Genomic DNA, 71,546 nt, shown 5'->3' on the forward strand with positions numbered 1-71,546 from the left:
GTGTGTGCACTTACTTATATCGCTTTTGGGTACATTCACCAGAATACACACCAGTAAACTGAGGACCACCCAAAAAATTTAGGACATTTTGTATGTCCTCATTTGTTTGACTATACAGTGGCATTCAGCATGCTCTAAAATGGTGTCCAGGCTTAAAATCTAACTTGTCCCAAAAAATCACTTTTAACTGATTTGTGTACCTGAAGTGTGTATGCCCCCCCACTAAAGTGTGTATAACACAGCGCCCTCTAGGAGTACTGCACTTCCGGAAAAGATACACACTTTGGGGATTCTGGCCAATCAGAGCGCAGGAAGCCGCTATGGGAGCGGGACTTGGTGATCTGACCAATCAGAGGCCAATACGTCATCAATAAAGATGGCGGAGGAAAAAACATGTTGATTGTGAATGAATTGACAGATAATCCACATTAAATTACAGATAAATTCCCAATAATTAGTATTAAATAAGATTAGACCAATGTGCATTGAGCAGCAGGAGCTCTCGCGATTCATATTAGCATGTTTTAAAACTTTTAATCCTCGCGTTTTTCTCTGGCATCAGAGTCTGCTCTGTGTGTGTGTGTAAAGATCGCGCTGCCCCGCGTCACCGTGACTACAGGACTTACATCGGATTTTATTAATGCTGTAGGAACGAGTTTGACGCGGGAAGGGACAGACACATTACATCATGTGAATTTGAAAAGTAACATATTTCCTTCCAAAAGCGGAGGGGCAACTGTTTAAATCTGTTATTGTGGGTGTGGTGATATACATCTGAGTTTATTCAATAAAAAATATACAAGCAATTAAAAGATGTGAAAACAGGCATATTCGCTTGCTTTTATAAGGGATATTATTTGTTTTAAGTGTTTTCTCCAACTTTGCGTCCTGCCATTTCCCTGACAGCCGCAGCCAGGCCCCTCCCCCACCCAGAGCACGCGCGTCTGTAACCAGAGCAACACATTCACTTACAGCAAACAAGCAAACATTCTCTTTATGTTATTTAATAATATATTATTATATTACATTACATTATATTCATTAATTTATTATATAATTATATTATATGACATTACATTGCATTATATTACTTTATATTATATTTTTATATAGAGGAAAGAAGTTACAGCAAACATCTTTTTATTTTATATTCTATTAATTATATTTGAAGTTTTTCTTAGTCGACTTGGGGCATTTCTCAGATCACGACTAAAATTCTTATTCAACCTCCACATTATCTAGTTACTTGTGCACCTCATAAAAGCAATTTCTCATCATTTGAACAAATTACAAATGCAATTGATTATGTACAAGTGTTATCTGTTTCTTACATTATCAATTGCTTATGCCATGTTGATCAAAATGTATGGTTCTCTGCTGAATACTCCCAAGTCTTACTCCCCAAAACATCTAGGTATTAATTCCGTAAGTCATTAAATGCAGAATAGTAGTTGTCATAAACTGTCAAGCAAATTTTCTATACACTTTTATTAGACATTTTTTGTCCTGAATTGTTGAATTGCAGAGGTGAATTTAGATTTTCACTAATATAAGGGAATGTAAAGCATTCGATCAACCAATAATCCACCAGTTCTCTAAAATAGCTCAGAGTGCATCTCATTAAGCTTCATCTGGGAAGCATACAGACAGAGCACAACACAACACAAGACAACACAACACAGTGTTACATACTCTGGCAATGAAAGAACAACAAGGTACAAACAGGGTGAACAGCATGGAAGAAGAAGTAAGTATGTGTGGTGGAAGAATACAGAGGTAAAACAGAGGAAGAGGTAGAAGAGGACAAGATTCTGAAGAAATAAGGGCAACTATCATGTTCTCAATATCATGACCTTATGGCCGAGGCGGGTGAAAAGGTGAGCCGAATGTTGGGAGAACAACCGTGTGTGTCCTCAGTCATTCAAACATTTGAACAGGTGTGCTTCTTCTTCTTCTTTTATTGGTGGTTGGCATACCAATTTGGTGCATTACCGCCACCAACTGTTTGGGGTGTGGAGCTTCAATGCGGATTTCTACTAACATGTATTTAAAAAAAAATAATAATAATAATAATAATAATGATATATATATTCTTGGTTATTCTTAAATTCGATCAAATAAGTCTGTTTCTTTAAGGTATCTCATGCTGGCCATGCTGATGGTTTTGATGCAGAAAAGGAAAGTAAACCCTCTACTGATAAATGTGTGTAACGTAATTCTTTAACTTGTTCTAACAGTATGATTCGTTCTGTTCTGTATGCTTCACATTCTATTAATATATGCTCTACTGTTTCTCTCCTGTCACAATTAATGCATAGTCCTTGAACAGGTGTGCAATCACACAGTGTTCACTATACTGTAGTCGTGCAATACAGCATATTTACATTATATATTACAGCAGTCTACTTGCATTTTACATTGGCAACTCCGGTCCTGGAGGGCCACTGTCCTGCAGAGTTTAGCTCCAGCCCAGATAAAAACTCACCTGCCTATATATATCTAGTAATCCTGAAAACATTGATTGCCTTGTTCATGTGTGTTTAATTAGGGATGGAGCTCAACTCTGCAGGACAGTGGCCCTCCAGTTTGACAGTATATGGTATGATTCGTCAGCTAGCAGTTGTGGAAAAGACATAACGAGAAAGACTACATGTCGCCTATGTGACGTCACCCCATAAAGTTGACTTACCCGTGGTTTTCGCCAACCTCAACGATTTTTTGTCCTCTCCCTGAAAGAAGGTGGTGAAGTGCACCAAAGACACAGCCATGTTTAGTGGGATCTGTGAGCTAGAGCCGTGTGCTAGTGTTGTTGACGTCGAAAGCATCGAAAGCAGCGAAGAGTTGTAGTCCACAAAGTGCTGTCACAAAAAGTCTACCCCTATCAAACTTCTACAAGCTAAATTGTAGCATTCTTCACACGAAAGATTATATAAAAAATTCACAGACAACATATGTTCACATTCATGGCACAATTCAAAGGGGACCAGAAAATAATTATTTTCTCCCATTCACTTGCATTGACGGTTTTTCAACTTTGAGGTCCAGCGGGGTTTTACGGAGGGGGCGGGACTTACCAGCTCTATAGGGATAACCACATCCTGGAGAGGATAGTGAAACAAAACCCATTCAAAACTATGGGGGAGATCCACAAAGAGTGGACTGCAGCTGGAGTCAGTGCTTCAAGAACCACCACGCACAGACGTATGCAAGACATGGGTTTCAGCTGTCGCACTCCTTGTGTCAAGCCACTCTTGAACAAGACACAGCGTCAGAAGCGTCTCGCCTGGGCTAAAGACAAAAAGGACTGGACTGCTGCTGAGTGGTCCAAAGTTATGTTCTCTAATGAAAGTAACTTTTGCATTTCCTTTGGAAACCAAGGTCCCAGAGTCTGGAGGAAGAATGGAGAGGCACACAATCCACGTTGCTTGAAGTCCAGTGTAGTTTCCACAGTCAGTGATTGTTTGGGGTGCCATGTCATCTGCTGGTGTTGGTCCACTGTGTTTTCGGAGGTCCAAGGTCAATGCAGCCGTATACCAGGAAGTTTTAGAGCACTTCATGCTTCCTGCTGCTGACCAACTTTATGGAGATGCAGATTTCATTTTCCAACAGGATGTGGCACCTGCACACACTTCCAAAGCAACCAGTACCTGGTTTAAGGACCATTGTATCCCTGTTCTTAATTGGCCAGCAAACTTGCCTTCTATGGGGTATTGTGAAGAGGAAGATGTGATATCCCAGACCCAACAATGCAGAAGAGCTGAAGGCCACTATCAGAGCAACCTGTGCTCTCATAACACCTGAGCAGTGCCACAGACTGATCGACTCCATGCCACGCCGCATTGCTGCAGTAATTCAGGCAAAAGGAGCCTCAACTAAGTATTGAGTGTTGTACATGCTCATACTTTTCATGCTCATACCTTTCAGTTGGCCAGCATTTCTCAAAATCCTTTCTTTGTATTGGTCTTAAGTAATATTCAAATTTTCTGAGATAGTGAATTTGGGATTTTACGTAGTTGTCAGTTATAATCATCAAAATTAAAAGAAACATATTTGAAATATATCAGTCTGTGTTGTAATGAATGAATATAATATATTTCCATGGGAAGTCGTGGCCTAATGGTTAGAGAGTCGGACTCCCAATCGAAAGGTTGTGAGTTCGAGTCCCGGGCTGGCAGGAATTGTGGGTGGGGGGAGTGCATGTACAGTTCTCTCTCCACCTTCAATACCACGACTTAGGTGCCCTTGAGCAAGGCATCGAACCCCCAACTGCTCCCCGGGCGCCGCAGCATAAATGGCTGCCCACTGCTCCGGGTGTGTGCTCACAGTGTGTGTGTGTGTTCACTGCTCTGTGTGTGTGCATTTCGGATGGGTTAAATGCAGAGCACAAATTCTGAGTATGGGTCACCGTACTTGGCTGAATGTCACTTCACTCACTTACTCACTCACTCACTTATACAAGTTTCACTTTTTGAATGGAATTCAAAAATTCACATTGTGTGTGTGTCTTGTCTTTTTCTTTATATCGGAATGATAATTATATACTAATATGTCCACTCCAAATACAATCCAATTAAATCCTGATGGATAAAATGAATGAAATTGTACTGGCATTATTTGAAACATAATTCAAATAATTTCGGGGTTTGATTCCCAGGGAAAGCAAGAACTGATAAGAATGTAAAATGTGTACCTTGAAATGCAATGTAAGTCGCTTTGGATAAAAGCGTCTGCCAAAATGCATAAATGTAAATGTACAAAACACTCACAGTAAATCCTGTCCAGTGTCGAGTAATGCGTACATGTGTACTGTTGAAATGTGTAGGCCTATATGTCATACAGATAAAGTGCAGTATTTTGTATTTTCAATCATTGTCATCAAAATCGTAGCCAAAGGTTACTTCAGTATACTGATAGTTCACTGTTATATTGACAACATGACAAAGCATTTTGACTATCATGTTTGTAAACAATGACACAAGGGCTTGTCATTCTGATGGCACTGATGTTCATTGATATTGTACTAAGGATATTGAGCAAGTTACAGGCTTTTGATCTTGTGTTTTGCTGTTTGTACGAATTGTTTTGAAAAAATGCACTTACTGGTTTGCAAATCTTAAGAATTATTCATGAAATGATATATATATATATATATATATATATATATATATAGAGAGAGAGAGAGAGAGAGAGAGAGAGAGCAGTTATAGTCATACAAAAGAACAAAAAGTTTTTAAAAGAATCATGAATTAAGCTGGCACGTTTAAATGTTTGTTAACATATTTATTTGTTCTTACTTTGATTTTATAGCCCTAGCCCTAGCTGAGATCTGCTTCTGCTGCTCATACTGTGATCAGCCGCCCTTCCCCCACAGCACTCTCTGATCGCGCGCGCGCCCTTCCCCCACAGCATTGTCTCTGAGTCTGACTGACTCACTGCAGATGAGATGAATGAACTTTTTTTAATGCCACAAGAACAAGAGGTATCACATGTTCACAATATTACATACATTAACTGTCAGAAAAAAATACAATAAAATATATATTTTTTACATAAAATCCAGTGCTTTCAAAGCATTACGTGTTTTCATTGCTTTTTTGTTTTTAGTTTGTTCCAAAAGATGTACATATAATTTAAAGTCATTTATAAAATGTGGAAAATTTGGTTTATCTTGAGCCCACTTCTTTTTATGAATATGATATTTTCCTAATAAAATAAAAAACGGTATAATATGCTGTTCTTTACATTCCAAATTGTCTTTCTGAGTATAAAAAAGCACATCAAAAACACAAATTTCCATCGTACACTTCAGTTTCCTATTAATAAAGGTTTCTAAATCTTTCCAAAATAATTTTGAGTAAATGCAGTGAATAAACATATGCAAAATCGTTTCTTTTCTCTAGTGCACAAAATTCACAAGTATATGAAAATATTAAGCTTGAATCCAAAACATGCTTAGCAGTTTTTTTGTATTTTGTAAGACACTTCTTTAATTTTGTTATTGACACAAAACTTATTTGGTAATTTCCATGCTTTAACCCAAGCGATATCACCAAATAAAGAAGACCAAAAGAATCTTGCTGCAGGAAAAGACACAGAACCAAGAGATGAATGAACTAACAGGCTGATGAATGACATAGAGATGTAATCAGAAGTGCTACTGAAAAGATGTAAATCTATTGTGGTTATGTGTTTTTTAAAGAACCTTAACAAGGTCTAGCAGGTTATCCGCCCTTTATATTATGGGGAAGTCGTGGCCTAATGGTTAGAGAGTCAGACTCCCAATCGAAAGGTTGTGAGTTCGAGTCCCGGGCTGGCAGGAATTGTGGGTGGGGGGAGTGCATGTACAGTTCTCTCTCCACCCTCAATACCACGACTTAGGTGCCCTTGAGCAAGGCATTGAACCCCCAACTGCTCCCTGGGTGCCGCAGCATAAATGGCTGCCCACTGCTCCGGGTGTGTGTTCACAGTTTGTGTGTGTGTGTGTTCACTGCTCTGTGTTTGTGCACTTTGGATGGGTTAAATGCAGAGCACAAATTCTGAGTATGGGTCACCATACTTGGCTGAATGTCACGTCTTTCACTATATTTAATGTAAAATACCACTATATAGATAATGCTGTTAATGTACATGTTAAAGTTTAATTTAGAGCCTCAAAACAAGCCACACCCCTCCCATCTTAACTCAAATATTTGCCTTAAATTCTGAAGTAGTTGTGGGACACTGATAAAAAAAGACGACAACACAGACTCGTGCAGAAATAGAGACATATACCAGCTTGCATATCAGCCCTGCTGTGGGTTTGCAGACTTCAATTGACTGTTTTGATTAATAAATGCTATTAATAGAAAATAAGATGTCTGTTCAAGAGATCTAGGTTGCTAATTTAGACAGTTGTGAGCTCTTGTTTACAGCAGACCTGCACGTTTTGAATATTCGTATTTGTAATCCTCTTAAAAGCTTTATGATGTGGTGTTATTTCAGAAAATTAAGTGCACATCGGGTACTTTTTGCTCTTTTACAAACCAGTGCACTTACTGGTTTGCAAATCTTAAGAATGATTCAAGAAATTATATATCTATGTATCTCTCTCTCTCTCTCTATATATATATATATATATAGAGAGAGAGAGAGAGCAGTTATAGTCATACAAAAAGTGTTTAAAAGAATCATGAATTAAGCTGGCACGTTTAAATGTTTGTTTACAGATCTATTTGTTCTTACTTTGATTTTAAACTATAGCCCTAGCTGAGATCTGCTTCTGCTGCTCATACTGTGATCAGCCGCCCCTCCCCCACAGCACTCTCTGATCGCGCGCGCGCCCTTCCCCCACAGCATTGTCTCTGACTGACTCGATGCAGATGAGATGAAACACGACAACACAGACTCGTGCAGAAATGGAGACATATACCAGCTTGCATATCAGCCCTGCTGTGGGTTTGCAGACTTCAATTGACTGTCTTGTGAGCTTTTGTTTACAGCAGACCTGCACGTTTTGAATATCCTTATTTGTAATCCTCTTAAAAGCTTTATGATGTGGTGTTATTTTATAAAAATAAGTGCACATCGGGTACTTTTTGCTCTTTTAAACCAGTGCTTGTACGGACATGCGCACTGGTTCGTAGTTTGAGGCGGGTGCTCGTTAAAAAGTGATCATGTGCTCTGTCCACTAGAAAGACTAACTTCACCACATTTTTTTTAAGTTTGAAGAAACAGTACTGTGGTTAAAACAAATATCCTTGCCATCAGATAATTTTCTATTAGGCCAAATAAATGTAGTCACAATTTCAACGTGAAATCCAAATACGTAACTACGTCATTTACGCAAGTCAGCGACCGTGGTGTTTTCCCGGGAAATGCAGACACGTGACGATGGAACGCGAAACAGACGACCAATAACCCACCACGAGGAAAGGTGAGATCAAGACTTGTCCTGAAAATGCATGATAACTAAATACATTGTGTAATATGAAATATAGTAAGATGTATGTTTATTTTAGTGGTTTAATTATTTTTTGTTATAGGGTTTTATTTACTTCTCGATTGTATTTGAGTTTGCGTCTTAGCCTGTCTCACTTGATGATTTGTTGCTATAATGAAAACTAATTTTATATATAAAATTGACTATTAAATATAATTTTGTTATTTTTCATATAATGGTACTTTAGGTTCTACAAATTAATCAAAACAACCGAGCCAATGGTAGTTTACTAAATCATTGTTTTTCTCAAAAGTGTTGTAAAATATCAACAGTAATTTGAAATAATTCATTCTCTTTTTTTTAATATCATTATTTTATATATTATATTTTATGTAATACATTATTACATTATTTGCCCCCGAATTGTTTTTTTTTTTTGTGGAATGTTTTATTTTAATAATTTATCTTCACAGAGATTTTTTTGCACACTGACCATGCATTGATACTTTATAATATTTTTATTTTGTTTCAAGCTCCAAAGCAGACAAAAAGCACATTAAAAATAGTCCATATAAATCTAGCTGGTTATTGACTGAAAATCTCCCATATACTTTAGCTCTTAAATAAAATATAGATTGACATTAATTGTGGTTACAAGACACACAAGAACCAATGGTTATTGGCATCAATGACATTTCCATTTTTTAAAAAAAATCTATAATATAATATAAAGATGTGTTCCACAGAAAAACACAACACAGGTTTGGACATGAGGGTTAGTATGATAATTATGTGTGTTTTTGGTGAACAATTCCAGTAAGATCAACAGGATTTTTTAAAATATGCTTGTTTATTTCATTCACCTTATATTTATTTTTTCCAGTCATTTCAAGAAAGAAAGTCGCCATGCTGGGAAATAAAAGACGGAGGAAACCTCTGCAGGACGCTGAGCATCACATTACCTGTAAAACTGACAAGCCTGGGCTTCGAGAGCAGTTCATCAGCAAATATAAAGGCAAGTATAAATGACTAAGCAGTTTAGTAACTAATAACTAGGGCTGGGGGATATGGCAAAAAAAATTATCACGGTAATTGTTTTATATTAGTCGATATCGATAATTATCACGATAAATGTCAAATCTTTATTTCTTTCAAGTTTAAAGGCAGATTTTTGCTCCTAAGTGAAAGTTGTAGAAACCAGAGCATTAATTGTGGTTTTAAACTACTCTTTATTGTCAGAACATATCATGACAAACACTTGCCAAACAGGTGAACATTTCACAAATCTGAGGTAGAACATTCAAACATTTGTCATTTTTCCTTAACAAAATAAATATATTTATTGGAAAATGTATTTCTTAGTTCCTGCATGTGCTAATGGGGGATATTGTTTCAAGTCTTGAAACAGGTTTGTGTTGCCTGACTTTGATGGCACAGATCTTCAGCACAGTTTACAGTGCAGGCAGCAATATTAATATTAGATATATTTTGTCTCGAAATGCATATTTGACAATGATTTGCAGTAGTATTAGATTCAGTTAGGAGCAGATTTACTATGTAAAATTTATGTTCATTAACAAAAACAGTAACATCTTTTAAAACGACCTCAATTTTATTTGGTAAAATGTAATATTCTGACTGTTTGAGTTTTATTAAAATTAACCATTGGTCATCCAGTATCATGCATTTAGATCATGATAACCACAAAACCAAATACTGTAACTATTTCATTAGTCCTTTAATACATTGTCTACATTAATAACATAAAACAATTTAATATGTATATCCCACATTTCATGGTGCAGTTAATATTATTAGGCTAACGTTACAGTAAATCCGTGGTAAATGGTGGGAATTTGTAGACAAAGAAGCCTTCTGACTGACCACAGTGTTTCTCCTGTTTGTCAGCGCGGTTTAATCGGCCTTTAAACTGGTTTAAATCACTGAGACGTGTGTTCTTCGCTGAATTCAAGCACTTCTCACTGGATCTGATGACCGAGACCGATCAGAGTAAACGCATCTGCTCTAGTGAGCTCGCGAGTCATGCTGCGCTGCCGTTTGGACTTTGAGCCGAGCGGATAAACGGGTCCGTGTGGCGCGCGGGTCAAATGAGTTTGGTTCCGCTTTTGGCGCATAAACATTATCGAATATTTATCGAACTCTGGATATCGTTTAATCGAGAAATTATATTGTAATAATTATCATTATCATTTTATCGCCCAGCCCTAGTAATAATGTTAATCTACAAAACTGAGAATTTAATGTAAGGCAAGTCATATGGTTGTTAGGCCACAAGTTAAACAGTACTTTATAAATATATATATTTTTTATTATGCAGTCCAGATTCCTGAATAGAGTTCTGCTGGCATGAGCCCTAACTTTACGTACACACCGCCGCCGACTTGAGCTGCAAAGAAGCTCTGGCCGCCCGGTCAAGGACGCTTGTCAAAAAGTACGGGGAAGCTTGTTGACGCTTTGGCCGCTCTGACGTAGCACGAAGAAGAGAAGTGTCACAACATAAAATGTAATAAACAGAAAAAACAAGCAATACACTGAAGAAACCTTTTATAATGACAGCATTATTATAAACGTTGTGGTCACATTTGGTTGGGAAAAAAATAATAATTAGCTATTATTATTATATTAATATTATATTTACATTAATGTAATTGGTCAAATTGGTGTTACTGTGAGCAAATTGCATTCCCGCTTAAAACGAGCGCTCGTAAATATTTCAAATAAAAGTTGAGCTCATTCTCAAATGTGTATCACTGTCGGATAATCGCGAAGTTGTTGTGTTTGGTGCTGCTTGAGAAGACGTCGGACTCGGAGATTTCGGGTTCATGACACCCTCCAGGACCGTTATCAATTCAGAGAGTATCACCGGCTGGTGCAGCAGCTGCGGCTCGATGACGAGAGGTACGTCCAGCGGAACTTCAGGCTGGACACAGTTTGATAGCGTGTTGATAGAACTAATGTTTTGGTAGGAACGAAAGTTTACATCGTATGTTTCTCCGGAATCAGCCAGCGCGAAGGACGTCTATATTCCGATTGGTTGCTGACGCTTTGCTGCTGCTTGCCGCTGAACATAGCTCATTACCATAAAGTTGAGCTACTTTCAACTTTCAGATTGACGCTCTAGTCGCTCAAAACGCCATGCCAAGGAATTTGATGCTCCTTGCAGCTGAGAGAAGCCAGCTTCCATTGAAAATGAATGAGTTCCGGTAACTTTGGAAGCTCAAGTCGGCGGAGGTGTGTACGTCGTACAGTAAAACAAAGCAATTGCATTTTTGCACTTCTGGTTCCATCAAACCAAAGTCAGTGTTTATTTGCACATACATAACCCAATTATGCATAATAAGCCGACAGTTCTTGTGGTCATGTAAACGCAGACTAAGGTAATCATAAACGGCATAAGCATAAACCAATCGACACAGCTAGATTTTTGCCCCTTATTCCAGATTTGCCCGGCATGTAAACACATTAAAGGGTTAGTTCACCCAAAAATGAAACTTCTTTCAGTAATTACTCACCCTCATGTTGTTCCAACCGCGTAAGACCTTCGTTCATCTTCGGAACACAAATTAGGATATTTTTTATGAAATCTGAGAGCTGTCTCACTCCTCCATACGCTTCCAAGGGACTGAAACTTGTTGTCCCAGAAAAGTTATAAAAGAGATCGTTAATATAGTCCAAGTGACTACAGTGGCTCAATCTTAAGTTTATCAAGCGACGAGAATACTTTTTGTGCGCAAAAAACAACAAAAATAACGACTTTATTCCACTATTCATTTCCTTCTCTCTGGGCCACAAGTTTTTTCAGTGGCCCAGAGAGAAGTGGCGCAGTGGGTCTGTGTTACACGTCACCACGTAGGCTCACTATTGGCCGACGCTGGTCATGTGTGTGATGCGTGTGACGTGCAACACAGACGCACTGCACAGTTTTACTACGTGAACTCACTCTAGGCCCAGAGAGAAGGAAATGAATAGTGGAATAAAGTCATAATTTTTATTTATTTTTTGCGCACAAAAAGTATTCTCGTCGCTTGATAAACTTAAGATTGAGCCACTGTAGTCACTTGGACTATATTAACGATCTCTTTAATAACTTTTCTGGGCCAACAAGTTTCAGTCCCTTGGAAGCGTATGGAGGAGTGAGACAGCTCTCAGATTTCATCAAAAATATCTTAATTTGTATTCCGAAGATGAACGAAGGTCTTACGGGTTTGGAACAACATGAGGGTGAGTAATTACTGACAGAAATTTCATTTTTGGGTGAACTATCCCTTTAACCTGTGTCCTGTGGCTTATTGAAGTGAGCATGTGTGATGTGTGACAGGAAAGTGTCCTTATTGTGGATTTAAGCACATCCAGAGAGAGCAAGCGTTTTCTCTACCCAAGAAACTCTTAAAATGTGTTCTCATCTCATGCAGAGGTCGTACAGTCAAAATCCTGCATCCGATACTGGATGAGAGGAGAATGAGTCTGTAAGTTTCCCACTGATATTCTGGAATTTTCTTGGGCTTTATTTAACATCACAACTGACATGACATATGAAATACACAAAGTCAGATACACATATGGTTTGGTTTTGACGTCATTAACCTGATTTACTTATAAAGTCTAGTGGTTTACGTGGTTATTGGTTTGCATGTAAACCAGGACAATGGATTATTTCAATAAGGTTATCAGATCATTTTTGTTATCGGTGTGCATGTAGACATGATCAATGGGTTTTGGTTAAAATCCTGAAATAAGGTCCATGGTTAGTAGGGCTGGGGTAAACGATTATTAATTAAACGATTAGTCTGGCGATTATTTTATCGATTAGTCGACATGTGGCATAAGAGCATGCGTGAGCGTGAGAGCAGCGTAGCTTGTCGGACATAGTGAGAGTAACTAAGGGGGTGGTAACTAAGTAAGTAACGCCACGTGTGTACGAGGTGCTGAGTGTTTTTTTTCACTCTGAAGCGCTGAGCACCTGCCATTTTTTTTTTTTACTGGTCAACGAGAGTTGAAGAATGTTATTTTTTTTTTTTGTCACTTTTTACCCAACCGTCAATCACAGTGGAGGAGCGGCGGGACTAATACCACACTGGCCAACTGTCACAACATTCTTTCTGCACAACATCAACCAGCAAAGCTAATCGAACAAAATGGATGAAAAATTTATATTGCTGGTCTCCGAACATATTATCTGTGAAATCAGTTACAAGTAAACTATGCCGTGGATATTCTGTATCATAGCAATGAAGCGTCTCAACTGAATAAAACGCTGTGCTGCCAAAATGCTCAAGCGCCCACAGCTAGGCGTTTTCAGCAGAGTGCCTAGCATTTTCAGCTGGCTAAAACGCTTTGGTGGACACACGGCCTTAGGGATGTACATGGCACACAATCAGTCAAACATACATTACAAGAATGTAGAAACATTATATATATTACACAAGGATATGGATTTTCTATAGGGTTCTAAAATCCTATAAGGTTTTTGTGGAGGGAACTAGGTGAGGTGAACTACCGGGTTGGCCTGCAAAAATACGTCATCACTGCGGCACTTTGTTCTAAACAATATATAGCCATGATAATATTGTTTGTGTAAGAAAATGTATGTAATTTTAACTGTATAATTTTAAGACTTAAAAGTATGAAAAGCAAAGCATGCTTTGAGATTAGCCTGGCTGACTATTTTCCTTCAGTAATTTCCCTTCTACATCATATAATGTACATCATATGGTAGAGAACTTTTAGTAATAATCAAAATAATATTTGACATTAAAGAAACTGAAGCTAATGTATTTCTCCTCTTCAGGGCGTGGAGTTTTCACCACTGGAGCTTTTTTCAGAGGTGATTTTGTTCTTGAATACAGAGGTGAACTTCTGAGTTCACAGGAGAGTCTGGACCGAACTGAACACTACACTGAAGCTGAGAACACGTTCCTGTTTGATTTTCAGTGGCATGGCAAAAATTGGTGGTGAGTACAGAACTGTTGGATTGATGTAGTAGGTATGCTAAAATATCTGGAACTGTAAGATACTTAGTTCATGCCTGTAGTTCTGTTCGCTCGTTTCTTTTGGTCCGGATACGCTTAGTGTTCAGATTGGCATTTCTATCGTTGAACCTAAGTTATGCTTGACCAGTCTGTCCTTTTTAGGGTCACATCTTCCTGTTTTTGGTTGATTTACATGACTCTGGTCCATGTTATGTTCCTATTTCATTTGAACTGCACCAGAGTTCATTTGGAAGCCAACTGAGACCCTTCTTTTCAGCGTCTCAGTCTGCTTGTTTGGTCGCACCAGGTTTCAAATGGCAGCTTTCACATTTATTCAAATGAACCACATTCTAAACAGTCTAAAAAACATGCCAGATGTGAACACACCCTAATACTTCAAATTCACCATGAACTGACATAGAGTACGGAGTGTAGTTTCTTTGAGTCATCAAAAAAAATTCCCCCTGTATTCCCTAAAGAGAACAACATGGTAACTTTTAGATGCTTTTATCTGAGAGCTGAGAGGATGTTGCAGTACACTATCATATAGATCAGTGGTTCTGAGACCCTCCTCTGCAGATTCTGTATGTCTCCTTCACCTGATGCACTCAGATGAGTTCATAGAGCCATGTTCTGATGATGAACTCCTCATCTCAATCAGGTGGATTAAAACACGAGACATACAGCATATGCAGAGCGGTGGGTTCCCAGGACTGGGGTTCAGAACCACTTGTAAAAATAACTCTACATGTCTAGCATATTTTCACAAGATTATAAGTACTGAGTGTTCATTTTATGTTTTATAGCATGGATGCATCTAAAGAAGACTCGTCTTTGGGAAGACTTGCAAACGATGAGACCAGAAATCCTACTTGCAAAATGAGAACCGTTGAAGTGAGCAGAAAACCTCACCTGTGTCTGTTTGCTGTACGAGACATTCTACCAGGAGAGGAAATCACTTACAATTATGGAGACTCAGATTGGCCATGGCGAGTCAAGGTACTACCAATAAAATGCTAAAGAGATTGATCAGTAATTCATGATAATTTTTTACTCTAATTCTGATTAGTTACCATGTGATTGTGGTCTCATATTTCTCAAGCCTTTGAATAAAGCATCAGCAGAATCCACTGATAAAAAGCCAGCCAGCAGTTTGCGCCTGCATAAATCCGTAAGTCCACTTTAAAACATCTGTATCATTATTCTATATTATTGACTCTCTCAGCATAGAGTTGTGTGTGGAATGATATATAAAGTATAGGACAGCTAGAGGAATGAACATTAACAAGTTTTTTTGTCCTTTACAAATATTCTGATATTTTGATATTCACTGGTTTCTTTTCTGACATCTAGTCCCATTGTGCAGCTTCTGTTTCCTCTCCGGAACTGGACAAGGTAAACAGCAATGGTCCTCATAAGCAGTCAGGCAAAGCAAGAACATCAAGGAATAAAACGGTAACCATCTTAAACATGCAGCAACTATCTACTGATGTTTACTGCCAGCTAGTTAAAAATGCAGTAAGTGATTTCTGAGAAACACTTAATATTTGAAATCGACACCCAAACAAACACACCCCTCCCTTCATTGCTCCGCCCCCAAAATAATGATCACGCAACACAGTCAACCACTATTAGCTGGTGCTCAGGTGTTCAAATAAAAAATTTCTTTATTGCTGGCAAACCATAGAATGGTTTGGTTTTAGTTGATTTGTAGGTGCATATCCACTTCATCCAGCATCCGTGTCATTTGAAATGTATTTATGTACCCACACTTAAATGTACTCACAATTAAAAAAACAAACAAGAAATTATTTAAAGCTGCAGTCCTAGTTTTTCGTCTTTGTCGCCATTTCTGTTCGAAATCTGCAATTGCAGTCATTCGTGGAATTATCAACTTTACATGGGTTGTGCTTTGACACGGCACAGCGCGAATGAATCCAATGTTTTGAGGAGAACGCGCTGCTGTCAATCACATCGCGTCGGTGTGGATACTGTCATTTGCAATCACAGATTATACTTTTTGGAAGTATGAGTCATGACCAACAGAAGAATGTTCACCGGAAAATGACACCTGAACAAGTAACATCCACTTTTGTTCTGACCAACTAAGGGAAAAAAAAGCATTGCAGTAAATCGCGCTGATTAAAGGTGGGGTATGTGATTTGCAAAACGGCCGGCAGATTTTGAAAATACACAACTCAAATGGTCTTACCTTCTTTCCTTTGACTCCACCCATTCGAAGAACATGGACATGATGGGGGAGGGGGTATGGTACAACCGTTTGATTGACGCAGTTACTGTCTAATGATTCTAGGTGGTCTTGGAAATGATTGGCTGGAGTTTTTCGAGTCCTGCCCGTTCCACAGATGATTAAATTGCTTAATTTTCATTTCAGTGCCTCTAACTCAGTGGCTGTAAGTGGGTTAGGAATAGGATTTCAAGTGATTTTGAAAAAATGGACAAAAAAGAGAATTACAAACCCCACCTTTAATCTAACAATCACTTTCTTATTATCATATTATCATATCACATCAAACCATGCAAACTATACTTTGTTCTCAAATTGTTAATGTTAACAACATCAGCATTGTGTGACTACATTTAAGGCCCTTCAGATATTTATCCTTGTTTTCGTGTGGGCCAGGCGGCCAGTCTCTTTTTTTCTGTAGCCACTCCAAAGTCCAAGTCTTTTGCATTTTACAACGGGTGAATCTCAGTTAGGGATTGAACCTTTCTGGATCTACCATCAAATTAATACGTTTAATTATATCAAGTGCTGTGAGAAATGGATATAAATCTCCACCTCCAACATCCTCACATGCAATATATCCAACAAGCCGAAACTCCTCCTCTATGTGTACAGAAGTGACGTAATGACGCAAAAAATGCTTGAAATTCCCGCGGAAATCCACCAGTACCACTGGAATTAAAAATATTATTACATGCTTACTGTTTTGAATCGAGCTAAGGCAAGCAGATAGTTTTGAACACTGGCTGGTTATGTATTTGCTCAAACATTCATTTTGGATCATTTTTAACCCAAAAAAGTTATGGAAAGCAGCTTTAAATGATATGGAATAAATTTAGCACCTTACTACCCACCCCACTGGGATCGTTTCGAGACTTTGAAGCTGCACTAAAACTCACATTTGGACCTTCGACCCGTTGGACCCCATTGAAGTCACTATATGGTGAAAAATCCTGGAATGTTTTACTCAAAAATCTTAATTTCCTTTCCGCTAAAGAGAGACAGACATGAACATCTTGGTTGACGTGGAGGAGAGTAAACTATCAGGAAATTAATTATGAAGTGAACTAATCCTTTAACTAGTTATTGGTTCAGTGTTTTAATGTCTGAACCAATGTAACTATTAATGTGACTTTTGTCACAATTTGTATGTAAAGTTTGTATAAATGTTTGGTTAGAGTTTTTTTATTTTATTAATGATCTTTGCTTTGAAATGTGCAGAACGTTTTTTTATTTTTTGATCACCCCTACAGTGTGTTTGTTCTTGTCTTATATGGATGCCACAGTTTTCAATATTGTTAAAGTACATTTTATTCTTGTTTAAGCTAAATTCCTCTTATTATATCTGCAGAAGCAGTTTCAATCAAGACTGTTACAGTCATCCTCAGTCGCATCCACATCTGATGCACCCTCTTCATCGGCACCCTGTGCTTTGTTCACCTCTATAATGGCCTTATCAACCTCATGCCCTCCTGCCCTGTCCTCATCACCGTCAACACCTCCTGCGCCACCCACGTCACCTTCAACCTCGCCTGTGCAGCCCTCATCATCGTCGCCTGTGCAGCCCTCATCGCCTTCTCATGTGCAGCCCTCATCATCCTCGCCTGTGCAGCCCTCATCATCGTCGCCTGTGCAGCCCTCATCATCCTCGCCTGTGCAGCCCTCATCGCCTTCTCATGTGCAGCCCTCATCATCCTCGCCTGTGCAGCCCTCATCATCCTCGCCTGTGCAGCCCTCATCATCGTCGTCTGTGCAGCCCTCATCATCCTCGCCTGTGCAGCCCTCATCATCGTCGTCTGTGCAGCCCTCATCGCCTTCTCATGTGCAGCCCTCATCATCCTCGCCTGTGCAGCCCTCATCGCCTTCTCATGTGCAGCCCTCATCATCCTCGCCTGTGCAGCCCTCATCATCCTCGCCTGTGCAGCCCTCATCGCCTTCTCATGTGCAGCCCTCATCATCCTCGCCTGTGCAGCCCTCATCATCCTCGCCTGTGCAGCCCTCATCATCGTCGTCTGTGCAGCCCTCATCGCCTTCTCATGTGCAGCCCTCATCATCCTCGCCTGTGCAGCCCTCATCACCTTCTCATGTGCAGCCCTCATCATCCTCGCCTGTGCAGCCCTCATCATCGTCGCCTGTGCAGCCCTCATCATCCTCGCCTGTGCAGCCCTCATCACCTTCTCATGCGCAGCCCTCATCGTCCTCATCTTCTCCTGCTCCACCCTTATCTTCACCCTGTGCTGCATCAACACCTGTGGTTCATTCATCACAGGCGTCTGAGACCCTCTCATTAAGGGAGGTGGGTAGATTCATTTTTGGACTGGTAGATCTTACAATAAATTATATGAAATTATATATTATTTATATTTGTTTGTATTTCTCCTCTTCCAGATATCCTCTTTAAGGCCATCAAGAAAAAGACAGGTATGTGACTTGCCATGTGATCACTTATACGCTCTATTTTTTGCATAATTATGGCTTTGCTTGCCAGTATCGGCAAATGATGAAACGTAATGTTACATGATCCACTGCCATACCCACTATGCCCAAATACTACCTGTTCTATTAGATTCTGGCAGTGGTGTACTCGTGTGATCACTAAAATATATAATTGAAAAAAAACCAAACCATTTTGTACTATTTGAGTAAGTGTTAAATTCTCTCATTCAGTATTCAGGAAGTGCCGTCTGTGATACAGACTACAGCGATGTCACAGACTACAGCGATGTTGACTACATACCAAAAATCAGCTCAGATGATTCGGATGGTAGTTCTTCTGGACATGACATGGTCAAAAGTGCTTTGATACATCCAACATCTCCCAAAGAGGCAGGCAGTTTATCTGATCAATGTATGACCACACCATCACCTAAAAAGATGAAATGCCAATCTAAAGAGACAAAGACTTTTATTCAGTCAATGCCATCACCAAAGCAGGAACACAAGACGTACAACAAAAAGCAGTATTGCCTTTATTGCTTTAAGCCATATTCAAAAATGGCCAGACACCTTGAATTTGTCCATCGCAATGAAGTGGGGGTTGTAAAGGCAGTAGCATTTCCAAAACATTCCAAAGAAAGACGAGTCCAGTTAAACCTCCTTAGAAAAAGGGGCAACTTTGCCCACAACACCGATGTGGTGAGACAAGGACATGGGGAGATGATTGCCTGCTACCGTCCAAAAAATAGACAAAGAGCCAATGAATTTATTCACTGCATTTACTGCCAAGGGCTTTATAACAAGCGTAGCCTTTGGAAACATATCAAAAACTGTCCCCTGAAACCAAAAAATGAGGATGCCCAGGGCAGGAAAAGAGTTCGATCCCTGTGTGCTCTAAACACACCAGTCGGCTTAGAAGTGAGCAAAGGATTTAAGAAAGTACTCTCCTTTATGAACTATGATGAAGTTTCGCGTGTAGTTCATACTGACAGATGCATCATGCAGCTGGGGGAGCACATGTTCAACAGGATGGGGTCTGATGTGACCAAACATGACTACATCAGACAGAAGATGAGAGAAGTAGGCAGACTTCTTCTTGAAGCAAGGAAGATTACCCCACTGAGAACAATGGTAGACTTCATCATACCAACTAACTTCAAACATGTCATAGCAGCTGTTAAAGTTGTATCTGGCTATGATGAAGAGAAAAACTCCTACCGCATTCCTTCTTTAGCTCTCAAACTTGGGCATTCTTTAAACAAGATATCTAGCATTGTTGAGAGCAATGCCATGATGTATGGAGATCATGAGCGTGCTGAGTGTGCCCGAGACTTCAGGAAAATACACCAGGCAAGGTGGAATGAGTACATTTCTGCTGGTGCTATAACTACATTGAAAGAAGCCAAGTGGAACACACCACAGATCATTCCTTTCACTCAGGATGTCAAAGTCCTGCACACACATCTTGAAAAGAAACACAATGAGCTCCTAAGTAAGCTCAGATCTTGCCCTTCTGCTGACAGCTACGCTGCTCTAGCCAAGGTCACGCTGTCCCAGGTCATCCTGTTCAACCGAAGGAGAGAAGGTGAGGTATCCCGGATGCTTTTGTCAGCTTTTAAAAGCAGGGATACTTCTGAGCTACACGAAGACATTGCCATCTGTCTGTCTGAGTTTGAGAGGAAGCTGTGTCTGCACTTCTCAAGAGTTGAGATCCGTGGTAAACGAGGGAGAAAGGTTCCTGTGCTCCTCAAGCCTTCCATGGTTTCTGCCATGGAGCTGCTTGTTGAAACGCGTGAGCTTTGTTGTGTTCCAGCAGAGAATCCCTTTATGTTTGCTAGGTGTGGAGCAATGTCTGCCTACAGAGGAGGAGAGTGCATCAACAAAGCTGCTTGCGAATGTGGCATAAAGAACCCTGAAGCACTGTCATCAACTAGGCTCAGGAAACACATAGCAACCATGTCTAAAATTCTAAACCTTAATGAGAATGAAGCAGACCAACTGGCTGATTTCCTTGGTCATGATATCAGAATCCACAGACAGTATTATCGGTTACCAGAGGGAACACTGCAGCTGGCAAAAATGAGTAAAGTCCTAATGGCCATGGAGAAAGGAACACTGTCTGACTACAAAGGAAAGAAACTTGATGACATTGAAATCGACCCAAATGGTATGAGTATACTTGCTCTGTGTGTATCTCTGCTGTACATATTTGCAAAACAATGTATATATTCATGTCACAGATACTAGGTATAAGCAATAAAGTGTTCATTTTTTGTTAATTAATTATTAAGAGCAACTTGAGGCCCAAGGTGATTCCATGTCAAGTGATGAGGAGGATTCCAGTGACCTATCTCAGTCAACAGCACCAGTAAAGACTGATCAACCCGTTCAATCTGATCAAGCTGTTTCACAGGAGGATCAAGGTAAGAAAAATCTCTACATTGCACAAACAACAATAATCAAATAAACATGAATTAGCTCCATGCAGCAATATCCAGACAAATTAAAAAAAAAGTTATGCATTAGGACAGTCTTGATTTGCTCTTTACTCACCGATTTAGTTGTAATGAGAATGTGTAATGAGAATTTACTTTTTAATTATTTCATAGGTTCTTCAAATGCTCCAAAAAAGAAATGGGAGGACAGTGAGGTAAAAGCAGTAGAGAGACACATGATGAGTTTCATCAAGACATGCAAAGTTCCTGGTAAGCAAGACTGTGAAAGATGCATTCACGCAGAGCCAGAAGCTTTGAAGCAGCGAACATGGACTGGTGTGAAAAATTATGTGCGGAACAAGATCACGACTCTTAAAAGAAAGGGTGGTTTGTAGGGAGGCACAAACACTTCAACACTTTGCACATTATGCTCTTTTTGTAGGAAATGGAGCTAAATTAAAAGAAATGAGGATAAAGGTGTAGAAATATTTTGTGGATGGAATGAAACAGAATATAAAGTGAAAAGTAAGAGTATAAGAAGGCTAATGAAGAAGTAGAGGATAGTAAGAGTCAATTTTCTTTGTTCAGTTTCAATGAAGTTGGATGAAATGTCATGTTAAACTTTTTGATATTTCTGTCATAGAGGGAGGGGAGAATGTAAAGATGATAAAAAGGGAAGAGTGAATAGCTGTGGCTGGATGTAACCGATTGGTGAGAGTTGCCGTGTGCAGACGAGAGAAGCTAAAAACTGAGATGTGATGTCAGACACTTTCTGCTTCCCGTAGTGATGCAGAGCCAGAAGCTTTGAAGCAGCAAACATGGACTGGTGTGAAAAATTACGTGCGGAACAGGATCACGACTCTTAAAAGAAAGGGTGGTTTGTAGGGAGACACAAACACTTCAACACTTTGCACATTATGCTCTTTTCGTAAGAAATTGAGCTAAATTAAAAGAAATGAAGATAAAGGTGTAGACATTAAAATTAAGAGACGCTCGCGCTGTTTGCATACTTTACCACAGCTGAAGTAGAAAAAATGCATTATTTTCCAAATACACAGATATTTCAGAGACATTTTCATTCAATACATGCACTGCTTAATACAGTGTCTGTTTGTACAAGAATAAAGTTCAACATAAGCCTAAATACCAACGTAAAGAGGGAGGAGAGAATGTAAAGGGGACGTAAAGGACGTAAAGTAGGAGAGCATGTAAAGGGGACGTAAAGAGGGAGGAGAGAATGTAAAGGGGACGTAAAGAGGGAGGAGAGAATGTAAAGGGGGACGTAAAGTAGGAGCATGTAAAGGGGACGTAAAGAGGGAGGAGAGAATGTAACGGGGACGTAAAGAGGGAGAAGAGAATGTAATGGGGACGTAAAGAGGGAGGAGAGAATGTAAAGGGGACGTAAAGAGGGAGGAGAGAATGTAAAGGGGACGTAAAGAGGGAGGAGAGAATGTAAAGGGGACGTAAAGAGGGAGGAGAGAATGTAAAGGGGACGTAAAGAGGGAGGAGAGCATGTAAAGGGGGACGTAAAGGACATAAAGTAGGAGAGTATGTAAAGGGGACGTAAAGAGGGAGGAGAGAATGTAAAGGGGACGTAAAGAGGGAGGAGAGAATGTAAAGGGGACGTAAAGAGGGAGGAGAGAATGTAAAGGGGACGTAAAGAGGGAGGAGAGAATGTAAAGGGGACGTAAAGAGGGAGGAGAGAATGTAAAGGGGACGTAAAGAGGGAGGAGAGAATGTAAAGGGGACGTAAAGAGGGAGGAGAGTATGTAAAGGGGACTTAAAGAGGGAGGAGAGTATGTAAAGGGGACGTAAAGAGGGAGGAGAGAATTTAACGGGGACGTAAAGAGGGAGGAGAGAATGTAAAGGGGACGTAAAGAGGGAGAGAATGTAAAGGGGACGTAAAGAGGGAGGAGAGCATGTAAAGGGGGACGTAAAGGACGTAAAGTAGGAGAGTATGTAAAGGGGACGTAAAGAGGGAGGAGAGAATGTAAAGGGGACGTAAAGAGGGAGGAGAGAATGTAAAGGCGACGTAAAGCGGGAGGAGAGAATGTAAAGGGGGCGTAAAGAGGGAGGAGAGAATGTAAAGGGGACGTAAAGAGGGAGGAGAGAATGTAAAGGCGACGTAAAGCGGGAGGAGAGAATGTAAAGGGGGCGTAAAGCGGGAGGAGAGAATGTAAAGGGGACGTAAAGAGGGAGGAGAGAATGTAAAGGGGACGTAAAGAGGGAGGAGAGAATGTAAAGGGGACATAAAGAGGGAGGAGAGAATGTAAAGGGGACATAAAGAGGGAGGAGAGAATGTAAAGGGGGCGTAAAGAGGGAGGAGAGAATGTAAAGGGGACGTAAAGAGGGAGGAGAGAATGTAAAGGGGACGTAAAGAGGGAGGAGAGAATGTAAAGGGGAGGTAAAGAGGGAGGAGAGAATGTAAAGGGGAGGTAAAGAGGGAGGGGAGGAGAGCATTAGGCTTGTTGGACTTCATGCAGCGCTGCAGAACGATCAGCGGCTAACTTGAGCAGTTCTTGACGGTTAGAACTTGTGTCCGACTTCAGACAGCGACGCCCGTGACTGTGCCATAAGGCAACAGAGTACAACTAGAGTGATTGGAGAGCAGGAGGACTCAGCCAGAGCAGATTCTCTAGAGCGACTCACAAGCTCTGATGATGACACAGCTAATCCACGATTGGCAGAGTACACCGCTTGACAACGATCACGTGTGTTTCATGTTTCTTCTCACACCTTCAGTTCCACTAAGGATCACATCTGTTCTTTATAACAGTAAAAGCTCTTTTCATGTAGTTGCGATAAATGTTTATCAAAATAAAACAATGTAGACCCCACTTCACTGGTATTTAGGCTTACTTTGAACTTTATTCTTGTACAAACAGTAGTGCATGTATTGAATGAAAATGTCTCTGAAATATCTGTATTTGGAAAATAATGCGTTTATTCCACTTCAGCTGTGGTAAAGTATGAAAACTTAGCCTGAGCGTCACTACAGGAAGCAGAAAGTGTCTGACATCACATCTCAGTTTTCAGCTTCTCTCGTCTGCACACGGCAACTCTCACCAATCGGTTACATCCAGCCACAGCCCATGTCCAGCACAGCTAATATAAGGGATGAATAGAGGGAGTAAAAGTAAAGAGGATGAAAAGAGGGAGGTGTAAGCGGGTAAAAAGAGTGAGGAGTAGAGTTAAAGAGGATAAAGAGAGGGAGGAGTAAAGAGGGTAAAAAGAGTGAGGAGTAGAGTTAAAGAGGATAAAGAGAGGGAGGAGTAAAGAGGGTAAAAAGAGGGATGAGTAGAGTTAAAGAGGGAGGAGAGAATGTAAAGGAGGAAGTAGAGAGATTTTGAAGAAGGGTGGATGGAGGAAGTACAGAGGATAGTTGGGCACTGAGAATCATTCCCACCTCCAAGTTAATTGATTTTTCATTGTTGTTCTTTAAAAATTTTTTTTTTTGAAGTTCTGTCATTAACTGCAATGTGCACTTTCAACACAATGTGTCCAAGACTGTTAATATTAAAGAGTCATTTAATCGGAGTGTGTGTCACCTGAGTCCCCATAGAGTCGTTCAATTGGAGTGTGTGTGTGTGTCACTTGAGTCCCCAAAGAGGCATTTAATCGGAGTGTGTGTCACTTGAGTCCCCAAAGAGTCATTTAATCGGAGTGTGTGTGTCACTCGAGTCCCCAAAGAGTCATTTAATCGGAGTGTGTGTGTCACTCGAGTCCCCAAAGGGTCATTTAAGCGGAGTGTGTGTGTCACTCGAGTCCCCAAAGGGTCATTTAAGCGGAGTGTGTGTGTCACTCGAGTCCCCAAAGGGTCATTTAAGCGGAGTGTGTGTGTCACTCGAGTCCCCAAAGGGTCATTTAAGCGGAGTGTGTGTGTCACTCGAGTCCCCAAAGAGTCATTTAATCGGAGTGTGTGTGTCACTCGAGTCCCCAAAGGGTCATTTAAGCGGAGTGTGTGTATCACTATTTTTATTTGTATAGAGTTTTTTTTGACAATTACTACAGAAGAACATGCCTAATGTCTTATAACCCCAGTGTGTAGCCAAAGATGACTCTGGTGAGGAAAACTCCTTAAGATGTTTTTGTGATAATGATTAGTTTACAGTCGATGCCAAATTAACTATGGGAGGGATGCAGATTCGGTCAGTGAAAGGTTCTCTGCCATGAAGTGAAGTCCGTTTTATTTCTATAGCGCATGATACAATACAGATGGTTTCAAAGGAGCTTCACACACATAAAATAACTTGCAAATGTCAACAATTATGAAATGACTAATGTAGAGCTGTTTTGCAGTTGAAATTAAAGACAATAGTGTTATTATTCAGCTCAATTCTGTTCATCTTTTGCTTCTGATAGTCAATCAGTCAAATCAATAATATTTCTGAATGTTAATTGTCATTCCCCAACTGAGCAGCCAAAGGCACTTGATCTCAAGCTACAAATCAGACAAAACATGTAGGCTACCCATTTACAGTGATCTTGCTGAAAAGAAGAAACCCAGTTTACTCTCTCACACCTGTATCTTTGCACTAGCTTGATTTCACTGTCCAGTATTGGAACTGTGAATTGTAATATTCTACTTCTGTCTTCTTAGGATAAATAATATATACCATCTCAACAATGTCCTGAAAGTATACCTTAACCAGAGTTTGTGTATCACCATGGTCCTCAAAGTATGACTTGATCAGAGTTTGTGTTTAATGTCCCCAAAATGGACATATAAAATAATGTCCCTAAAGTGAAGGTAAAATGTCAGGTCTTTAAGGAAGGCTTTTATTGATAAAATCAAGTGATATTTGTGATGACAGCTTCTCCAGAAGTGCAGTCATATCTTTCTTTAGTCTCTAGACCCTTCAGAAAGGGGTGTCCCTAAAGGTAGGGTTTCCAGTCATACGTCCTCACATTGTGGTTAAGTAGGTATGTGTGTGTGTGTGTGTGTGTGTGTGTGTGTGTGTGTGTGTTTGTGTTTGTGTGTGAACAAATATTAATTCAAACATGCATTGTCTAAAGTTGTTTCTATAGTTCATATTCATTCATTAAAGTTTGTAATGTTTTGTAGAACATGAACATGTATGGAGTCATTTATTAGAGGTCTGAGACTGACAGCTGTCTGTTCTGTGTGTGAAGAGCATTTACATAGAGACACTTTGCATGAGAGAGTTTATAGTGCTGTGAGTTTAACACTTCATGACTGAGAGCAGAACAGAACACAATCTTCATCATCACACAAGACACAACAACAACAATGAACAACATCATCATCCTCATCTGGGCACTGACTCTCTGCATATGTATTAGAGGTAAAAAAATATATTATTATTATTATTAGTAGTTGTAGTAGAAGTAGTAGTATATTATTGACAATGAATATTACACATAGATCCTGTTCTTTCTAACTCTGTTTCTAGGTTTCAGTGGGCAGGTGACTGTGACTCAGACTCCCTCTGTTAAAACAGTTCAGATTGGTGGTACAGTCATTATAAACTGCAAAACTAACACAGTAGTGTATAATGGCTGTACAGGTTCATATACTTGTATGGCCTGGTATCTGCAGAAACATGGAGAAGCTCCTAAACGCTTGATTCATTCAGCAAACCAAAGAGATTCAAACACTCCATCTAGATTCAGTGGCAGTGGATCTAACAGTGATTTCACTCTGACCATCAGTGGAGTCCAGACTGAAGATACAGGAGATTATTACTGTCAGAGTTTCCACTATCCAAACAGTAAACATGTGTTCACACAGTGATAAAGAGTCGTACAAAAACCTCCGTCAGTCAGAGTCACAGTGACTGCACTGATACAGCTGAGAGATACTGCACCTGCTGATGAACACAATCACACACAACACTGATCAACACAAACACTAATAACATGATTGCATTACCAATCAGAATCTTGTATTTCTGAAGAGAATGAATCTGTATTCTAACTAGTGTATATTCATGCATAGCTATGTCATATGATATAAATATTGCTTGTTTTGATAACACAATTCTCTTTCAGTAAGAAAAATAAAATAACAAAACAAAACAAAACAAAAGTAATATAATTATTGGTCAGCATTTATCATTATTATTGTGCATAAGTGTTTGGGTGGGCTAGCAATGCAATTCATTCTGAGGTAATCTTAATTTTTAAGGAGTAATATAAAAATGTTTCCTTCTTCTCCAAAGTCGAGATCTTCCAGCAGATGCCCGACATCTCCTTTGTGCAGAAACTGCTTACCTTACCTTCTACGTTTCGAGGTAGAGTTGTGGAGTTAGTGATGCTGTGAGGTGTTAGTGCACCTGTCACTCACATCTGTTTTATAATATTATTGCCAAACTTATTTATTTATAAGATATGGTTGTATCTAACAATAATAAATCATAATAACAAAAAACAAATATCATGGGTTTGCTTCCATCATGAGATTGTATACACAGATAAAAAAAAGCACAATGACAATGAGGTTAAATATTTGAATAATTCTTTATTAATGCGTTTTTTTATGAAGCAAGAGGGATGAAACAAGATAATTAAATTTAACCATTAAACCACTGAATTTGTTACATCTTAAGTGTCTCGGGGGGTTAAAAGTAACATAACAATATTGAGGGCTTAAGAAGAACATTTGCCCTAGCCCCTTCCACAGCACAACAACAACAACAACATCCCTTTAACAGGTTTTATTAACAGCTTGGAGAGTATAAATAATTCTCAAACAAAAGAATGTAAAATTAAGAGGGAAGCAAAAAAAACTTCAGGAGGGGGAACAATGCAGAAAATAACAAACGAAAGTATTTCTGGGTTGGATTCTTTCTAAATCTGTCAAATGAAAGAAAAAAAAAATCCTTAAACCAGAATAAAAACGTCTAAGGTTATGTATGTAACCCTGGTTCCTCGAAGGAACGAGACGCTGCATCGAGAACGTTTGGGGAACGCGTCCAGCGTGACGTCTCTGAATAATGTGTATAATCAGTCCAAAGGAAGGGCGAGACGTCATAGGCGGGTGACGTCAGAGACCAGGAAGCATAAAAGCATGAGCGGCGAAGCCGGTAATCAGCCTCAAAGGATGAAGCAAGCGCCGGCCAGAGATGCCGGAAGTGTGGCACTGCGATGCAGCGTCTCGTTCCTTCGAGGAACCAGGGTTACATACATAACCTTAGACGTTTCTCTTCAGGAACTCGAGCTGCGTCGAGAACGAATGGGGAACGAGAATGCCCACGCCGCCAGACTTTCAAATCTCTGCCTAGTGTGGAAGAGCACAGCTAAAGCAAGACAAGGAGAAGGAGCCTGACAGAAATCGGGGACAACCCGTCCAATGGCCAAACTTCAGAAGGAGTGAGTCTTGACCCCCAGGCAGGGGCGGTAGAAACGTAAACTAAACATTGACTCTTGTTCAATACTAATAAGAAAACTGTGTCAGTGCATTCTCTTAAAGTGACAGTCTTTATATTAATCGAACAGCAACAACAAAGAAATCACTCACTACTCTTGATTAAAAAGCTTTTTTTTTACTTTGATAAAGAATAATCTTTAATTTATAGTCCAAAATGCAGTGCTGTTTTACATTTGATTACTTTATTCAATTTCTGTACCTAAAAACTAATGCAAGACCTACCTAAAAAAAAACCTGGAAGTCAGTTTATTTTATTTGTATCTTTACTCTATTGTATTTATTTGTGCTGTTGCTTGTAGTTAGAATATTCTTAATAATATGATAATATATATATATATGTTTTTTGAGAGTATAGTTTTTCCATAAACATAGCACAGACATCGGTACCGAAACCGTGACTCTAAAACCGTGAAACAAACCGAACTGTGAAAAAGTTGAACTGTTCCACCCTAATGGGGTCACCTCATCTATTGACTTGATTGCAAATAAATGCACAGACACTATTTAAACTGAACAGAGATGATGACATCACTGAATTCAATGATGAAATGAAAGCTTTAGCCTAAGTTCTGCCAGGAAGACTCAATTACTTCCTCACTAATTACCTTCCTCATTATCCAATCATGTCTTTATACTTTGGTATAAAAGATCGTACTTAAACATGTTTGAGTTCACAGATGCCGACGTGATAACAACCGCAGATTCCGACACGATTGTCCTTGCTCAAGCTATCGCGTTTATTGATTTACTCGCTATAGTTAAGTTGTGTCCTGCAAACTATAGCGAGTTTGACGTTCCTCTAAGATGTACACGAGATCGCTGGCTTTGCTCCGTGTCGCGGTAATTATCTGCGGTCATTCGTGTCGGATGATATACAAACTTTGGCTTTTCTCGGCAGAGGATGTGAAACATTGGCGGAGTTCGCGTGCTTTCCAGGGTTGCCAGGTTTTCTCAAAACCGTCAGTTACTACTAAAAATAGCCCAATCACGTTCAAAAAGGGGTTACTCGAAGAATTCACATTCTAGGGGCTATGTATGACATTATTGGGGTCACCTCAAACCCCGGACCGGAATAGCAACCCGCAGAAAAAAAAAAAAAACACCGGTCTTGGCAACGCCGGTGCTTTCCGAGATGTCGCTTCAGTGCTGCTTGGGTCTCAACACCTGAAAGGATTTTGGTCTCAATCAACAAATATTTCATCCGTACGCACGTGAACCTGCACGAATGAAGTCTCTCCGGACCAGCAGACAGAATCAAGGCTGCCGGTCTCTTTCGGCATCTCGCCTCCATTACTTCATCAATCTACAACATTATAAGTATCATTTTGTTCTATGCACTTGTGGCGTTCGGGCATTCACTTTATTCTCTGCAAGGCTTTATACTCACACGTTCAAGATAAAGCACTGGGCGTTTCGTGCTTGTTTATCTAGCAGACTCGCACTGGACGCTTTGGACCCTTTCATTTGAGTCGTAGGTAAGATTCGGCTCAATGCTCAGTAGGCATCTTAAGTCCATGTGACACGGAGTTGCTGCTGACTTATCTCCAGTTTAAACTGATTATTAATTAGCGGGCATGGTTTGTTTGCGCTCCTGGTCTCCGTCTCACTCATAGCAAACTAACAGCTAGAGGGGTGTGCTAAGGAGGTTCTGCACATGCTGTCAACCTGACGTCATCAGAAAAACTATGCATTACAGAGTGGAATGTTCAGATTTCGATAAAGATTACGAAGACAAACAATGATTAATTGTTACATCAAGATTAGCAATGTGTGCTAGTAAGTTTAAGTCAATTTCGATTTTATGAGGACTTTAAGCTGCAATCTAGGCTTGTTTATTTCGTGCATCTACTGGTCTTGGTTCATTCTGTCTCTCATATCATCGACTTCAGTCTTACTCGGCTGTTGCGGCCTTCACATTATACTTTCAGACAGCCGTGCCCCTCAGTCAACCCGGATCCTTCAATCTGCCTCCGTTAGCAGACATAATACTAAACTAAACGACCTGCATATGTCAGCTAGAAATCACATTTCTAAATGCGTCGCTCCCTCTACACTAAAGCCTACACGTCTGCATGGTCCGCTTCTAATGTTTTTTCCTTCCAAATCTCCGTTTTACCTTTTCTAATTTCAACCGTTTGCTCCTTCTCGTCTTTAATTTTAAAAATCGCAATCTTAAAATTTCTCCATTCGCAGACTCCTTGTCGGCATCCAAATCTACGCTAAGTTTTATAAATCCTAATTTTCAAAGCCTTTTCTGGATATTCCGTTCGATTACTACTTAAGGGGTTAGCTAAATCTCCCAACAAAATTAAAGACAAACATCTGCTATTACCATGCCATATTGCAAAAATTGATTACTTCCATCAGCTATGGCCTCCCTTCTAAGTACCTCAATATTCTCTCGAGGCAGTGTTCATCTGCCTTCTACGGGTCTATGCGTCCAGGGGAATTCACTTCAGGAACTAATTAATTCGATCCTGCTCGTGGCATTCCTTTTCCGATCTACGATTCAGACCTAAATTCTTCACACTCTTCCTTAAGCACTCCAAACCGATGCGCAAGGTTCTGGTGCTACCTTAACAATTTCAAAAATCAATAATTCTGTCCCTCTCAGCCACGGTGAAATTCCTTAAAATCCAGCCTAGAACTTCTAAAAACGCACCGCACTTTACTTTACCTAACGGAGCACCCGTTACCAAGGCCTGTTTTAGAACTCACTTAACCGCTGTTCTCAAGCTGCAGTCTATCCCCCTCTCTCTATACCAGCCATTATTCAGAATTGGGCCAGCTACTTCAGCAGCTGAACGAGGAATCTCTACGTCCGCTATTAAGATCATGGGCAGATGGTCTTCCTCCGTGTTCGAATCATACATCAGACCTGACCATTCTCGAAGCTCAGCAAGCTCTCCTGTTAGAAATCAGGTAAATTCATGCAATTACTGGTGGTGGTGTTACTAGCGGTATTTAATATTAAAAAAAAAAAAAAAAAAAAATTAACACTATCTGTATGGCCTATTGAGGCCTGTCTGCGTCTGGCCTATCATGGCTATTTCTGTACGGTCTACCAAGGCCTGTCCGTGTCTGCCTAACGTGGCTATTTTTCTGTGCGGTCTATCAAGGCCTGTCTGTGTCTGCCTATCGTGGCTATTTCTGTATGGTCTATCGAGGCCTGTCCGTGTCTGGCTATCATGGCTATTTTTCTGTATGGTCTATCGAGGCCTGTCCATGTCTGCCTATCGTGGCTGTCTGCGTCTGGCCTATCGTGGCTATTTCTGTATGGTCTATCAAGGCCTGTCTGTGTCTGCCTATCGTGGCTGTCTGCGTCTGGCCTATCGTGGCTATTTCTGTACAGTCTATCGAGGCCTGTCTGTGTCTGCCTATCGTGGCTGTCTGCGACCAGCCTATCGTGACTATTTCTGTATGGTCTATCAAGACCTGTCTGTGTCTGGCTATCATGGCTATTTCTGTACGGTCTATCGAGGCCTGTCCATGTCTGCCTATCGTGGCTGTCTGCGTCTGGCCTATCGTGGCTATTTCTGTATGGTCTATCGAGGCCTGTCTGTGTCTGCCTATCGTGGCTGTCTGCGTGTGGCCTATCGTGGCTATTTCTGTATGGTCTATCGAGACCTGTCTGTGTCTGGCTATCATGGCTATTTCTGTACGGTCTATTGAGGCCTGTCAGTGCCTGCCTGTCGTGGCTGTCTGCGTCTGGCCTATCGTGGCTATTTCTGTATGGTCTATCGAGGCCTGTCCGTGTCTGGCCATCATGGCTATTTTTCTGTACGGTCTATCGAGGCCGTCTGTGTCTGCCTATCGTGGCTGTCTGCGTCTGGCCTATCGTTGCTATTTCTGTACGGTCTATCGAGGCCTGTCTGCGTCTGCCTATCGTGGCTGTCTGCGTCTGGCCTATCGTGGCTATATCTGTACGGTCTATCGAGGCCTGTCTGCATCTGCCTATCGTGGCTGTCTGCGTCTGGCCTATCGTGGCTATTTCTGTATGGTCTATCGAGGCCGGTCTGTGTCTGGCTATCATGGCTATTTCTGTACGGTCTATAAAGGCCTGTCTGTGTCTGCCTATCGTGGCTGTCTGCGTCTGGCCTATCGTGGCTATTTCTGTATGGTCTATCGAGGCCTGTCCGTGTCTGGCTATCATGGCTATTTTTCTGTACGGTCTATCGAGGCCGTCTGTGTCTGCCTATCGTGGCTGTCTGCGTCTGGCCTATTGTGGCTATTTCTGTACGGTCTATCGAGGCCTGTCTGCGTCTGCCTATCGTGGCTGTCTGCGTCTGGCCTATCGTGGCTATTTCTGTACGGTCTATCGAGGCCTGTCTGCGTCTGCCCATCGTGGCTGTCTGCGTCTGGCCTATCGTGGCTATTTCTGTACGGTCTATCGAGGCCTGTCTGCGTCTGCCTATCGTGGCTGTCTGCATCTGGCCTATCGTGGCTATTTCTGTATGGTCTATCGAGGCCTGTCTGTGTCTGGCTATCATGGCTATTTCTGTACGGTCTATTGAGGCCTGTCCGTGTCTGCCTATCGTGGCTGTCTGCGTCTGGCCTATCGTGACTATTTATGTATGGTCTATTGAGGACTGTCTGCGTCTGCCTATCGTGGCTGTCTGCGTCTGGCCTATCGTGGCTATTTCTGTATGGTCTATCGAGGCCTGTCTGTGTCTGCCTATCGAGGCCTGTCTGTGGCTATTTCTGTATGGTCTATCAAGGCCTGTACATGTCTGAAATAAAACTTATATATATATAAAAAAAAAAAAAAATTCATTTAAACATAGGCATATGAGGTTAATCTAACATTATCTTACTGATCATGCTAACTCTCTCTCTTTATATCTTCCAGGAACCTTAGGATTCACAACTGGTTTGTATACTTTCATCTATTTATTTTGGGGGGGAAGGCCACCCCGTCTGGTGGTTCATAATCCACCTATTTTTGGGGGTCGGCTGCGCCCCTGCCTTCGTCTCCAAGCAGGAAATGCAGGTCCGCTACCCTCGGATTACGAACCATGGACGGGGCCTTCCGCCAAAGAAATTTATAATTATGCTTGCTGAGTTGTCAATAAATGTATGCTTCGTACGTTTTATCTCCCGAGTCTTTCTGGTAGAAATGAAAGCTTTAGCCTAAGTTCTGCCAGGAAGACTCAATTACTTCGTCACTAATTACCTTCCTCATTTTCCAATCACGTCTTTGTACTTTGGTATAAAAGATTGTAGTTACACATGTTTGAGTTCACAGATGCCGACGTGATAACAACCTCCACCCTCCCCACCACCACCAGGATGGTCCTGTCCTTACCTTCCAGGGGGGGTCGGCTGCGCCCCTGCCTTCGTCTCCAGGCAGGAAATGCAGGTCCACTACCCTCGGATTACGAACCATGGATGGGGCCTTCCGCCAAAGAAATGTATAATTATGCTTGCGGAGTTGTCAATAAATTTATGCTTCGTACGTTTTATCTCCCGAGTCTTTCTGGAAGAACTGCCTTTTACTATCATTTTGCATTATTGACACACTGTTTTACTAATGAATGTTGTTCAGTTGCTTTGACGCAATGTATTTTGTTTAAAGCGCTATATAAATAAAGGTGACTTGACTTGACTTGACTAATATTTACATAATCATTTGGCAGACCACGCTTTCATTCAAAGCGACTTTCAATAGATAAAATCTATTAAATTTATATATATATATATATAAAACATGTATATAATGATAGATGTTTTAAAAGAGCATCTTAATGACAAACTAGCACACTGTTATACAGATGAAGATACAGTATTTTTTTAGTGCCAAAAAAAATTAATTGACCAGAAATTGATTTTCCATTTATGTAGCCTAGTGTACAATGCTTATTTATTTTGAAGGTGATGAAGGAAGCAACAGTAGCACTAGTTCTGCTAGTGCTCCTGCTGTTGAACACGACATTTCAACTTTTGAGTCATAGCAGGAACCTTCAGGTAAAGTTTAAGCTATTAGCAAAACTAAACATGGCTATACTATTTTTTTTTTTACTCATAAAAATATGTGCTTTTATGATTTATAAGGTTATCAGTAGTAGGACTGTGATCATTGGGACATACAATTGATGGCTGAATAATTTATATAGATTATTGAAAGTGCTTATTTCATATTGCAGAGAAACTCGATGTGCAGAGTGAGAGCGAGGGGGATTTAGGGAAAGATGATAGAGAGTGAATGCCTTGATGCTTCTTGATACTTCATTTGATTATTTTGCCCGTCCACAGTCTAAGGATTTTGATTTATTTTTTAAATATAACCCAATTCAAACAACTGAAAAAGCCAAAGTGTTTAGCAGTCTGGTGGACACATGAATTGGGTGGTGGTGACTGCAGCAGCAGAGGTGGCCCCCAGGAGAGGAGAGATCAGAGGACTCGAGGCTTAGGATAGCATCCTGATCACCGCTTAGCATAAGCTTCTTCTGGCCGGAGGCCTCAGCCTCAGCGCACCATGGAGGAAACATGTAACCAGAGGGTTTCTGCCCACTGTCTAGCCACCGAGAGGGCCGCCACATAGACCTTCAGGGTGGAGTGGGTCAGCCCTGCGGAGAGCCTGCAGGTACTCCAGTACTGTACCATCCGGGCAGTTAACTGGGTCGAGCTGGCGGTCTCTGCACCAAGAAGTGAAAACTTCAAGGCATACAGTTTCCTCATTGAGGGAGCTCTGGATTGGAGAACGGTCTTACAACCTCGGTTGAGAGATCGGAAGCTAAGAGTTGTGCCTCCTCAGAGACCACACCTACAGCCTCTAAGCTCCATTGGGGGCGCACCCTCCGCCTGCGAGAGGAGATCTCTCCTGACGGGAACCTCCCATGGAGTGTTGTCAAAAAGAGAAATCAGGCCCAGGAACCATTCCCGGCCCGGCCAGAACGGGGCTACTAACAGCAGCCGGACTCCGCCCCAGTGCACTCAGGGGAAAAATGTACAGATGAAGCCTCGGCCACGTCTGTACAATGGCGTCCAGCCCCAGTGGAGCTGGATGAATCAGCGGAAGCCAGAGGGGACAGTGAGATGTCTCTCGCAAACAGATCCACCCGAGTCTGGCCAACCTCTCCAACTCTGCTTCATCACCTCGATGTAAAGGCGCCTTTCCCCGGGCCTCGGCCCCTGCCTCAACAGGATGTCTGCTCCCATGATGCCCGGGAATGTGAACTACTCTGAGCAAGAGGAATTTGTCCTGGGCCCACACAAGGATCTGGTACGCTAGTTGTATAAATGGCGTGAGTGCAGATCTCCTTGGTGGTTGATGTAAAAGACCACCGCTGTGTTGTCGGTGCGCACCAACACATGGTGACCTCTTAGGTCTGGGAGAAAATAACAGAGTGCACGAAGCACGGCCAGCATCTCCAGGCAGTTGATGTGCCATGTCAGATGGCGACCACTCAACAGACCGCGGGCAGGGTGGCCACTCATGACCGCACCCTAGCCGGTGAGGGACGCGTCCATCGCTAGCATCACGCGGCGACAAGGACCTCCCAGCACCGGGCCCTGAGACAAGAACCAAGGCTTCCTCCACATATCCAAGGCACGTAGGCAGCGCCGTGTGACCTTTAGCATGCGAAGTGGGTTTCCCCTCAGGGAGAACCCCTTGGTCTTGAGCCACCACTGTAGGGGTCTCATGTACAGCAGGCCAATAGTATTCACGTTGGACGCAGCTGCCATCAGACCCAGCAATCTCCGTGACTGCTTGACAGTGAGTGACCTCCCTTCTCTTACTCTGTCACGTACGGTGATATAGAAAACGAGGAGAGATCCAAGTGCAGGTATGTGACTTTATTAAAGGGCAAATCCATAGGGTAAACAGTCCAGGCAGGGTCAAAACCAGAGAATCCAAACCAACAAGAAAACAGAACAGAACACAAGGCAAGGGCAAGACTACGAACTGTATCTCACATACAACAAGGACTCCGTGACTAAGACTCAGACAGACCAGGTATAAATACACAAAAGGATAATGGGGAAACAGGAGACAGGTGGGGAACAATCAATTAACTAAACAAGGAGGAAGGTGACCAAATAAGGAGACAGGAAGTGATAATATGATAAACACCGTGGGAACTGAGGAAACCCAGGGAACACAACCCAGACACTGTGACAGTACCCCCCTTCTACGGAGCGGCTCCCAGACGCTCCAAGACAGACACAAAACAGAGACCAGGAGGGAGGCGGACAGGTGGAGGCTCAGGGGGAGGGACGGAGGGCCAGAAAAGAAAAACATGGGGAACAGGCACCAGAATGTAAACACAACACAGAAAGACCAGGAGGGAGGAGGACCGGAGGAGGTTCAGGGGGAGGGACGGAGGGCCAGACTAACAGAAAGGAACAGGGACAGACATTAACACAAAAACAAAAGGAAAAAACAACATGAAGCCCCCCAGGGGGGAGCAGAAGACCACCACACCCTTGTGGTCAGAGCGGAAGCCCCCCAGGGTGGAGCAGAGGACCACCACGTCCTCGTGGTCGACGCCAGAGTCCCCCAGGGCGGAGCGGAAGACCACCACAACCGTGTAGTCAGAGCAAGCGCCCCCCAGGGCAGAGCAGATGACCACCACGCCCCTGTGGTCGATGCCGGAGTCCAACAGGGCGGAGCAGAAGGCCACCCAGTGACTTGACCTGACTCTGAAAGGTCCACGATGACTAGCCCTGTCTCTGGAAAGTCCATGGTACCTAGCCCTGGCTCTGGAGTGTCATCGGTGACTGGCCCTGACTCTGGAGGGTCATCGGTGACTGGCCCTGACTCTGGAGGGTCATCTGTGACTGGCCCTGACTCTGGAGGGTCATCGGTGACTGGCCCTGACTCTGGAGGGTCATCAGTGACTGGCCCTGACTCTGGAGGGTCAACGGTGACTGGCCCTGACTCTGGAGGGTCAACGGTGACTGGCCCTGACTCTGGAGGGTCATCGGTGACTGGCCCTGACTCTGGAGGGTCAACGGTGACTAACCCTGACTCTGGAGGGGCCACCGCCTCGGCCTCCGGAACAACATCGGGCACAGCATCGGGCACCGCCTCGGCTCCGGGCACCGCCTCGGCATTGGGCACCGCCTCGGGCACCGCCTCGGCATCGGGCACCGCCTCGGCCTCCGGAACGGCATCGGGCACCGCCTCGGCCTCCGGAATAGCATCGGGCACCGCCTCGGCCTCCGGAACAGCGTCGGGCACCGCCTCGGCCTCCGGAACAGCGTCGGGCACCGCCTCGGCCTCCGGAACAGCATCGGGCACCGCCTCGGGGACGACGACGGCCTGCTCGGGAACGTCCTCCTGGACGGCAGCGGCCCGCTCGGGAACGTCCTCCTGGACGGCAGCGGCCTGCTCGGGAACGTACTCCGGACTTTGAAGAACGGTAGACGTCTGTCTCCTCCTCCTCCGCCCTCTATGATGGCCAGTCGGTGGCACCTTGTCTGGAGACTCAGGCATTGAGTCGGCCATCTTGTGCTGTGGCGCTGGGCTGACGGCCATCTTGTGCTGTGGCTCTAAGCTGGCGGCCCTCTTGTGCTGAGGCACTGACTCAGCAGCCATGACGTGAACCGCCTTGGGAATCTCTAGGATCTTTGATAACCTTTCGAAGTACTCGAGAAAGGTGTCAGCGGCCATCTTGGGCGTTGGTGCTGAGCTGGCAGCCATCTTGTGCTGTGGTGCTGGACCTGCGGCCATCATGGGCAGTGTCGCTGGCCTTCTCCTTCTGCCCTGGTGAGATGGCGGCTCTGGTCCCTCCCACGTGAGCCCCGAGTCAAAGGGGGGCCATGGTGGAGAGCGATGCTGGGCTTCCTCTCGCCCACCTCCTCCTCGGCGACCTCCCCTGGTCCCGCGAAACACGACCAGGCGGGTTCCCTCAAAACGATTGCTTCTCTCTCGCTCGGTGGCTGGGGAAGAAGCGTTAATCGACATACCGCTGGATCTCAGAGGGACGGAGTCCTTCTGTCACGTAAGGTGATATAGAAAACGAGGAGAGATCCAAGTGCAGGTTTGTGACTTTATTAAAGTGCAAATCCAAAGGGTAAACAGTCCAGGCAGGGTCAAAACCAGAGAATCCAAACCAACAAGAAAACAGAACAGAACACACGGCAAGGGCAAGACTACGAACTGTATCTCACATACAACAAGGACTCCGTGACTAAGACTCAGACAGACCAGGTATAAATACACAAAAGGATAATGGGGAAACAGGAGACAGGTGGGGAACAATCAATTAACTAAACAAGGAGGAAGGTGACCAAATAAGGAGACAGGAAGTGATAATATGATAAACACCGTGGGAACTGAGGACACCTAGTGGAAACCCAGGGAACACAACCCAGACACTGTGACACACTCTCATGACTGCAGTGAGGATTGACTCGATCCGAGCAGGAAACATACGTGCCTGCATCGTGGTCGAATCCCACACCATGCCCAGATAAGTGGTTCTCTGTACTTGAGAAAGCACACTTTTCTTGCCGTTGAGTCTTAGCCCCAGATCTTTCATGTGAGCGAGAATGACACCTCGGTGCTGAACCGTCATCTAATCAGATTGAGCTGATATCAACCAATCGTCAATGTGGTTGAGTCGTGAAAGTGTGGGGTGAGAGTGCAGGCCAAGTGGAAGATCGGTATTGGTAGGCTTTTGCCCCCAAAAGCAAACCTCAGGAACTTCCGATGAAGAAGGATGGAGATAAGTGCATCTTTTTGATAGATCGTGACACCAGTCATCGGACTTGGCCTGTGCAGGCATGCTGAACTTCAGTCCCCTGACTGAGCGGTTCAAAAAGCACAGATCTAAAAAAGGACACAACACCTCATCCTTCCTCGGAACAGTGAAGTACCATCTATAGGACCCGGACTCTGCAACCCAAGGAGGGACCACCTCGATGGCCTCCGTCTTCAGAGAGAGTCTACTTCTGTTCCATTACCAGAGCCTGCTTGGGGCCCACAAGAACTGGATTCTGTGGCCTCTCACTACAGTGTGCATGACCCACTGAGACACATTTGGCAGTAGTTTTCACGCTGCCAAATAGTCTACTAAGGGAATCAGCCTCTCAAGACTGATCTCTGGTGGCATCAGAGCAATTAGCTAAGAGAAGCGCTCGCTGGAGACCGCTGTGCCCTGGAACACCGGCAGGGTTGGCAGATTGATCTCCTGAGGGCACTGAGGAGAGACGGGCACCATGTAATGCGGTGTACACCGCTCTTCCCCAGAGGGGCCTGCCCTCCGAGGTCCTGAGCAGCAGCATCAGGACTCTTGTAGCTGAAGTCTCCTAAAAACAACGGTCCTCAGACCCACGTCGTCTGCTAGGAAGACTAGACCAGAGCCTGCTCGGGGCAGGACCCCGTGAAGTACACTTGGCAGGGGCTCCCACACCGACATGTGACCTCCTAAAGTCAAGTCAAGTCAAGTCATCTTTATTTATATAGCGCTTTAAACAAAATACATTGCGCCAAAGCAACTGAACAACATTCATTAGGAAAACAGTATGTCAATAATGCAAAATGATAGTTAAAGGCAGTTCATCATTGAATTCAGTGATGTCATCTCTGTTCAGTTAAATAGTGTCTGTGTATTTATTTGCAATCAAGTCAACGATATCGCTGTAGATGAAGTGACCCCAACTAAGCAAGCCGGCGACAGCGGCAAGGAACCGAAACTCCATCGGTGACAGAATGGAGAAAAAACTTTGGGAGAAACCAGGCTCAGTTGGGGGGCCAGTTCTCCTCTGAGCAGACGAAACCAGTAGTTCAATTCCAGGCTGCAGCAAAATCAGATTGTGCAGAAGAATGATCTGTTTCCTGTGGTCTTGTCCTGGTGGTCCTCTGAGACAAGGTCTTTACAGGGGATCTGTATCTGGGGCTCTAGTTGTCCTGGTCTCCGCTGTCTTTCAGGGCAATAGAGGTCCTTTCTAGGTGCTGATCCACCATCTGGTCTGGATACGTACTGGATCCGGGTGACTGCAGTGACCCTCTGATCTGGATACAGACTGGATCTGGTGGCCACGGTGACCTCGGAACAAGAGAGAAACAGACAAATATTAGCGTAGATGCCATTCTTCTAATGATGTAGCAAGTACATAGGGTGTTATGGGAAGTGTTTCCGGTTCCGGTTTACCTAATTAATGCAGCCTAAAAATCCTTTAACGGATTTGGATATTAAAAGCATATTAGTATGTTATGTGTAAGCCAGGTTAAAGAGATGGGTCTTTAATCTAGATTTAAACTGCTAGAGTGTGTCTGCCTCCCGAACAATGTTAGGTAGGTTATTCCAGAGTTTAGGCGCCAAATAGGAAAAGGATCTGCCGCCCGCAGTTGATTTTGATATTCTAGGCATTATCAAATTGCCTGAGTTTTGAGAACGTAGCGGACATAGAGGATTATAATGTAAAAGGAGCTCATTCAAATACTGAGGTGCTAAACTATTCAGGGCTTTATAAGTAATAAGCAATATTTTAAAATCTATACAATGTTTGATAGGGAGCCAGTGCAGTGTTGACAGGACCGGGCTAATATGGTCATACTTCCTGGTTCTAGTAAGAACTCTTGCTGCTGCATTTTGGACTAGCTGTAGTTTGTTTACTAAGTGTGCAGAACAACCACCCAATAAAGCATTACAATAATCTAACCTTGAGTTCATAAATGCATGGATTAACATTTCTGCATTTGACATTGAGAGCATAGGCCATAATTTAGATATATTTTTGAGATGGAAAAATGCAGTTTTACAAATGCTAGAAACATGGCTTTCTAAGGAAAGATTGCGGTCAAATAGCACACCTAGGTTCCTAACTGATGACGAAGAATTGACAGAGCAACCATCAAGTCTTAGACAGTGTTTTAGGTTATTACAAGCTGAGTTTTTAGGTCCTATAATTAATACCTCAGTTTTTTCAGAATTTAGCAGTAAGAAATTACTCGTCATCCAGTTTTTTATATCGACTATGCATTCCATTAGTTTTTCAAATTGGTGTGTTTCACCGGGCCGCGAAGAAATATAGAGCTGAGTATCATCAGCATAACAGTGAAAGCTAACACCATGTTTCCTGATGATATCTCCCAAGGGTAACATATAAAGCGTGAAGAGTAGCAGCCCTAGTACTGAGCCTTGAGGTACTCCATACTGCACTTGTGATCGATATGATACATCTTCATTCACTGCTACGAACTGATGGCAGTCATATAAGTACGGTTTAAACCATGCTAATGCACTTCCACTGATGCCAACAAAGTGTTCAAGTCTATGCAAAAGAATGTTGTGGTCAATTGTGTCAAACGCAGCACTAAGATCCAATAAAACTAATAGAGAGATACACCCACGATCAGATGATAAGAGCAGATCATTTGTAACTCTAAGAAGAGCAGTCTCAGTACTATGATACGGTCTAAATCCTGACTGGAAATCCTCACATATACCATTTTTCTCTAAGAAGGAATATAATTGTTAGGATACCACCTTTTCTAGTATCTTGGACAGAAAAGGGAGATTCGAGATTGGTCTATAATTAACTAGTTCTTTGGGGTCAAGTTGGAACCAGTCTCGTGAGACTGGCCTCTAGTGCACCTAGAGCCACTAGCTCGGTGCCCTGAAGCGGCGGACCAGCATTGGATGACCATACTAGCTGCTCTAGAGACCTCCATAGAGGTAGCGAGCCTCTCAGCACCGCTACGTTTCCGGGCGGTAACTGAGAGAAGCGCTCGCTGGAGACCGCTACGCCCTGGAAAACCGGTAGGGTTGGCAGATCGATCTCCTGAGGGCACTGAGGAGAGACGGGCACCGTGTAATGCGGTGTACACCACTCTTCCCCATTATTAAACTTATTATTAAAAATGTCATTTGATTGTCCGCCGGTTCCCGCCTCCTTCTTTCAGAGGATTATGAAGTTTGTACAGCGTTACAGTGGTGCCGAAACCCGGGAGAAGGAGGCGGGAACCGGCGGACAATCAAATGACATTTTTAATAATAAATAAACACAAAACAGCGCGTCAGCACCTCACGGACGACTGACGTGCACAAATAAAAACCAAACACAACTAAAAGCCCAGGCCTGGTCCTCTCTCGTCCTTCACTATCGTCGCTCCACTTTTATATCCTTCCATCTCCTCCGTGGGACTCGAGACCGGTGGGTCGAGCAGGTGTCGCTCATTTCCAATCACTCCACCGGCCTCGCTCCTGTTCCCACGTCTCTCGGCCCCGCCCCACTCGTCACAGAGAGAGACGCTGAAGGACACAACTCAGAATGATACATTCACTGCATCTCATCACAGAGTCAACAGTTGATTCAAACATTCAGAGCTCAGTTTGACTGCTGAGAGTGTCAGTGTGAACTGATGAATATGATCAAACCTCATCTCTCCATGAGTCCAACTCTACTGACTCATTTCAGAGAATAAAGAGTCAAACAGTCAAACTCATATTTGAGTGATTGTGTTCCTCTCAGAATAGAGCAGCTCAATCAGCAGATGTTCAGCGTCCTCACAGGAGCTTCATGATACAGTAAAACTACACAGAGTCAACAAACAGACAACCAACAGTGATCTCAGGAAATGTTTCAGTGTTTGAGGTTCATAATTTGACTACAGTCTTCTTTCACTATTTCCTTCAACTGCAGGTGTTTTCATGGTTCACTGAGTGACATTTGATTATAAAGTGAGTTAAAATTACCAAAATGTCGCTACAAACGATTTATAAAACCATATGCACTAAAATGTCCCTAAAAGCATCCCACACTATGAATCTTAGTTCATCTTAAATTCAAGCACAGTGTGAACAAACACAGCCACAAATATCCATTTATGAACCAGAACTGCATTCATGAGCAAAGAAAACCAGTATAGTTTTGAAATTTTTCTTTAGCTTTTAGTTTATATATTTATATAAGATTTCACCAATCTGTGCTTTCTTTTTTCTTTTCTTTTTTGACTTCTGTAATATTAATCAGTTTACTGAAGGATTGACAGCAAAATGTTTCAGTCTCACATCAAACTGGTTCACATGTATGAATCTATATGCTTTTATAATCTTTAATATTATTAGTTCTTTTATCAACTCGGAAACTAATCAAACATTCATTGTAGAGAGTGTATTCCTAGTTTATATTCATCACAAAGTATTAAGCATGTAATGTTTTGTAGAACAGGAATGTGCATGAAGAAATTAATTTGTGCTCTGAGACTGACAGCTGTCTGTTGTGAGTGTGAAGATCATTTACATAGAGACACTTTGCATGAGAGAGTTTATAGTGCTGTGAGTTTAACACTTCATGACTGAGAGCAGAACAGAACACAATCTTCATCATCACACAAGACAAAACAACAATGAACAACATCGTCATCCTCATCTGGACCATTGCAGCTTTTATTCAAGGTGTGATACTTTTTGATATGAATAATAAACTATTGTTGTTTTGACAAGTTTCAATATTCCAATATTCTGATAAAAAGGTGATTTACAAACAAAATGACTTTATTTTCTCTTGTTCAGCATCCAGAGGAGTCACTTTGACTCAACCTAAAGTGAAAACTGTCCAGCTCGGTCAAACAGCTACAATAGAGTGTCATATAGATGTAGGAATATACAGCACTCACTTATACTGGTATCAGCAGAAACCTGGAGATGCTATTAAACTCCTGATATATTATATAAACACCCTCCAGTCAGGAACTCCATCTAGATTCAGTGGCAGTGGAACAGCAAATACTGGACGTGATTTCACTCTGACCATCAGTGGAGTCCAGACTGAAGATACAGGAGATTATTACTGTCAGAGTACACACAGTGGTCCAGTGTTCACACAGTGATAAAGAGTCATACAAAAACCTCCGTCAGTCAGACTCACAGTGACTGCACTGATACAGCTGAGAGATACTGCAGCTGCTGATGGATGTTATTTTCTGTTATTTCTTATAACAGTCTCATTCACTCAAAAATGTTGAAGTCTTGTAATGATTTGTGAGTCTTTTTTGGATCTTCCTTTGGATCACAGTGAAAATCTCAAATGTTGTATTGTGTTAAGAATCATTCTGTGATTTAAAGTCAGTGGTAAAAATGATGTTTTGGAGTTTTCACTTTTTCTCACATTTCTTAGAATTCAGTAAAATTATAGCTTGATTGGAATTAACTCAAAGAAACTCTGCTCACAAGTGATATTTAGTGATATTTAGGTTTTCCACTTTTTTCAGTCCTTTATTGGTGATTTTTTTTCAGTGGAAATGAAACCACAGTCATAGTCAGAATAATTAATATGATATTTTATTGTAAGTTAATATAATGAATTTTATATTTTAACTTTGCAAGTCATAACAAAGAAGCATTTGAAAAGCAAAAACATTTGTAGGGTTTGTCTTCCTCTGCTGGTGTAGTGTCGATGTTAACAGCAGGGTTTGTCTCCCTCCGCTGGTGTAGTGTCGTTGTTAACAGCGGGGTTTGTCTCCCTCTGCTGGTGTAGTGTCGTTGTTAAGACCGGGGTTTGTCTCCCTCTGCTGGTGTAGTGTCGTTGTTAACAGCGGGGTTTGTCTCCCTCTGCTGGTGTAGTGTCGTTGTTAACAGCGGGGTTTGTCTCCCTCTGCTGGTGTAGTGTCGATGTTAACAGCGGGTTTGTCTCCCTCTGCTGGTGTAGTGTCGATGTTAACAGCGGGGTTTGTCTCCCTCTGCTGGTGTAGTGTTGATGTTAACAGCGGGGTTTGTCTCCCTCTGCTGGTGTACTGTTGATGTTAACATTGGGGTTTGTCTCCCTCTGCTGGTGTAGTGTTGATGTTAACACCGGGGTTTGTCTCCCTCTGCTGGTGTAGTGTTGATGTTAACAGCGGGGTTTGTCTCCCTCTGCTGGTGTAGTGTCGATGTTAACAGCGGGGTTTGTCTCCCTCTGCTGGTGTAGTGTCGATGTTAACAGCGGGGTTTGTCTCCCTCTGCTGGTGTAGTGTTGATGTTAACACCGGGGTTTGTCTCCCTCTGCTGGTGTAGTGTTGATGTTAACGGCGGGGTTTGTCTCCCTCTGCTGGTGTAGTGTTGATGTTAACACCGGGGTTTGTCTCCCTCTGCTGGTGTAGTGTCGATGTTAACGGCGGGGTTTGTCTCCCTCTGCTGGTGTAGTGTTGATGTTAACACCGGGGTTTGTCTCCCTCTGCTGGTGTAGTGTTGATGTTAACACCGGGGTTTGTCTCCCTCTGCTGGTGTAGTGTCGATGTTAACAGCGGGGTTTGTCTCCCTCTGCTGGTGTGGTGTCGTTGTTAACAGCGGGGTTTGTCTCCCTCTGCTGGTGTAGTGTTGATGTTAACAGCGGGGTTTGTCTCCCTCTGCTGGTGTAGTGTTGATGTTAACAGTGGGTTTGTCTCCCTCTGCTGGTGTAGTGTCGATGTTAACAGCGGGGTTTGTCTCCCTCTGGTGGTGTAGTGTCGATGTTAACAGCGGGGTTTGTCTCCCTCTGCTGGTGTAGTGTCGATGTTAACAGCGGGGTTTGTGTCCCTCTGCTGGTGTAGTGTTGATGTTAACACCGGGGTTTGCCTCCCTCTGCTGGTGTAGTGTCGATGTTAACACCGGGGTTTGTCTCCCTCTGCTGGTGTAGTGTTGATGTTAACAGTGGGTTTGTCTACCTCTGCTGGTGTAGTGTTGATGTTAACACTGGGGTTTGTCTCCCTCTGCTGGTGTGGTGTCGTTGTTAACAGCGGGGTTTGTCTCCCTCTGCTAGTGTAATGTTGATGTTAACAGTGGGGTTTGTCTCCCTCTGCTGGTGTAGTGTTGATGTTAACAGTGGGTTTGTCTCCCTCTGCTGGTGTAGTGTTGATGTTAACAGTGGGTTTGTCTCCCTCTGCTGGTGTAGTGTCGATGTTAACAGTGGGGTTTGTCTCCCTCTGCTGGTGTAGTGTCGTTGTTAACAGCGGGGTTTGTCTCCCTCTGCTGGTATAGTGTCGATGTTAACAGCGGGGTTTGTCACCCTCTGCTGGTGTTGTGTCGTTGTTAACAGCGGGGTTTGTCTCCCTCTGCTGGTGTAGTGTTGATGTTAACGGCGGGGTTTGTCTCCCTCTGCTGGTGTAGTGTTGATGTTAACAGTGGGTTTGTCTCCCTCTGCTGGTGTAGTGTCGTTGTTAACAGCGGGGTTTGTCTCCCTCTGCTGATGTAGTGTTGATGTTAACAGCAGGGTTTGTCTCCCTCTGCTGGTATAGTGTCGATGTTAACAGCGGGGTTTGTCACCCTCTGCTGGTGTAGTGTCATTGTTAACAGCGGGGTTTGTCTCCCTCTGCTGGTGTAGTGTTGATGTTAAAGGCGGGGTTTGTCTCCCTCTGCTGGTGTAGTGTTGATGTTAACAGTGGGTTTGTCTCCCTCTGCTGGTGTAGTGTTGATGTTCACTGCGGGGTTTGTCTCCCTCTACTGGTATAGTGTCGATGTTAACAGCGGGGTTTATCTCCATCTGCTGGTTTGGTGTTGAAGAGTCTCTTGAGGCAGTAGAGCTGCAGGTATCCAGCTGTGATGATGAGCAGACTCTGGACAGCAGACCAGATGTTCACATAAGTGGAGTTGGACTGAAGCAGGTAGAAATCGGTGCCACGTCTCATTCGCTCGTAGTTATAATGACGCCACATGTGGAAGACAAACCTCTGCAGCCTGCTGCTGCTTTCCTACATAAAGATTTGAGAAAAGTGAATGACATTCAAGGACTTACTATGTCAAAATAAACATTTTCAATGTAATTTTATTCAGTTGGCTCTGCAGGGGGAAGAATAATGATCTGAAATGAAATAAAATAATTTAATACTAATCAGATAGATTTCCTTAAAGAAATAAATATGATAATTAAAATATATGAGTGAGGAGGTTATGATAATTAATAGGAAGTAACATTTTGGTAAGGATGTGCTTGTTGCTGCTGGATGTCATTGTTTATTACCTCGATGAAGGACAGTGTACTATTTATCTGTTTTATATCCTCTTCTTTCTTTTTCTTCTCTTCTTCCTTTTGTCCCTCATAATACACACCAAAGTTCAGGAAAACCTGCATGCTCCCGAAGCGATTGTGGAAATTACTGAAGCACATCTGATAAAAACCTGCACAAAAAAAAAGATGATCAATTGTTTGTTTGTGTTTGTTTATTTATGAAGTCTACTAACTCCTCACTGGATGTTGTTCATTCTGAGATCATAAAAGCAGCTTTTCCAGTAATTTGGCCCCAGTGTTCAAGTGTTGATTAACTCATCTTTGGACATTGGTGTGGGTCCGAACTGCTTTAAACATGCGGTTGTTCAGCCTTTGCTTTAGAAATAAGATTTGGATAAAAGTTGCTTTAACAATTCTCGACCTGTCTCAAACATATCATTTCTGTCAAAGCTTTTGGAAAAAGTTCTTAAATACAATTTATTTATTAGAAACTTTTCAATCTGGTTTCACTACGTATCACAGTACAGAGTCTACTTTGCTCAAAATGTTCAATGATATTTTGGTTTCAGTTGATGCCTGAAAAATGCGGTATTGATTCTACTGGAACTTACAGCTGCCTTTGATACCGTGGATCATAATGTTCTTATTTGCTATTTAGAACATCTGATTGGTATCAGGGGCACAGCCTTATGATGATTCAGCTCATATCTCAAAGATAGGTCTTTTTCTCTAGAACTAGTTAAGTTTTCCTCATCATCTGGCCTAATTACATCAGGGCTCTATTCTGGGACCTCTTCTTTTTAACTTATATATGCGCCCTTTGGGGGATATTATCAGGAAGCAAAATGTTTCTTTACATTTATATGCTGATGATATACAGTTGTACCTCCCGCTAAAAGCTGGTGATTGCATTCAACCATTTCTGGACTGTATCTCAGATATCAAAAAGTGGTTATCAAATATCTTTCTCCAACTCAATGAGAACAAAACAGAAATTTTAGTTTTTTGTCCCCAAAAATGACAATGGATATTATTAAGGAGCTGGGCAATCATTTCCCCTACATTTCCACACAGGTTAGAAACCTGGGCGTCATCATTAAACAAATTAATTCTGTCATTAGGAACAGTTTTTATCAATTACGGGTCATCTCCAAACTTAAATCATTTTTGTCAATTCAGGATTTGGAGAAGGTTATTCATACTTTTATTACCTCACGTTCAGATTACTGTAATTCACTGTACTCAGTTTTCCTCAGTCATCACTTTCTCGCCTCCAGTCGGTACAAAATGCAGCTCCAAGGCTGCTTACTGGGGCAAAGAAATATCACTGTTACTTCAATTTTAGATTCACTTCCCTGGCTTCCGGTCCATTTTAGAGTTCAGTTTAAGATTCTCTTTGTTTTTAAAGCTCTTAACAATCAAGCTCCATCATAGATCTTATTATCCCTTTGCCATCTACCAGACTTAATATCCGCTGACAGGACTATTTTATATGTCCCTCATTCCCATTTGAAAACTATGGGTGACAGAGCCTTTTCAGTCACTGCCCCCCATCTGTGGAACCAATTGCCTCTAGACTGCTGCCTTGCACCTTCCATTACAATTTTAAATCAAGGTTGAAAATTTATCTTTTCTCCTCAGCATTTTCTCTTCATTGTTGTTTTATTGTCTGTATTGTTCTGCACTTTGGATAGCTTTGCTATGTTTAAATATTTGAAAATCAATTTTGCACTTAAAATATATTTTGTGTCATTTTCCTCTTAATGTTTCAAATAACAGTATACAAAACAGAACAACATAATTTTTTAGTTTTGAGGTGAAATATTCTGTGTCTGCCATTCACTGCATGATCCATATGAACTTGTTCATAACCTAGCAGCAGATATAAAACTCTTATCAAGGAGATTCTCACCAGTCTCCTTAACACTGAAAGCAATCTGACCACTTGCATCGTCAACTTTGCCGACTATTAAACCGCTCGGAGCATTAACAGTCACAGAGAGATGTCGGTCCAGAGCCACACCGGTCACCAGCTGGACCTGAACAAATACACAGTGAGCTACAACATTCAAAGGATTCAAGACCATACTAATATTTACATGGAGAAAGTTGTTTTACCATGAAGTTTAAGTAGAAGTGCTCGCCGAAGTGAGCAAAGTGCCAGTAGCACTGGAGGTCTCCAGCACGCAGCATGATGGAAAAGTCATACTGATCGGCTCCCCAGAAAAGCTCCTGATCAGAAAGCTCTGGATGAGGGTCCTTCAGCGCTCCACTGTTGCTCAACCCAAATAATAACAGAAGCCAAACCAGATAAAAGCCTTTCTGTAACATTTCAAATGTGAATTATAACTGGTAATAAGCTAAATGAAACAGATGAGCTGTTCAGTTTGAGTGCACTGAAGTTTCTGCTGATGATTAACTCTGAGTCGAACATGTGGCTGGAAAATTTGTTCTGCCCTTTACAGCTGGGAAAATCCAAGTTAGGACACAGGTGCTCTGGAAATCATTTCTGAAGTGCCCTCACAGCATTTGTTTACAATACATCTTGAATCCTCATACTTATTGAAAAAAAAAAAACCTTGAATTAGCTAGGCCTTCTTTGTGCTAAAACTATGTAAAATCTCCACCATTTGTATTATTATTATTATTATTATTATACAATATATTTTACATTTAAGGTGATTTACATTCAGTATACAGTTATTTTTCTTAAACACCATTGTTTAGGTTTTTTTTTTCGTTCACTTTCTCTGTGGCTTCTGTCTGTTTTCAGTGTGGGAATGAACAGCTCATCTTCTTCTTTTCTTCTCCAGAGGGCAATCGAGAGGATTTTTCACTCTATGAGAGCAACACACAGTGCTTAACATATTTATTAGACCACCACCCAATGTAAGCTTTGTGCACATAAGAATTGTTATCAAAAAGAATTTTGCATTTACTGTTTTACAAGAAAACCAGAAAAAAAATAGTAAAGCATGTTATTATTATTATTATTATTCAGATGCCCAATTGCAGTTAATAAATACAGTCTAATAAATCTTTGAAGCACTGTATGTGTTTATAAGATTTATTAGACCACTCTCTTATATGCATAAACCCATGTAACAATTGTAAGAAGATCTTCTACAGATGTCTGTCAGAAATAATATACATATATATATATATATATATATATATATATATATATATATATATATATATATATGTGTGTGTGTGTGTGTGTGTGTGTGTGTGTGTGTGTATATATATATATATATATACATATATATATATATATATATATATATATATATATATATATATATATACAGTGTTGGGGAGTAACTAGTTACATGTAACGGCGTTACGTAATTTAATTACAAAATTAATGTAACTGTAATTAGTTACAGTTACTAAGAAAAAATGAGTAATTAAATTACAGTTACTTATGAAATTTTGAACGATTACAAAGTGGATTACATTTGAATATTTACACACATCCACATACAGATTTAACTGATATCTTTCCCAAATTGGACTGACTATTCTGAGACATACCCCCCTAATAATTTCCGGGATGCGGAAATACAGTCTGGGTATAGAATCCAGTCATAAAAACGAAATGCGGACGGAATATGCCACCTTTTGGATGACTAAATCAAAATGAGGTCAGTACACTTGAATCAAAACATGACATGGACTAGTGTCTGTGAATATTAAGCCCCAAAAATGCAATATATGACTCCTGCACGTTCTGCGTGTCTGTGGAAATCAGGCGCGGACTGGACACCGGGAGAACCGGGACAATTCCCGGTGGCCTGGCAGCCGATTTTGCCCGCTATTTTAATATCATTATTGTATAATTGCCTGCCAAATGTAAAGCGATCATTTGCGAATCCGCCATTTGATAATTAAATCTCTAATAAGTCATGAAGTGTTAGTCATGACTCGCGCGCAGGGACGGACTGGCCATCTTTGTGATCTGGAGAATCACAGAACGGCCGGTACTCCAGGACGGCCGGCGGGTCTGCACACCACCCGCCAAGCATGCAGTCATCACCGTTTTTTCCCTCCACTAATCTGTTTTACACTCCAGTACTGTAGGTGGCAGCAATGCGCCTTTAAGTTGGATGCCAGCTGCACTGGCCGTGGCCGCCAAGTAAGGAGAAAAAGAAGTGGAAGAGTAGGAAGAAACCAACAGCAAAGACGTTAACGTTAGATAGAAGAAGCATAGAAACAAACAAACAATATGCATAACGCGACCGTGTGTAAAAAACGGAAAAAGAAAAGGGCGCGGCTGAGAAGGCGAGAGATAAAAAATGCGGAATTTAGATACTGAAGCCGCTAAATGTCCCAAACTAACTGAAATATATAGCAATATTTTCCAGCAGCAGCACCTATATATAATATAATATCAGCAGCAGTGAAGAAGTGAGCCACAACTATGCAGCAACATGCCATCAGTGATGATGAGGGACAGAAAGATGAGCTGGTTCCACAGGCAGATCCAGATCCAAGTATGGAACATGAGAGGAGAAAGAGAGTTACTTGCTAGGGATGATGTTAGGAAGTGATATTCAGGTTGCTACATTTTTAATGATTACAGTAGTTAAAACAGCTAAACTTCAACATTTTAGCTGTAAAATGTAACATGCAGTAGCTAATATTAAGAAATATGTTGTGCTTTTAAAAATTTTGTGTTTTTAAAAATGTTGGTAACATTACAATACTTACAAACTTTGAAGATTTTGAATACAGATGTTACATTTGTAATGGTGTATTTTCATTTAGATGTGTTATTATTATCCGTGCAGTAAGATTAATTACTGCATAAATTAAGATTATTAAGTAATAAATTCATTTTAAGACAGCATGAAATAGATTGTATAATATGCTGTTATAACAACATATTATATAAACTATTCCATGATATCTTGGAATAAAACCTGTTTTTTTTTTAAATCCATTCCATCGTTTGTTTATTCAGGTTGAGCTTAGACCAAGAGCAGAGAAAGACACCCACTCCAGCTCAACATCTAGTCAACATCAGTGCTATTGCTATAATTTGGATGGTATAGTATCATGAGCCACAATTGAAGACTTGTAACACTCATGCCAGGCGTTATTGTTGTTGTTGTCGAGTTTACGCGCGCCGATTGCTTTGGCGGGGCCGGGCCTAGTCAAAGTCCAGGGCCGTTTTTTAGTCCCAGTCCGTCCCTGCTCGCGCGCTCTCCGCGCCTCCGCCAAACGGTTCAGTCTGGATCAGACTCCGAGTAATCAATGCGAGAGAGAGAGAGAGAGAGAGAGAGAGAGAGAGAGAGAGAGAGAGAGAGAATGAAGTGGACTGCTGGAGCAGAGAAGCAGAACTAGTGTTCAGGGTTTCAGGTCAGTTTCATCTGTAAAGATGCTTTTTTGTCTTTGTTTTTTTTATTTATTTAATCAAGCAGCAGCACGTTGCTCATCAGTCATCACTCAAAATACTATATAAAGGACATCATTATTATCTGTTGTAATGTTACAGTAGTAATTTAGCTGAAAAACAATCAGATTTTTTTTATAGGTTTAGGGGGAGCTACGGACAGACAACAACACAACCCTTACGAAAATTAACGTTTTAATATATTACTATAAATCCAGAGAAAATAGTTACTACTGTTTAACTGTGGTAACCAAAAAATTAAAATGATTTTACAAACTGAGTTATTTAAAAATAAATACAAATCCATTTGCAAAAAAACAAAACAAGGTTATTGTCTATAGGCTAAAAAAAGCATGGTCAATTTTTGTAAGGGAAAAACATGACTCGTGTACAGTATTAGGATTTTTCTATAAAGATATTGTAGTATTGTAGAGTATTGTATTGTAAAGTATAATTTTGTTCAATCTTGAGTATTAAAGTCATGAGAGAGATGGATAACAGGGCAAAATAAAGAGACTGGAGAGAAAAATGGAAGTGAAGGTGCAGTTCAGGAGAGAACTTTTAATTATTTAGCATGTCCCCAAATTAAATATTTAAACCTTTTTTTTTATCTCAGGTCCATACCAAAAATAGTTTTTTCCATGAATTTGTTTGTATGAGTTTGAATTTTCCAGTCTGAATTGTTTTCCCAGTCCGCCCCTCCTGTAAATTAATGGCAAAGACATGGTTTCATTTACTACACATAGGCCTACTGAAGCTCACAGTGTTTTCAACCTCTGCAGCCTCAATATAGGAGTACACGAACACATAAACATAATTTCTAGAACTGTTCTGTGTCACTTTATGTGCATTTTACTTATTTTGAGAAAACTATCATCATATCATATACAAAGAGACAGCAGTTTAAAAAAAACACCAATGTTTCAGGAGTTTATTACACAGAATACGACACATGCTTATTAGATAACTGTATTTGAGTTGATGTATATGTTTTTATTTATTATTCTTTAATTTTCACAAATTTAGAAAAGTAATCAAAAAGTACTCAAAAGTAATTAGTTACATTACTTTAATAAAGTAATTGAAAAAGTTACACTACTATTACATTTTAAACAGGGTAACTTGTAATCTGTAACCTATTACATTTCCAAAGTAACCTTTCCAACACTGTATATATATACATATGAACACGGAGCAAGGAATGAGGAGACCAGGAGTATTGGGGGGTGCATGCTTGAGGGGGCCTCGCAGCAAATGAACAGAGCACTGTATAAAAGTTCCTAGATCACATTTAATTTTCACAAATGTTTCACGGTGTTTTTATATAGTTGAAGTTTTTTTTATGTTCAAAATTACACAAAAGAATGAATGAATGGAAGGATGAAATATTTAATTAATTAATTAATGTTTGAATGAATGAATGAATGATTGAACGAATAAATGACAGTTAGAGTGTTTGCATTTTAATTTTGAGTGTGTATGTTAGACAGAATTTAAAAAAATCATTACTACAGCAAAATATATAAATAACTGGCTTAAAACCCTTTTTTGGGGTGAAAATATTAATGTGCCTAAGACTTTTGCACAGTACTGTAGGCCAATTTTTTTTCAGCACTGCATGTCATGGCAATACTCCAGGTGTATCAGGCCAAACTTCTCAGGTCTCTGGATGAGGGTTGCCCGGACCATTAAGTCTTTAAAGAGCTCCAACATACAACGGCTCTTGCCCTCAGAATGACGAATGTTACAGCTTGTGTGATCGGCCGCTACATGGGTTATCTTGTAGTGCTGGATCGTCATCTGTGCCTTACCCTGACTGAACTGAAAGACTCAGACAAGACGGCTCTTCTGGACGCAACCGTTAAAGCATCAGGTCTCTCTGGAGCAGCGCTAGAGACTTAAACAGAGCACTTAATTGAAATGCAGAAACAGTCTAAGGCCATTAGCCATTTCCTGCCAAAACCCAAGAACCCTCCTGCGTGTTCCCGCTCCGCTCCACCTCTTCTGGTGCAGTTCCATGTGAACATGAGCCGGCGATGAGGCCAAGACAGCCATGGCCAAAGCGCCGTCAGGGCTCCAAGAACCAGAGGCCCCGACCTGACAGAAATGGTAGGCCACCGGCTCCAGAATCAAAGCCGCGTTCCTGACGCTGTCTCTCGGAGGGGGAAAGCTGCACCCAGTGCCGAAGACAAGCCACTGAACAAGTCTGCTTGCTTTGCTGTGTGTGTTCGACACCACACCACCCAACCACCCCCCCACCCATCCACCCCACCTGTTGCGGGAGGCAAGAATGATTGTAATGTTTGTGTTTTGACTGTCCCACTATGCCGTGCAATAGAGTCAAAAAAGTGCAAAACTCACTTCGATATCAGGACATTTTTCCTCCTCTCACTCCCCTCTCCCCCATCAATCACTCTCACACTCATGTGGTATTAGAACTCCCTGCCCCCGAATGGCGAGTTATCTGTCATGGTGTGTAGCCCCACCTCGCCCGCTGTCACAATTCACAGAAGCGTGGCAGGTGATGATCAGAGTGGGTTTTGAAATCAATAAATAATGGCTACACACTTCAGTTCTTCTGCAGACCGCCCTGTTTCAATGGCCCATGTGTTAATGTCCACTGTATGGGAACAGAATGCCTCTGTTCTGCAAGAGGAAATGCACAAACTGCTCACAAAACGCGCTGTAGAGACTGTGCCTCTTGCAGATCGCGAGAGCGCTTTTACAGTTGCCAAAGAAAGATGGCAGATTCCACCCAATCTCGGATTTGAGACTGTTGAATCACGCAATTTTCAAGCGCTCATTCAGAATTATTACACTAAAGCAAATCCTCTGTTACATCAGACCGGGAGATTAGTTTATCTCCATGGATTTAAAGGATGTTTATTTCCACATTCAGGTAGTCTCCTGCCACAGGCACTTCCTGTGGTTTACATTTGAGGGGATAGCATATCAATTCACGGTCCTACCCTTTGGTTTATCCCTTGCCCCTCGTACGTTTACGAAGTGCATGGATGTTTCTTTCTCTCCTCTAAAGCAGAGCGAAATGTGCATTCTGAAATATCTCGACGATTGGCTAGTCTTAGCACAATCAGAGAGTGCGCTGCTCAGCAACAAGTTCAGACTTCTCGCTCGTGTTCAGAGCATAGGGCTGACTGTGAATATGCAAAAGAGCATGCTGGTACCAAGCCAGAGCATGTCTTTTTTAGGAGTGGAGCAGAATTCAATCCCTATGGGAGTGCGTCTGTCGGAGGAGTGCACACAAAAATTGATCCGCTCTCTTGCAGTCTTCAAGCTACGACACTCTCCCCATTGAAATGCTTTCAAAGGATGCTTGGCCAGATGGCTGCTGCCTCAAAAGTGTGCAAATTAGGCCTCCTACATATGCGACAGCTTCAGCTCTGAAAAGTCACGTGCCGGTTATGGTCTGCGCATGGCATACGGGAACCTTAGATGTACGAGTATCGCACGACTGCTTCAAAGCGCTGACCCCTTGGCACGATAAGTCCCTGTATCGCCAGGGTGTTCTTATTGGCCAAGTGATCAGGAGAAAGATGAAAGATGCATCGAGCACGAGTTGGGGAGCCATATGCGATGACGGACCAGCCTTCGAGAAGTGGTCAGAAACTGAGAAGTTGTAGCACATAAACTGTCTGGAGCTCCGTGCTGTACACCTAGTGCTCAAGTGCTTTCTCACGGATATTCTCCATCATCATGTTCTCATCAGGACGGACAACATGTCAGAGCTAGTGTTTATAAATCACCAAGGAGGCGTGAGCTTGCAGCCGGTGCTGTGGCTGGCGAGAGACCTTCCTCTGTGGGCACATCAACACCTCCACTCCATCCAGGCAGTGCATGTCCACGGACGCATGAATCACAGCGCAGACTTACAACCCGAATTCCGGAAAAGTTGGGACGTGTTTTAAATTTTAATAAAATGAAAACTAAAAGACTTTCAAATCACATGAGCCAATATTTTATTCACAATAGAACATAGATAACATAGCAAATGTTTAAACTGAGAAAGTTTACAATTTTATGCACAAAATGAGCTCATTTCAATTTTGATTTCTGCTACAGGTCTCAAAATAGGTGGGACGGGGCATGTTTACCATGGTGTAGCATCTCCTTTTGTGTAAGACATCTGGGCATTGAGGCTATGAGTTGCTGGAGTTTTGCTGTTGGAATTTGGTCCCATTCTTGCCTTATATAGATTTCCAGCTGCTGAAGAGTTCGTGGTCGTCTTTGACGTATTTTTCGTTTAATGATGCGCCAAATGTTCTCTATAGGTGAAAGATCTGGACTGCAGGCAGGCCAGGTTAGCACCCGGACTCTTCTACGACGAAGCCATGCTGTTGTTATAGCTGCAGTATGTGGTTTTGCATTGTCCTGCTGAAATAAACAAGGCCTTCCCTGAAATAGACGTTGTTTGGAGGGAAGCATATGTTGCTCTAAAACCTTTATATACCTTTCAGCATTCACAGAGCCTTCCAAAACATGCAAGCTGCCCATACCGTATGCACTTATGCACCCCCATACCATCAGAGATGCTGGCTTTTGAACTGAACACTGATAACATGCTGGAAGGTCTCCCTCCTCTTTAGCCCGGAGGACACGGCGTCCGTGATTTCCAACAAGAATGTCAAATTTGGACTCGTCTGACCATAAAACACTATTCCACTTTGAAATAGTCCATTTTAAATGAGCCTTGGCCCACAGGACACGACGGCGCTTCTGGACCATGTTCACATATGGCTTCCTTTTTGCATGATAAAGCTTTAGTTGGCATCTGCTGATGGCACGGCGGATTGTGTTTACCGACAGTGGTTTCTGAAAGTATTCCTGGGCCCATTTAGTTATGTCACTGACACAATCATGCCGATGAGTGATGCAGTGTCGTCTGAGAGCCCGAAGACCACGGGCATCCAATAAAGGTCTCCGGCCTTGTCCCTTACGCACAGAGATTTCTCCAGTTTCTCTGAATCTTTTGATGATGTTATGCACTGTAGATGATGAGATTTGCAAAGCCTTTGCAATTTGACGTTGAGGAACATTGTTTTTAAAGTTTTCCACAATTTTTTTACGCAGTCTTTCACAGATTGGAGAGCCTCTGCCCATCTTTACCTCTGAGAGACTCTGCTTCTCTAAGACAAAGCTTTTATAGCTAATCATGTTACAGACCTGATATCAATTAACTTAATTAATCACTAGATGTTCTCCCAGCTGAATCTTTTCAAAACTGCTTGCTTTTTTAGCCATTTGTTGCCCCCGTGCCAACTTTTTTGAGACCTGTAGCAGACATTAAATTTTAAATGAGCTAATTAAGTGGATAAAAGTGTAAAATTTCTCAGTTTAAACATTTGCTACATTATCTATGTTCTATTGTGAATAAAATATTGGCTCATGTGATTTGAAATTCCTTTAGTTTTCATTTTATTAAAATTTAAAAAACGTCCCAACTTTTCCGGAATTCGGGTTGTACTATCGCGGGGAGGTGTGATCCATGGAGAGCGGAGATTACACCCTTTGACAGTCTATACTATTTGGAGTGTTTTATTCACTGACACAGTCTCCCATGGGAGTGGATGCACTAGCTAACAGCATGCCGAAAGTACGCAAGTATGCCTTTCATCCATTTAAACTTCTGACTCATGTGCTTTGCAAAATCAGAGAGGAGAGGGAATCTGTTCTGTTAGTGGCACCAAAATGGCCCAACCATCCATGGTTCCCCGAACTAGTGGAGATGCTGGCAACCCCCCATGGACTGTTCCACTGAAGAGAGACCTCCTCTCTCTGCACAAGGAACAATATGGCAACCAAATCCAGAGTCAAGTAGCCTTCATGTCTGGCTGCTCAACAGGGCTTGCCAGTAACAGATGCACTTCCTCAGCGGATGTTGAACACTATCTCTGAGGCTAGGGATCCTTCCACGAGATGTCTTTACGTGCATAAATGGAGAGTTTTCACAATTTGGTGCTTATCACGGGGCGAAGACCCATATAACTGTCCAATACCAATAATTCTTGCTTTTCTTCAAGAGCCATTGAAAGTGTATGTGGCCGCTATAACAGCCTTTCATGTACACGTCAATAATCACTCAATTGGCAGAAATTACCTGATCATGTATGATTTTTAAAAGAAGAAAGACAGCTGAACCCTTCCTGCCCTTCCACCCTACCCACTTGGGACTTGCCGCTTGTACTTGAAGCTCTCACGGAACCCCCATTTGAGCCCATGTAATCGGCAAACTTGCGAGTACTCTCCTTCAAGACAGCGCTCCTGCACATGTTGGCGTCTGTTAAGTTGGGGACATGCACACACTGTCAATAGATGACACGTTTATTGAATTTGGGCCAGGTGATTGCAGACTCACCTTGAAGCCTAGAAAAGGTTAAGTGCCTAAAGTGTTTTTGACTCCAATTAAAGCGCAGGTCATAACACTAAATGCTTTCTGCCCCAAAACACCGGCCGGGGTGGAGCTGCATAATACACTCTTGCTGTGCCCTGTACGTGCAGTGCACACTTATATTGAGCACTCTAGATAGTTCAGACTCTTGGAGCAGCTATTTGTATGCTTTGGAGGATGCATAAAAGGCCTGTCACACTGGTTTGTTGACACAATTGCCTTGACTTGTGGCTCTAAGGGCATGGAATGTCCTATGTTGGTTCATGCCCACTCAATCAGTGGACTCGCATCCTCATGGGCATGGGCAAATGGTATATCTATTCAGAACATTTGCATAGTGGCAGGTTGGTCATCACCCAACACTTTTATGAGGTTTTATAACCTAGATGTATCGTCACTTGTCTCACATGTGCTGTCAGTGCGAATGGTACATCCAGCTTCTCAGCCTCAGATAGGATCTGAGCTGCATGCCTAAGTGGTTTCGACTAGGTCGTATACACCCCTGTACTGATGCACCAGCAATCTAATTGTTATAATTCATCACGCCGTTAAGGACTTCATCACCATAATACTCTGCTTATTCGAGCACCGGCTCAGCCATTGCATCACAACCACTGATTTATATAATGTTCTTAATTATAGTCTCAATTATCAATTATATCAGTGATCACAACAAATCATTTCGTTGACATGAACAAACTTCAACTGGTATATATGTGATGGCGCTGATCATTTAGTTGCCGCTCCCCCCTTGACTTAACATGGTTTCGACTAGGTCTTGTAGACCTGAGCTTTGTTTAACATGAGCACCAATATCATTGCCGCTCTCATTACGGTTCCGTATGTGAAACTTGACATACTTAGTCGAGCCAGGCTCCATCACTGTGACACAGCAGGATTTTATACATCCCCATTGCAATGTAGAGTGACCATAACGAAAGGGAATGCTCTCGGTTACTAAGATAACCTCGGTTCCCTGAGATGAGGGAATGAGACATTGCTTTTATTGCTCTGTCACCAAGCTCAGGATTTTAGAATGCCAAGTTGCTTCTGTCAAGATTCTGAATGGATGACGTATAATCGCTGCCTTTTATAGAGTGGGGGACCCCCTCATATTTTGCACGCTTGAACACCATTGGCCAGTTTCACTGGCCTGATTCAATAAGGCTTCAGTAGTATATGGAGTAAAGGGTAATTCCCATAGCAATGTCTCATTCTCGTCTCAAGGAACCAAGGTTATTTTAGTAACCAAAAGCGTTCTATTTCTGCATGTGGATCCAGAAACGGTTTCACACAATGAACCAGTGCAGAGCCCAGAGGGCATCATGGGAAGGGCTGAGATAAGCATAAGAGTGTTGTGAAAGTCTCCTAATAGAAGCTCATTACCACTGCGATGGATCTGAAGGAGAAAATTAAAGAAATACGACAGCGGCAATGAGTTTCCCAGTTTACCAGCATCTCTTCCTCAGGCGTTGGTGCTCATCCCGCTGCTGCTGAGAGACGGACAGCTGCTGCTCTTACTGACAGATGTTTGGTCTTTAAAAAGCGCTTCTGAGCCCTTTTGAGCTGTCTTGATGTAAAATGTATTTCTGGCTTGAGCATGTGTGTTCAGTGTGGGTCATGGGTGTGTTGCACCTGCAGCAGCACGCAGGTGAAGTGTGTTTCCTGGGAGGAAAGCATGAGTCCGGGGACAGAGATCAGGTGCACACCGCTCTAAGAGAGACAGAGGAGATCGGCCTTCCTCCTGACAGAGTGCAGGTCACCTTCAAACTCTTACCCACCCTGAACTAGGTTCACTGACACTCTTCTGTTATAATAATATTAATATACATTTATATGTACAATTATAATGCATTATATACACCATTGAAAAATATGCATATATGCCACAAAACTATTATAAATATTAACTTACTGTTTTTTTTAAATATTACATGTTTTATTTAAATATAATAAATAAAAAATAATTATATAATATAAAATAACATAATTTTATAATTAAATATAATAAGTGTGTGTGTGTGTGTGTGTGGTCTGCTTTGGCCAGTTATAATATCTCAAAGTGTTTCCACAGACTGGTCTTCTGATCACTCTGGTTGTGGCTTTCATCGAGGACTCCTTCAGAGCGTGTCCGAACACAGACGAGGAGAGAGGGGTGTTCACTCTTCCTCTATGGTTTTTCACTAAAGAGGCGGATCACTCCGGCTATCCTGTGCCCAGCGTCTTCAGCCTGATCCACAGCTTCATGTACACTGACCCCAGCACAGGCAGCATCCATCAGATCTGGGGTCACCATTACTGTGCTGTGCTGAGTTTGAGGTCGACATTAACTTGGAAAATCCAGTTTCTTGGTTTAAAGACATGCTGAACCACAGTTTATGAAAGACCCTTTAGATTCAGTGTTAGTGATCATACTAGGGGAAATGATTTACTGTGATTCAGTTGAAGAGTTACTACAAAGTCAGTTTGGAAATTCTTCATGTAAATAAAAATGTGACATGTTTTTAATAATTAACATTGAGGATGTAATTTGTCTTTTCTGATGAATATAATATAATAAATTACAAAATGATTTACATTTACAATGAATGCATATGAAATGTTGAAATGACATTTAATGACATTAAGATCTTGCGTTTGACAGGTAGTGGATAAATGTGTTAGGACATATGTATTAAAACATGAAATAATAGTAGATTTAAATACAGCCCACACAGTTTTAATAAAAGTTTAAGTTGATGTACTCAAACTGAAATATAAATAAATTAAAAACGAATCAAATAAACTTAAAAGTAAAATGTAAACTGAAAACATAAAAACAAAATCTACTTCAAAATAATAATAAATTATATAATAGTATATAGAAAATCCTAAAATAACACCATGCATTCAATGATTTTTATTTTATTTGTTTACCAAACTTTTATTTGTTTGATATCTAATTTAATAATTTAATTCATCATTTCATGAGCCCAATCCACATTAGACATTTCTCTATTTGTCCACTAGAGGTCATCATCGCCTGACTTCTGACTGTGTGAGGGTTCAGGAAAAATGTTCCCTTGTCAACTATTTGAAATAAAATGTGTGTTCAGGTAATGTTTTTTAATTAACAAATATCACAAAATAAATACACATCTTCAGTTTTCTATGTAATATGAACCGAATGTAATTCTGCCAGACACTTCACTTCTACTGATCTGACGAGTCGTTCATTTTTGTTTGATTGTTGATTAATTTCTTTCCAGTGATGCTGTCTGTTAGTGATTCACAGAAACATGCTGAAAATCCCACTATTCAAACTATTCGTTTTTGCTAGTATAGTGCAGCAACTTCTGTCTGACTTGTGTGTCCTATAGCAGACTCTGTTGACTAAGAGCGTGATATACATCAACAGGTTTTATCATCTAAACAGATGTGTCCATATTCACAGACAAGATCTATGAGAAACACTTCCTGGCACTAAACTGAAGTGGAGATCAGGGTGGGTAAATATACAGCAAATTGTCATTTTGGGGTGCACTGTTCCTTTAAGGCTAACACTGCACTGATTAGGACGCTTACTTACTGTTATTTTATTTTTTATTGCAGGGCTTTTATACTTTTGAAAGTGGTCAAATATTTATAATATGTATCTTCAGTAATGTTTTCTTTAGGATTTAGGATTGTGGTCAGTCTCCAAATCTTATTTTTGTCAAGATGTTTAAAACACAATGTACCAATTTTACCATCACATTACACCAATGAACTTTTTCCCTCACAAATTAAATGCTAATGTACAAACTTCGGTAACTCTAAGGTGCACTGAGTATTCAACATTCCAAAAACAGATCCTGATTCTGTAAGCATTACGTGTTACAGTTTATGACTCACCTCAGAACACACACACACACACTCTCACACTGTCACACAAACACGCTCAGGGTCATTCAAACACAGCCAAGGCCAGTCCGCTCTTCCTGAACGTCTCTGCCACGTGTCTGGAGTGCTGGATTTTGGCCGAGAGCGCCTCGAACACGTCGTTCTGGTCCAGTGCTGTGGCCGTTCTGTAGATGAACATTCCCAGAGACTCCAGTCCTCTCATGCCCAGATTCACACCACAACCTTACACACAATCAACAAACACACATGTATATTATAGATAACAACAAATAGTGTGGAATACAATTGGTTGTGATCTGAAAGGAAATGTTATTTCCAGTGATCATGACTAGAATATTTTTGGCTTCGTGGAATATGTTGTTAGCAGCCATACAGTGCTACAGATTCAAATATATACAGGTCAGTCTCATTTAGTGTATTATAATTATGATTACTAAAAAGTCCAGAATCATTTCAACTCTGTCACAGTATCATTCAGTATTAGTTTGCCTTGTAATAAATTACATGTCAATAAAAATATATGAAACACAATACATAATATGTGTGTGTGTGTGTGTGTGTGTGTGTATATATGTTTGTGTGAGTATACATGTATGTATATATATGTATGTGTGTGTGTGTGTGTGTCTGTGTGTCTGTGTGTCTGTGTGTGTGTGTGTGTGTGTAAAACTATTATTTTTTTCCCAAACAGAGTTTAACTATTAAGTTTGACGGAGAGAAATAGATAAAGATTGAAAATTAAACTAAAAATTACTAAATAAAATGTATTATTATTATTATTATTATTATTATTATTATATGTTAATACAAAATATACTCAACATTCATGTGCTTTATGCCTAGAACAATATTGTATAATAAAACAAATTTGATCAGTATGTTTTTTCCCAAAACAGAGTGGAACTTTTAAGCTTGACAAAGTCCAGAAATTGAAAATTAAATTACATTTTACTAAAGAAAATTGTGTTATTTAATAATAAGATTATATTATTATTGTTATTGTATAAAAAATTTAACAGCATAACAGGGTTGAACAGACAGACAGACAGACAAAATTCAGAAATTAAATCATTCTAGAAACAAAAATACATCCTTTAAATAAATCTTTATAAAAGGAAATTTGGCTTTTTTTTTCTTTCTTTTTTTTTTTTTTGCATTACAAATTTTAGCTTTTGGAAACTCAAATATTATTTAAAACCTTAAATGCATAGTTTTACTTCCTCTAAATTTGTAGCTGTAAATATATGTATAGTTATAAATATGAATATCCATAACCACAAGTATAAGGGGACATTCACACCGAATGCGTTTTTCCAATTATAAATGTGAGACACAGGAAAGTAGAAGAGGAGGAAAGAAAAAAAAGTGTAAAAAACAAGTGTAAAGATGCGTTCTTTTTAAATGCTTCGTTTTCAGAACAGCGTGTCATGGGTGAGATGCTGCAACAGACACAAGACGTGAACTCAACATCCAAACACCTCCATCTAGTGCATGTTTACATAGAAAATGACGTGCAATGAAATAGAAAACCGTGAAAGAAAAGTAACTCTGTATTTGGTCTAGAAGCATTCAGATGATGCTCACCAGTGTCGAAGTTGAGCACTCGTGCAGCTTCTCCTTCCACAGTCACGGCGACGTTGTCTCCCTCGATGTAAGCGGCGCTGACGCGTCTGTAGGACAGCATGATCTGGAACAGCTTGCGGCTGCACTGCATGTGGTGCGGCGTGAGCTCACTCAGACGCGGCTCGATGTCGGTCTTATACGCGTTGAACGACTGGTGGAAGATGTTCTTCATGATCTGAGACAACAGAGAGGAAAGTTCAGTCTCTCACCCTACAAGCTCGTCAGGGGATTTAATTTTTGAGACAATATAAACAATCACACAACCAAAACTTTAAAGTTGAGTTCATGAGTCTAACAGATGGGTGCTTGGTTTGAGACGTCTTACTGAAGAGTTGGCCGTGTGGCGCAGGAAATGCATCATTTTGGAGTCTGCGTCTGAAGTGCAGGCCAGAGCCATGCAGCGGTTCCTGAACGTCCCGTAGATCTTCAGGTGGAATCCAGGCTTCGCTGCTGGCTGAGAGGAGTGTGATTCCTTCACAGTGTCGATCCCGTACGCCGATAGATCAAAATACAAACTATGTGCACGGATCTCTGGTGTAGGGACCTAGAAAGCAGAAAACGATCAAATCATTATTGTCTTGCTTATGTATGAAGAACATGTCACAACATCTGAACCAGTATTCCATGAAAATTACACGGACTACTGAATATTCCTAAATGGAATCAAGGCTTTTATTTTGAAATGTGTATGTAATTGTTTTTATTTCAATGAAAACATGCAATGTGAAGACGGAATTTCTTAAAGGTACAGCAGCAAAAATCCCAACCATCATTTCAGCGTCTACATCAACTGTTGAATCTTTTTTGATTTTACTAAGTTTGTTGACTTTTCAGCAGCTCTTGTTCAAATATTAAGGTTGATTTATAAGTATTTTGCTAATCTTTTTACAACCATTTAGCATTAAACATTTTTTCGACATTTTGTCAACATTGAGACAACATCCAACATTACTTCAACCACATTTCAATGTTGAAGGAACATAACATGCCTGCTAAGATGGCCTGTTTAATCCTAAAACCCAAAATATACTACATATTTACATGTACGCTAGTATAGAGTCGAAAGCTTAGCCTTTTAAAGATTACTTCATTTGATAGCTTGTGCGACTCAAATTACGACGTTTCATAGTAGTTAAGCGTCTGCGCTTCTCTCCAAAAGTTATGAGCGATCTCAAAATATGAAAAAATATTTTGAAGAATGGTGGTAACCAAACAATTTCTGGTTCCAATTAACTTCCATTATATATTTTTGACCACACAATGGGAGTCAGTGGGAACCAGAAACTGTTTGGTTAACAACATTCTTCAAAATATTTTATTTCGTGTTCAGCAGAAGAAAGTCATGGAGGTTTGGAAAGACACAAGGGTTAGTTAAAGATCGCAAAATGTTGATTTTTGGGTGAACTGTCCCTTTAAATCTCACAGAGAGAGTGAAAACTGGCAACAACTGGTACTGAAGTCACAGATCCTCAATATTCAGAGCCAATTAGACTGAAACCCTGCTTATCTCTGAACCTTATCAATGTTGCTAAAGCTTGTTTGATGTATTACTGTATACATAACACAGAGTAATGAAACAGGCTGTCAGGGATGCTAGCTGACCTTGGTTATCTGCGGTAGCTAAACACTCCCTACCATCTGCTCAAACAAAAAGCCCATTAACTAAAGAGAAAGAGAGAAAAATCAATTATACAAACTGTCATTCTAAACCTGTGTCAAAACAATCAAATTACAGACAGGATCACTGTTCCTCATAACATGTGCTAGCCTCACCTCCAAAGTGTTTGTTGCTGGCAGAAACAGACTCTATTATTATTCAGAATGGCTTCATTTCCTAACCCATATTCATAAAATGAATCAGCCCAGTAGGACCCTGATGACCTCATGACCACAGAGCGCTCGGACAAACAGTATTCATATTCAAGAACACAAATGAGAGGTTTCTGAGAAAAAAAATAGCATGGGAAGAGGGAAAGGTTGCTACTGAGATATAATGGTGTGATTTAAGGAGAAAGAAAGAAAAGTGCACATGCACTGTAAAGGGCCGTTCACACAGAATACGTATGGGTCTAAAAAGACACAGCGCTCAGAAATGGTTTAAAAAAAAAGCACAGAATGCCTCCTCCGCCATGTTGCATAAAAACAGTTGCAGCGCCAATTTGCTACTGTAAACAAAAGTTTTCAATGCTTGCCCCACCTCCAGGCTCTTCTGATTGGTCAGCGTGTAAAAATTTAAATCCTTTTAACTTGACACAGCATCTTAAAAAAACGTGGCAATCATGTGCGAGATGTTGCAAAAGTGCAACGGTCTGACACGCATTCTGTGTGAACGGCCCCCTATTTATTTATTAGGTCAAATAACATTAATGTACTTAAGTTCGTAATCTCAGCATACATTCAAATATACTAAAAACTATGTTTGACATAAATCTGTCATTTTTAATGTTCAAAAAAGTAAGCTTCTTAAGGTAAAAACTACCTGAATTCACTTTTATAGTGTAATAATGAGCCAGAGACGTTCGGATCCATATGCAGAATTTTAATTATTAGAATGGTCAGACAGGCAATGATCAGTAACAGCATCAGGTATGTTAGGGATAAACAGAATCGATAACAGAAACAAGCAGATGTCGGGGCAGGCAGCAGAGAATCAGAGTCGGTATAAACAATCCAAAGGTCAGGTGCGGAAGGAACAAACACAAGGAAAAATGCTCAGAAATGTCAGACAGGCTAAACAAGACTTCGCAATGATTGAGAGTCCAAAAACAGTTTATATATGGGAGTGGTAATGGGGAACACCTGGTTGTGATTAGTCCTAAGAACGGGATTATCGGAAATGGAGTTATGAATGAGTCCTGAGTGGAGTGCCCTGCTGAAGTTCATGGGCACTCCAGCGGACGATAGTGACATAGCCACCCGCCAGCCACCAAGGAGTGGCTTCCAGACACTCTTAATCTAGGAGGGTGGTGGAGTGGAGGCGGAACAGGGGGAAGGACAGAGGGCCAGGTCTGTGTGGAAGTGGATGGGCTGGGGCCGGGGCCTAACTCGGGAAACAGGAGCCCTTCCTGGGCCTAATTCGGGAAACAGGAGCCCTTCCTGGGCCTAATTAGGGAAACAGGAGCCCTTCCTGGGCCTAACTCGGGGAAAAAAAAAAAAAGAGCGTGCCTAACATGGGAAACAGGGGCCCGCCGTGGGCCTAACTCGGGAACAGGGGCCCGCCGTGGGCCTAACTCGGGAACAGGGGCCCGCCGTGGGCCTAACTCGGGAACAGGGGCCTGCCGTGGGCCTAACTCGGGAACAGGGCTTAACTTGGGCACAGGGGCCAGCCATGGGTTTAACTCGGGAACAGGGGCTTGCCATGGGCTTACCTCTGTAACAGGAGTCCACCAAGGCAGAGCAGGTGGCATGGGAGCCCACCAGAGCGGAGCTGGAGCCCATCAGGGCTGAGCAGAGGACCACCACAGCCAAGAAGACGGGCCAGAAGCCCACCAGGGAGGAGCAGACGACCACCACAGCCAAGAAGACGGGCCAGAAGACCACCAGGGCGGAGCAGAGGACCACAACAGCTGAGCAGACGAGGCAGAAGCCCACCAGGGTGAAGCAGAGGACCACCACAGCCAAGAAGACGGGCCAGAAGCCCACCAGGGCGGAGCAGACGACCACCACAGCAAAGAAGAAACAGGAGTCCACCAAGGCAGAGCAGGTGGCATGGGAGCCCACCAGGGCCGGAGCAGAGGACCACCACAGCCAAGAAGACGGGCCAGAAGCCCACCAGGGCAGAGCAGACGACCACCACAGCCAAGAAGACGGGCCAGAAGCCCACCAGGGCGGAGCAGAGGACCACAACAGCTGAGCAGACGAGGCAGAAGCCCACCAGGGCGGAGCAGAGGACCACCACAGTGGAGTCAATGGAGCAGGAGAGCAAGTCTGGTCAGGTAGGACTGAAACAGAGAACAAACAGGTTAATGGCGGCCTCCATGGCCGTAATGAGGTGGTTAGGGAGTTCCCAAACGGTCTCCATAGCCATGCCAGGGCAGACGGTGAATTGGTGGATGGCATCCATGGCCATGACGGTAGGACGAGAGTTCTGGAAATTCAACTGAGATGTGACGAGGCTCTGGAAGTTCGGCTGAGACGTGACAAGGCTCTGGGAGTTCAGTTGAGGCGTGACGAGGCTCTGGAAGACCCCTGGTGATTTGACTGGGTTCAGGAAGACCCCTGGTTATTTGACTGGGTTCAGGAAGATCAACTGTGACTTGATTTTGCTCATGAAGATCAACGGTGACTTGACTTGGCTCATGAAGATCAACGGTGACTTGACCTGGCTCATGAAGATCATTGGTGACTTGACCTGGCTCATGAAGATCAACTGTGACACAAAACTGCAACACAAAATCAATAAACTGTCCCAGGGTCCAGCTAGGGTTTTCTTCTGGTACATTTAAGCTTATCTTAGCATCAAGACCACTCCAGAAACAGTCCTTTACCAGATGCTCATCCCCAGGCAACAGGTGACATTGCTCCACATAAAGCTCAATTGGTCGGCCAGCTTGAAAAATGGAGCAAAGCACACTTACAGGGTTGAATGAACTTTTAGCTGACTCCATACTTGGTCTGGTGTTCAATAAAGCTGCTGGATCCTGGTTTGGTGAAGTCTTCTGTAATGATGAGCCAGAGACGTTCGGATCCATATGCAGAACTTTAATTATGAGAATGGTCAGACAGGCAATGATCAGTAACAGCATCAGGTATGTTAGGGATAACCAGAATCGATAACAGAAACAAGCAGATGTCGGGGCAGGCAGCAGAGAATCAGAGTCGGTATAAACAATCCAAAGGTCAGGTGCGGAAGGAACAAACACAAGGAAAAATGCTCAGAAATGTCAGACAGGCTAAACAAGACTTCGCAATGATTGAGAGTCCAAACACAGTTTATATATGGGAGTGGTAATGGGGAACACCTGGTTGTGATTAGTCCTAAGAACGGGATTATGGGAAATGGAGTTATGAATGAGTCCTGAGTGGAGTGCCCATGAACTCCAGCTGACGATCGTGACATATAGAATATAGAAAAAAGTCTGGCTTTTTTATTCAATTAAATTTTACATAGATTTTTTTTCAGTATAACCTTGACAAGTTGTGCTTAATTGTATTGAATGGGCACTTGAAGTGTTTCGAATGTTAAAAGTGTTTTTTGTTTGTTTGTTTGTTTGTTTGTTTAGCTGTAGCAGATAATATGATATAATAAAAGTCCCCTTGATTGCGCATTTATCAGCTTGTCATGCTACTAATAGACATGTAGCAACAAAGCAACGAAACTCCAATTTTGATTTCATGGGCCTTCTGAAAAAACGTTTAAAAGACTTGCATATAAGCATGTATGTAACTCACCTGCCTCTGGTCTGGTCTTTCTATAGTAGCATTGGCGCCATAAGCACGACATGATTCCACGATGTAATCAGAACTGATGCCCAGCACAGAGCAGGAGTCTCCACACGAACCGTCAGCAACTACAATCACCCGCGGCCATTCACCCCTCGGCATCTTCCTCAGGTACTCCTCACTAAACTACAGGATCACAGCAAGAGAAAACACTGAGTGCAGCCAGTAAATTCAGATTCCAAATCAAATGATTCTTTGATTCAAATAAGAATGTTCTTTTAAGGGAATCAAAAACATGCAACACGGTCAGCACAGTCTGATTCCCAAACTAATGATTCTGAACCAGTTCATTATAGTGAATCAAAAACTCACTACAATGAAAAACACCAACCAATAACACTTTTGAACCAGTTCTTTCAGGTCATTCATTAAAACAAACAGAGACACTTTATATATATATATATATATATATATATATATGAAACAACAACATTCAACAGGCAAAATATAGTCTAATTACTCTAAAAAAAGATATAGTCTAATGTTCTACTCTGTTATAGTTGTTTTAAGTAAGCACGCTCAGAGCTGTCTGATTCCCTAAACATGACTCTGAACCAGAATCAAAACATGGAGTGTTTAATTTCCAAATGAATAACTAAATTAAAATCAAAACAATTAACATACACGGTCCAATGATTAAACAAATGGCCATTGTGAATAATACAAAAAAAGTAATGCTTACAAAATACATACATTGTTTAGTACTAAAACATCATTATGTAGGTCCAAGAATTGGATTGGTGAGTATTGGATTGATAATGGCCTTTATGCCATTAAGCCAACACACTTCTCAACAGTAAACTGTGTTTAACCAGCATAAATAAAAGTATCAACCATTTATTTGCATAGACAGCAACAAGTAAAGACTGTAATTTGTCACCGGCATTGTGTGCTCCTCCGAGCAGAAGGACGTATTCGTTAAACCAGACTGACAGCTTGTCACCCAGAATAGCTCTATAAGAAATGAAACTCAAGTCTGGTTTGTTTTATTGGATGTGAGCGTCTAGATACATCAGAGACCTGGCATAAATAGACAGGACTGAGAGTCCAAGGCCAGAGAAATCCATTTACACTGGAACACTTACCTCACAGTACATGACTGCATCTGACATACTGCACAACCTTTACTGTATAATGCCTAACATTAACAAATGATATGTGAAATGGAACAAAATATGGAAAAATAAGCATGTCAGAAGTATGCTGCATGCTCATCATGTGTGTTTTATATGTGTGTGTGTGTGTGTGTGTGTGTGTGTGTGTGTGTGTGTGTGTGTGTGTGTGTGTGTGTGTGTGTGTGTGTGTAAATGAAATGGGTTATTTTGTACTTTTAATTATGTTGAATTAAAACCTTAGGCATTTAAGAATATTTAAATTGGTATAAAATCTAGTGGAGACTTCCTGGTGAATTTATTTTCCCCAAAACATGCTGTAAAAGTAAGGTGGAGTGCAGTGTAATAATGTGTGCACTTTTGTCAAATGTATGTCACTGCATACTGTTTGTGAAATAATATAGAATAGAA

The 71,546-nt window shown here is 41.6% G+C and overlaps 5 protein-coding genes, 1 long non-coding RNA gene and 1 gene segment (V, D, J or C); 5 read left to right on the forward strand and 2 right to left on the reverse strand.

Annotated features, from left to right (window-relative positions):
* The first annotated feature begins 19,060 nt into the window (after window positions 1-19,060).
* Window positions 19,061-21,694, forward strand: LOC132133684 (uncharacterized). The gene is made up of 3 exons (XM_059546599.1): window positions 19,061-20,759; window positions 20,884-21,015; window positions 21,202-21,694. Exons 1-3 carry the CDS (start codon window positions 19,073-19,075, stop codon window positions 21,420-21,422), a joined length of 2,040 nt encoding a protein of 679 aa, XP_059402582.1. The 5' UTR covers window positions 19,061-19,072; the 3' UTR covers window positions 21,423-21,694.
* A 130-nt stretch (window positions 21,695-21,824) lies between these two features.
* On the forward strand, window positions 21,825-27,040 carry LOC132133628 (uncharacterized). Of its 2 annotated transcripts, XR_009429185.1 has the most exons (5): window positions 21,825-22,209; window positions 23,432-24,261; window positions 24,329-24,550; window positions 24,652-26,333; window positions 26,442-27,040. It is a non-coding gene; the product is annotated as an uncharacterized LOC132133628 (long non-coding RNA). The 2 variants fall into 2 exon arrangements; XR_009429184.1 differs by having other exon boundaries at window positions 23,432-24,550.
* A 4,500-nt stretch (window positions 27,041-31,540) lies between these two features.
* LOC132133482 (uncharacterized) lies at window positions 31,541-33,092 on the forward strand. The gene is made up of 2 exons (XM_059546329.1): window positions 31,541-31,644; window positions 32,100-33,092. The coding sequence occupies exons 1-2, from the start codon at window positions 31,622-31,624 to the stop codon at window positions 32,929-32,931; spliced, it is 855 nt and encodes a 284-aa protein (XP_059402312.1). The 5' UTR covers window positions 31,541-31,621; the 3' UTR covers window positions 32,932-33,092.
* A 10,596-nt stretch (window positions 33,093-43,688) lies between these two features.
* Window positions 43,689-44,366, forward strand: LOC132133710 (Ig kappa chain V region K16-167-like). The segment is given in 2 exon segments: window positions 43,689-43,767; window positions 43,885-44,366. Coding segments are annotated over 2 exon segments (366 nt in total).
* A 2,347-nt stretch (window positions 44,367-46,713) lies between these two features.
* Window positions 46,714-49,721, reverse strand: tmed6 (transmembrane p24 trafficking protein 6). Its single transcript, XM_059546310.1, has 4 exons — window positions 49,391-49,721; window positions 49,185-49,311; window positions 47,285-47,442; window positions 46,714-47,015 (listed from the first exon to the last, which is right to left on the reverse strand). Exons 1-4 carry the CDS (start codon window positions 49,601-49,603, stop codon window positions 46,785-46,787), a joined length of 729 nt encoding a protein of 242 aa, XP_059402293.1. The 5' UTR covers window positions 49,604-49,721; the 3' UTR covers window positions 46,714-46,784.
* Window positions 49,722-59,462: 9,741 nt separating this feature from the next.
* On the forward strand, window positions 59,463-61,444 carry nudt7 (nudix (nucleoside diphosphate linked moiety X)-type motif 7). Its single transcript, XM_059546152.1, is given in 4 exon segments — window positions 59,463-59,503; window positions 60,482-60,603; window positions 60,698-60,867; window positions 61,151-61,444. Coding segments are annotated over 4 exon segments (627 nt in total).
* Window positions 61,445-62,787: 1,343 nt separating this feature from the next.
* Window positions 62,788-71,546, reverse strand: part of si:dkey-234i14.6 (uncharacterized) — an 11,271-nt gene continuing 2,512 nt past the window's right edge. Inside the window, exons 2-5 of the mRNA XM_059546280.1 lie at window positions 69,973-70,149; window positions 64,907-65,125; window positions 64,543-64,756; window positions 62,788-63,180 (exon numbers count right to left, since the gene is read on the reverse strand). Coding sequence (XP_059402263.1) covers window positions 63,002-63,180; window positions 64,543-64,756; window positions 64,907-65,125; window positions 69,973-70,149 — 789 coding nt within the window. The 3' untranslated portion in view covers window positions 62,788-63,001. The remainder of the gene's footprint in view (window positions 63,181-64,542; window positions 64,757-64,906; window positions 65,126-69,972; window positions 70,150-71,546) is intronic.

Source organism: Carassius carassius, chromosome 50, assembly GCF_963082965.1.
Source record: "Carassius carassius chromosome 50, fCarCar2.1, whole genome shotgun sequence".
NCBI lineage: Eukaryota > Metazoa > Chordata > Actinopteri > Cypriniformes > Cyprinidae > Carassius > Carassius carassius.

Bases quoted from the DNA above. Each gene is read 5' to 3' on its own strand.
- LOC132133684 (XM_059546599.1), top strand. From the start codon at position 19,073: ATGCCATCACCAAAGCAGGAACACAAGACGTACAACAAAAAGCAGTAT. The intron at 20,760-20,883 runs GTATGAGTATAC...TTAATTATTAAG, and splicing joins CATTGAAATCGACCCAAATG to AGCAACTTGAGGCCCAAGGT. The intron at 21,016-21,201 runs GTAAGAAAAATC...ATTATTTCATAG, and splicing joins TGTTTCACAGGAGGATCAAG to GTTCTTCAAATGCTCCAAAA.
- tmed6 (XM_059546310.1), bottom strand. From the start codon at position 49,603: ATGTTACAGAAAGGCTTTTATCTGGTTTGGCTTCTGTTATTATTTGGG. The intron at 49,312-49,390 runs GTAAAACAACTT...GTATTTGTTCAG, and splicing joins ACTTCTACTTAAACTTCATG to GTCCAGCTGGTGACCGGTGT. The intron at 47,443-49,184 runs GTGAGAATCTCC...TTTTTTGTGCAG, and splicing joins TTTCAGTGTTAAGGAGACTG to GTTTTTATCAGATGTGCTTC.
- LOC132133482 (XM_059546329.1), top strand. From the start codon at position 31,622: ATGGTCTATCGAGGCCTGTCCAT. The intron at 31,645-32,099 runs GTCTGCCTATCG...GAGGCCTGTCAG, and splicing joins GTCTATCGAGGCCTGTCCAT to TGCCTGCCTGTCGTGGCTGT.